This window comes from Lolium perenne, chromosome 6 (genome assembly GCF_019359855.2).
Source record: "Lolium perenne isolate Kyuss_39 chromosome 6, Kyuss_2.0, whole genome shotgun sequence".
NCBI classification, from domain to species: Eukaryota; Viridiplantae; Streptophyta; class Magnoliopsida; order Poales; family Poaceae; genus Lolium; species Lolium perenne.
The window spans coordinates 158774985-158846926 of NC_067249.2; the positions used below are offsets into that span (position 1 = coordinate 158774985).

Consider the following 71942-nt stretch of genomic DNA (forward strand, 5'->3'; position numbering starts at 1 on the left):
AACCGAAAGAGTGAATCAAATTCTTGAAGACATGCTCAGGGCCTGTGTTATATCCTTCGGTAAAGATTGGGAAAAGTGCCTTCCATTTGCCGAGTTCACCTATAACAACAGCTTCCAATCTAGCCTGGGCATGGCACCTTTTGAAGCTTTGTATGGCAGAAGGTGTAGAACTCCTTTGAACTGGTCCGAAACTGGAGAAAGAAAGTTCTTTGGACCAGATATAATCAATGAAGCAGAAGATCAAGTTCACATCATTCGCGAGCGTCTGAAAACTGCTCAGTCACGTCAAAAGAGCTACTATGATCGCCATCATCAAGAAGTGAAGTATGAAATTGGTGATCAAGCTTATCTTCGAGTCACTCCTCTCAAGGGTGTCCGTCGCTTCGGTATCAAAGGCAAACTAGCACCTCGCTATGTTGGTCCTTTCCACGTCCTTGCCAAGCGTGGTAACGTTTCTTACAAGTTGGAGTTACCTTCCAATTTTCCTGAAGTTCATGATGTCTTCCATGTGTCCCAATTGAAGCGTTGCTTCAAAGATCCTATCCGTGGTGTTGATCACGAGACTCTTGACCTTCAAGAGGATCTAACTTATCGAGAACATCCTGTTCGTATCCTTGATGAAGCCGAGCGTAAAACTCGACGTCAGAGCATCAAGTTCCTGAAAGTTCAGTGGTCTAATCATTCTGAGCAAGAAGCAACCTGGGAACGAGAAGATCGTTTACGATCTGAGTACCCTTCCTTCTTTTCTAAAATCTAGGAATCTCGAGGACGAGATTCTTGTAAGGGGGGTAGAGTTGTAACGTCCCAAGCTTGTTATCATAAATAAATGAGTGTTCATGTGCATCTCATGCATGTAGTTTGAGTTTGAACAAAATTTGCATCTCCATTTTTGAATTATGCAAATCCCTCTGTGTTTCTTCCTCCTTCAAATCTTGCAAGTTTTCAATATCAGGCAACATGGTCTTGTTGTTATTTCAATAAGACATGTGTGTTTAATATCCTCTCTACAAAATTTGAGTTCAAACAAAATTCAAAACAGATTTGAAATTAGATTTTGAGAAGAGAAACAAAAATCAAAAAAAAGAGAAACCCTCTCTCTCCCTAACCTGGGCTCAGCCCATCCCCTTCTTTTTTTCCCTCTCTGGCCGCAGCCCAGCTCGGCCCAGCCGCACCCCCACCAGCCCAACATACCCCACAGGGGGTTTTCTGCAAATTTGCGTTTCTTCTCCGCAGGCCAAAGCAGCTCGGTGGCCGCACGCCGGCCGAGCGATGGCTCCGGCGGCCCCGATGCTCCCCGCCGCCCCCCGGCGGCCATAAATAGCCGTGCCGCCGCCGCCCGAAGCCCTAGCTCCCCTTTTCCCCCTCTCCCGCACTCTCCTGCGTCACCCCAGACCTAACCCTACTGCTTGCAGGGACGGCCGGAGTCGCCGTCGATTCGTCACCGGCGAGCGTCCCCAGCCACCGCCGACCTCACCAACGCGTCCAGGGTGAGTCCCTGGCCCCCCCGGTACCCTCGGCCCGCTCCCCCTCACCCTATAGCGCCGCCTCCACGAGGCACCTGCCCCGGCCGCCGCAGAGGCTCGCCGCCGGCCGTGCACCGGCGGCCAATAATGGGCGGCGCCGCCACCAATCGCCTCAGCGCGTCGCCCCGCGCCGTTTCCCCCACGCGCGCGCCCCTGCAACCCGCCCAAGCGCCGGATTGAGCTCAGCCCGAGCTCAATTTCGAGCTCATGGCCATGCTGACATCAGCATGACGTCAGCATGACGCCATAATTGCTTTTTACTATTTTTTCTGTATTTTTTCTGTTGTTAATTTCTGTATTTTTTTAAATAGGAAATACTATGACAGGTGGACCCTATCTGTCAGGATTTTATTAATTTAGGAAATATTTAGAAAAGAATAAAATTATGACAAGTGGGTCCAAATTATTAAACTTTTATTATTATTTATATAATTTTCTGAAATTGATTTAAAATGAATTAAACTTGGGAAATTCATAAATAATTCATTTTAAATCAGAAAAATATAAAATTATATATCAAAATGATCAGAAAAACAAATCCTAGTTGTTTATCCATGTTTCATACATCTTTGAACCAATTAAATATGAGCCTTAGTAGAAACCCTAATTTGACCCCTCTCATATGTCGGGGTTCGAAGCCGAACCCCTTTAATTTCCATCGATGCACCTAGGGTTACCCAAACCCCTTTAATATGACATGTCATCATATTTTATGTGCATTGCATTGTACCTTGTCTTGATTGTGCTCTTCCTTTCCGGTATTTGGTTCTTCTCGATAGGGACCGAACGCGAGCCTGAGATCAACGCCCCCGAAGAGCAGCACCCGAACAACGAGGGACAAGGCAAGCCCTAACCTGGTTCATATATGGTTTCGAAATGCTTTACTTCTGGTTCTTACATATTGCATCCGCTTCAAATTTGTTGTATCGGCAGTTGTAGATATCCTATGTGTGCATATTCCATCCTTGTAGCCCAGAGTTACTGATCCACCGCTCCCAGCAAAAATAGGTCTGAGCATGTTCGCATCGCTAGAGCCGTATATGTGTTATGCTTAGCCATGCTTAGCTGTTGAAGTCTGATCCATCTGGTTGATGAATCAGAGCTACGAATGAACCTAATTTGACAGGATGACGTGGTAAGATCAGTGATGATGTTAATAAACATGCTAAAGTCTTGGATGGGCCGCCACATGGGGATGTGGTGATTTGACTCGTTCTCGCCGATACTAGGACCTGAGTTCTCGCCTTCGGAACCAAGACTGAGCGTACAGCCACACGGGGCCTATGGGAACCCCTTGGCCCGAACTTACCTAGCTTACCCATGAGTCAATTAGTTTGCGAGTTCCATTTGCCATACGCATGGGGAAAAGGTGGAAAAGGTTTTCAAAGTGCATCATACAGGGCGTGGCTAGGGTGAAGGATGCTGGAGGCATTGAACTGGATCCCCTGCGCACAATGACCGGGACCGCCTCGGAGAATGGCTACCTACGATGACGGAGCTCCCCAGTTAGTTTGACTCATGGGATAGGCGAAGTAAGGGAAAGGTTTTGGTCGACCACCCTCTGCCGGCACACCAAGGAAGTGTGTTAATCTAGTGGCACTAAGAGTCGGTCGGTGCGTGTGGGTAAAGTTGTACACCCCTGCAGGGTAAATCTTTTCGAAAAGCCGTGTCCACGGTTACGGACGACTTGGTGATGGATTCTGTGATCATAGACAACTTGAACCTAATCGTAAAACTTGATGTCAATGTGTGATAAGGATCCCTTATCAGGGTGTCGAGGGGGTGATCCTAGGTGATAGGTTCAGGTGATGATGAAGATTCGGTGGTTTCAACATGATGATCTTAGAGCTAGAGTTGATAACGCTCTCTTACCCCTTTTGAAAATGGTCTAAATAGACGAGATTCTGCTCCCTCCTGTTTACAAAGGAAAACTGGCTTTCCGCAAAATAAGCTCCACATAAAGCCTCGCATACCCGCTTTGCTAACAGGTTGTACTAAGTCTTGCTGAGTCCCTGTACTCAGCCTTGCACGCTTTGTTTCAGAGGAAATTCTTCCAACGGATGGTGGCTTCTACCTCGACGTCGACGAGTAGATCGGAGTTCCTTAGGCGGCAGCCTGAGACTTATGGGCTGGGACGTCACCTTATGTTATGGCCTCTTAGGCCCTTTGCAGTCTTGTTATCTAGATAACATAATTTTCTTTCCGTTGCTTGTTGAATTGTGGTCAGTGACCTCTGCGTGTAATAAATTTGGATCTTAACTCTGCTAAGAGTTGTAATATATTTGCTTTGAGTCGTAGAGTCACTGTTGTGTTACCGATTCTCACCCTGTAGGCCCTAGAGATCTAGGTTAGGCTTATGCCAGATGTGATATCTGGGTTTGTCTAGCCCTGACCTCCGGGGTCGCGACACAGGTCCTCCCCAGGTGGGGCTGGCGGGAAATCAGCGGTGCACGGTGGATCCTACCATGAATTAATCTAACCATCAACTAACAAAACTCCTAGATAAAAACATAATGGAAAAGTAGGAAAAACTTTTTTGCTTTGGATCTAGTTATACTTTGCGAGTATATTGACAATTCCAAAAGAAATTCTCATACTATGATTATAGTACAATCACGAGCAGTTGTATATGGCCTTGTCGTCTGGTGATGCCCCTATCGTCTAGTGGTTCATGACATTTCTGTTTCAAGGAGGCAGCAGTGGTTCAACTTCCCCTTGGGGTAGGGAGTATTTTGAATGCAGGCTCTGCACGAGGTGTGGTCAGGTCACGCCACGGTGGCGCTGGAGCGAGGAGGTGGTGGAGGACGGGATTCAATGGCCCAGATCCAGGCCCTACGGGTCCAGTCCGGGCCTAGGCAGGTCAGGTTGCTCTCACTGGTGGTGTCCCCGGGAGTGGATGTGGTGGTGCAGGGAGGAGCAGGAGGACAACAACAATGGCAACCTAACCAAACATCTGCAAATTGAACTAACTCTAGGAGCGAAAGAAACATCAACTATTACCCAAATGCAGAGTCAGCGGTGCCCAACCTTTCCTCCAATGGAAGAACTCAGTGGCCACCACCAACATCAACTTGTCTCCGAAGCGAAACTTGTCTCGGAATTTTATCTTCTGCAATCCGGCTCAAGAATTCAAATTGTTAGAAACTCTACTCCATATACTCATCGGATCATCGGGATTTTTTTTAAAAAAATAGGCCTAATTTCTAACTTTTCAAATGAACCACAACACAGTTGCAGCTCCAGTTGCTATCAAAACATTAACTCTTAACATTTTTAAACTCAGAATCCAACTACAAAGCTCCTCCATACTAGCAGGTAGCTTTCTTCACATCAAGTGCACAAGCTATCACACCCCACATATAACAGAAATATCACAATGGAAATACAAATGGTCAACAACAGCTACAAAATCTACAACTTTCATCCCCTTCGCACCCTCTTTTAATTCGATTATCCTTAGTCAAAATGCTATTCTAAGAGCTAACCAAAGGAAAACTTTAACCTGAAAGAAATTCTGATTTTCCATATGCCTACATAGGGTAATTCAATAGTGTGAGATTTTAGACTTAAATACATAGACTTAAGAGAAAAAATAGCCGTTCTTTTCTAACATCCAGATACAAGTATCATTTTCTTCAGATAGAATATATGACTCTAGTACACATCTTACCAGTCTCCCCCAAAAGAAGCCTACGGAATCTAATAACACCCCAACCTTCTTCAAAAAATTTGCTACTGAAATATTGACAATAAATTTAAGCAAATGAAGTCTAGGAAAACAATCCCTTAAAGGCTTGTTACCTAACCAAACATCCTCCTAGAATAAAGTTATCTCTCCATTACATATTTTATTTTACAAAAAGATAAAACAAAGAAGAAAGATTCATCAAGCCCTGCAACACATGATATTGAGAGGTTTTCCTAGAGCATTGTGATAACTTTCAAAACCTAAGATATTTCATCCTAACTAAATTTTGCCACAACCCCTAAGAGGTCTCTGACTTCCAAAGCCACTTGCTAATAAAATATTTATTAGGAGTAAAACGATATGTCACCCCCAGACCACTCATAGTTTGAGGTTGACACACTGTTTCCTAGTTAACTGGATGACATTTTCTAACACCATCTTTCTCTTGCCATAACGACATTTTCCTAAAGAAATCGAATCTTTTACCAAGCCTTTTGGTTAATCATAAAGATACATCATAAACATGGGCACAATACTTAAGCTAGCTTTCAACAGAATCAACCTACCACACAATAAGATAGGAAGTTCAATTGCCAGTTATGTACCTTTTTTTCCATTTTTTCCGCAACATTTTTCCAATCACTATTTCTTAGTGGTTTATTATGCATATGGACCCCTAGGTATTTAAAAGGCAATTTACCTTCTACACATTTAAAAATGGAAGCATAATCTTCCTTCTTATCCACTTCCCCACATAAGCATATAACTTCACTTTTATAAAAATTAACATTTAAAGCAAACATGTGCTAAAAAATACATAAAATAAGCTTTAAATTTCTAGCACATTCGAAACTATCTTCAAATAGGAAAATTGTATCATATCCTCATGAGCCCTTTTCATTTACACAACTAAAACATCAATTGCTAAATTAAACGAGATTGGTTAGACCGGACCCCCTTGCCTCAACCCTCTCCAATCTGATCATTAATCATAAGCGCTACCTTTTCATCATTAATCACACTCATCACCCGTCTAATAAGCATGGGAGAAAAATCTTTATTACGAGAACTTGTTCTAGAAAAGATTTATCTATTTTATCATAATCTTTTTCAAAGTCAACTTTTAAAAAGATCGAGACCGTTTTCATCACTTTTAACTAATGTAAAGTTTCTATAAGTAACACGACCTAACTACTATCATTCTATTATTAATTACTTTAGGATAAAGGTTAAAATAACATTAAGGAAGTAAATTGGTCTATAAGGCCGAAGCTTATCAGCACCTTGCATTTTAAGAGCTAGATGATATCCCGCGCGTTGCTGCGGGATTAAAAGGTTAGACATTAAGAGTTTTGGTAATTGATTTTCTGATTGCAATGATGGTTAATATGGGTAGCCTCAGACCACACATTGAATAGTTGATCAATCGAGTTCCCAAACAAACGTGGATATGGCGCTCGAAATATATTACATATTTCTCGTGTGAACATGCAAATAATAGAATGCCAAATCAGCTTTTCAAAAAACCTAAGGAGAAGGAGAGTAATTCATCAAATGGTAGTAGTGTAGCTATATCAGATATATATCAACCTTCTACCCTATGGATTACCAGTGCTTGATTACCAGGAGTTTATCTTGATTATCTAAGTGTTAAGGAACAGTACCTAGTTATATTATGCAGTTTGCAATTAGGTAATACAAATGACATGTAAATTTCACGATTAAGAACGATATATTCCAATTGATTTCTCATGGATGGATGTCAAAGTATTTGCAAATGTCTGTGAAAACAAACTTCTGTTGGATACTGCACTTCCCAGCAAAACAGAGGAAATAAAACCTTACCTGCCAAAATATATCAGGTATTATCTAATATATTTTTGGATAGCAAAAGAATCATGCAAAGCTTTATGCAATATTAATTTTTGGAAGGTTCAGTATCATGATTACGTTGCAGAAAAATACACCAAATATTCGCTGGGCATGAAATTGAAAATATGATATAGGCTATATAGGTTGCAAATAAGAAAGCATACAGTATTATTGCCATAATGGTTGCAGGTAGCACATATTATGACACATACCATTACAAAAAGAGTAGAGATTTATTTATACCAGATCTGGGCCATACATACAACCATATGATCATTGAAAAGAAAATTTACAATTTTATGCTCCAGCTCGGTATGCCATAAAGTAAAATATGGTGTTGCCACCCGGTGGTAGTGCCCCCCTCTCACTGACGTCCAATGTAGCATATAGATTCACACTCAGTTAGCAAGCCAATGGTTAATCTACTGGCCACTCTGCAAATTACTTGATACAGTTATCTGTATTCATATATGCATTCCATTTAATGTGTTTTGGTTCTAGTGGTTCTAGTAGTTATGATCCACTCCAACATTTATACGGAATGATACAAAAACGATTGGCAAATGATCATTATCGGGTGAGTCCACTGGATCCTTGAAGTTTTGACCCACGCCCGCTTTCCTCCACCCATGCCCTCTTCCTCACCTCCTGGACCTCCACGACATGCCGCCACATCTCTGCCTGCATCACCATCTCGATCACCTCTGCAACCTTGGAGCTCTCCACGACTAAGGGCTTGTTTGGTTGTAAGGGCTAATTAAACCAGGGAACTAACTCCATAGAGGGAAATTAGGGGGGAGGGATGTGGGAAATTAGGGCTAAACCAAATTATCCGGAAGTAAGGATAGAGTTGAAATAAAATCGATCTGCACCATGTCTTGATGAACTCTGAAACTATATTTATGCAAGAACATGGCCAAAGGTGAAAATGTATTTATGAAAATTTCTAGATGAAACTTTTGCATAAACATTACAGAAAGCTTTCATTATGTTTGTAAAGTAAAATAGAAACTTCCCTTCAAATCTCCGACGTCGTGATTTGAACTCTGGCATTGTAGGCCGAATCTCCGGCATGTCATCCGACGGTAGCTAAGAGGGGGGTATTGCCACCGGGTGGCTACAAATCCACACTCATGCCAAAAAATCATTAGAGAAAATATGGAGAACTTACATGGTAACTTAGTTTGATTGGATCTGTAGCAATAGTCTGCCTGCAAAGAACACGTGAATAACAATGCCATCCGGTAGATACCTAATTATGCAATGTACATCAAACCTGACGAAGAAGAAAATGATGGCTAATCAAGTTAAGCAAGAAAACTGGCTCACCGTCATTCAAGATACCCTTATCATCATCCACCGTCCATGAACTCTTATCATCATTGTAGAAATTCTTATCATCATTCTAGAAACTCTTATCACCATAACCATCTGATACGTTGCAAACATATTTATAATTTTTGATGCTCCATGCTTGTTTTACACTAATTGCTATATGTTTTGTTTACACTTCGTGACACTTTTATGCATTTTCCGGCACTAACCTATTGATAATATGTCACAGTGCCAGTTCCCTTTTTCTGCTGTTTTGTATTTCAGAAAAGTTGTACATGAAATATTCTCGGATTTGGACGAAACAAAAGCCAAACTTCCTATTTTCCCGGAGCAAAGACGGAGTCCAGAGAAGAGACGAAGGGGGGGGGGGGCATAGGATGGCCAAACCACCCCTAGGCACGGCCTGGACCTGGCCCGCTCCTAGGGTAGGTCTGGGGCCACCGGACCTCCACCGACCTCGCCCTTCCTCCTATATAAAGCCTTCGACGAGAAAACCCTGAATATACAAGCCTCCATCCACGAAAAATTCCGTCGCCGCCGCCATCATCCAGACGAGTTTCGGGGGTCAGAAGTTCCTGTTCCGGCACCCTGCTAGGACGGGGATTGACCCCCGGAGCCATCTCCATCAAATCCACCGCCTCCACATCGACTCCATGATGGTTCGTGAGTAGTTCCCCCATGGACTACGGGTTCTCGGCTATAGCTAGTTGGTACTCTCTCTCCCATGTACTTCAATACAATGATCTCATGAGCTGCCTTACATGATTGAGATCTATATAAAGTAATCGGTGTTGTGTTTGTTGGGATCCAATAAATTGTGGAATTGTGATCAGATTTTCATCATATTATCATATTATTGTTATTTAAGATCTTGCATGCTCTCCGGTACTTGTAGTTACCTTGATCAAGCAGTTGCTTGTATCTCCAAGAGGGAGTATTTATGCTCGATAGTGTGTTCAGACCTATAGTTTTGTGGGAGAGTGACTTTATAACTTCTAAGATTGTAGATGTGTTGTTGCTACTAGGGAGAAAACAACAATGTTTTGTCTAAGGATAATTCTATTGTTTACTTTACACACATTTCTTAATGCGATAGTCTGTTGCTTGCAACTTAATACTGGAAGGGGTTCGGATGATAACCTGAAGGTGGATTATTAGTCATAGACACAGTTGTATTACGGTCTATGTATTATGTTGTAATGCTCAATTAAATACTACAGTAACTTTTATCTTATCATAGCATGCATTTTCATGCCCTCACAATTATCAATTGCCCAACTGTAATTTGTTCACCCAACACTTGTTGTTATTTGGAGAGTTATCACTAGTGTAGATAGCTGGGAACCCCGGTCCTTGTATCACCATCATTGCTCTACAGTCAACTACGCACTGGAATATTTTACGGTGCAATCTCCTCTGTGCTACCGCTGCTGTGTTACTATTGCCATTGCTCTCATATTACCTTTTCCAGGTGCAGCTGAATACAACTCCGTTGTTAAGGCTTATAAGTATTCTTTACCTCCCCTTGTGTCGTATCAATAAATTTGGGTTTTACTTCCCTCGAAGACTGTTGCGATCCCCTATACTTGTGGGTCATCACCATCCATGAATCACAGTGTATAATGTTCAGACGTATCTATATTCTGAAATGTTGAACTCAATAGCCAATTGGATGTGGACGAAAAGAAACTGAATGCTTCCTCCAATTAAATCTGATTAAATCCAAACACCTACATTCTGATAAATCAAATAACACTGGTAACCAGTTGGAATGCATTTCATATGTATAGTAAGTAATTTGAAGTTCTACTAGCATCTGTAACCTGAAAAAAATTGTCATACAAAATTCGAAGATAAATTATCAGAGAAATTATATGTAGGAGGTTCTGCCACACTGGCCAAATTATTCTGCATGTGCTCCCTAATCAGAAGATTCCAAGGTCTTAAAACCATGTAAAATTGATGCAATCTTCACAAAGAAATTTGGGGAAAACATGCTCTATCTATAGGGGAAAATATAGCCAAGTTTTGTTACCATATAAAAGCTTTGCCTTTGATATGCTTAGGCGGAGGGAGGTCCAGATGTACATGCACACCGAGACTTAATTACTATGGGAAACGAACTGATTCACTGGGCACCAGTATCCATCGAACGCTGGGGAAATCAAAGGTATTAAACGTAACATAACTTGTAACATAGTTTGTAGCTAGATAAGCTCGAATCCTAACTAGTTTGTTAGGTTGTTACGTTGTGCTTATCCCTGTACTTGTAACGCAAGACATATTGATATAAATAGATTGAGGAGGCCGGCTGGTTTGAGCTGTGCTACTCCATCCCCAAAAACCCTATCTCTTGTTTGTTTTATATGGTATCAGAGCCACGAAGGTTCACCTCACGCGCCGCCGTCGCTGCATAGTCCATGCTTCCCGACGCTGCCTCGATCGTCCTTCATCAACACGCGACGATGGCTTCTTCATCAACTGGCGCCGCACCGATCAGCCTCACCAATCTCATCACTGTGAAGCTCAACGAGGACAACTATATGTTCTGGCGCGCGCAGATCCTTCCTCTGCTTCGCAGCCATGGACTCATGTCCTTCATCACCCCTGGCGTTGCCGCACCACCGGCAGAGATCGCCAATCCTCAGGCGGGGGAAGCCGGAGCTCCGGCAAAGATCCCAAATCCCGAGTACACGGCCTGGTACAAGCAGGATCAGGCCATCCTGATAGCTTTCCTGTCATCGCTCACCCCAGAGGTGTTTGGCGTCGTCGTCCTGGCTACCACTGCCGAGGAGGCGTGGAGCACTCTCGCTGGCAGCTTTGCCAGCCAGTCCACTGCGAGGGTCATGCAGCTACGTGCTCAGCTCCAGGCGACCAAGAAGCTGGATGCGCCGGCATCGGCGTACTTCAACCGCATCAAGTCTCTCTCCGACACCCTCACATCCATCGGGCAACCACTGCGCCCCGAGGAATTCATCTCGTTCCTGCTGAACGGGCTGGATCAGGACTACGACCCCTTCGTCGATCGTGTATCGGCATCCACCGTGCCAATGCCAGTGCGCGACGTGTATGCGCAACTCCTCAACACCGAGCAGCGCGTTGAGACGCGCAAGGCCGAGCTTCGCAACGACACCATCCACGCCAACTTTGGCGGGCGTGGTGGGCCTCGCCAACAGGACAGGAGCTTCTTCAAGCCTGTCTCTCCGCCACCATCGATGCTTCCCACGCCCAACTTCGTGCGTGATGGTGGTGGCCAGCAGCAGCAGTACGAGCAGTCCGAGCGCACCCGCCCGCTGTGCCAGCTCTGCGGCAAGGTTGGTCATATCGCCTCCAGATGCTTCAAGCGCTTCAAGAAAGATTTTCTTGGCGTCGGCAACGACGGCCGTCAGCCTCAAGGACGCCAAGCTGCTGCAGCCACCCACGGTGGCAATGGTGGAGCCCACACCAATCAAGCTGGTGGACACACTCCATCTTACACCATCGATCCAGGGTGGTATGCCGATTCGGGTGCCACCGACCACCTCACCTCCGAGCTCGACAAGCTCTCTGTGAAGGAGCGCTATGGAGGAAAGGACAAGGTGCATACAGCGGATGGTTCAGGTATGCATATTCATCATGTTGGTCACTCCACAATTCCAAATTCTACTCGATCCTTGCAACTTCGTGATGTTCTTCATGTCCCGTCTGTCACTAGAAATCTTTTGTCCGTTCCCAAATTTACAAGAGATAATAACGTCTTCTTTGAATTCCATCCTTGGTACTTTTTTGTTAAGGATCGAGCCACGAGGGAAATTCTACTTAGAGGAGGCGTCCATGGTGGCCTGTATCGCATTGATGATCCTTTCATTAAACAAGTTTTCAGCGGTCTCAAAGTGTCACGGGAGAAGTGGCATGCGCGTCTAGGCCATCCAGCAACACCCATAGTTCGACATGTACTTCATAGGAATAAATTGCCATTGGATGGTTCCACAAATAATGTAATCTGTGATTCTTGCCAACAAGGCAAAAGTCATCAATTGCCTTTCTCAAATTCCGATCGTGTAATCTCCAAACCTCTTGAGTTTATTTATTCAGATGTGTGGGGCCCTGCACAAACATCCACTAGTGGTCATAGCTACTATGTTAGTTTCATTGATGGTTATTCTCGATTTACTTGGATATATCTCCTCAAGCACAAGTCAGATGTGTTTCATATTTTCCTTGCCTTTCAAAAACATGTTGAACGACTATTGAATCACAAAATTATTCATGTGCAATCAGATTGGGGAGGTGAATATCTCAAGTTAAATAAATTCTTTGATGACATAGGCATCTCACATAGAGTCTCATGCCCCCATACACATAAACAAAACGGTCGTGCCGAGCGCAAGCATAGACATCTAGTTGAAATAGGTCTCACATTGCTTGCTCATGCCTCAATGCCTTTTCGATTTTGGAGTGACGCTTTTATCACGGCTAGCTTTCTTATAAATCGAACTCCGAGTCGTGTCATCAATATGCAAACTCCTCTAGAAAGGCTCCTTGGAGAAAAACCCGACTACACATTCCTAAAGGTTTTCGGGTGTGCCTGTTGGCCTCACCTTCGTCCTTACAACAATAGGAAACTAGAGTTTCGATCCAAGAAATGTGTTTTCCTCGGCTACAGTCCACTTCATAGAGGGTACAAGTGTTTACATGTGCCAACTAACCGGGTGTATATCTCTAGAGATGTTATTTTCGATGAAAACGTGTTCCCCTTCTCGAATCTTCCTACACTCTCCTCGGAGTCCACCTTACATAAATCCACACCAACACGTGACCAACTGAATGATGTTGCATATTCTCCACTTTTGCTTCCTAATCATGGTGCAGGCGTTGGAAGAGGGGCACGGCTTGAAGAGATTCCAGATGATCAAGCCACTGCTGATGTTGATCACGGAAACCATGCAGAGTCGGGCGACGGTCACGTCGATCACCATGCAAACGACGACCCTGAGGCCATGCAGCCCAGTCCCGCACGGAGCCCATCGTCTCCGTCTGCTGGGCCGTCGCACAAGGCCCACGACACATCGCCAGGCACAGACTCTCCTGGTGTCTCTGCATCAACAGAGCCTGCTCCAGCGGCAGCTCCTCGAGGTGTGATACGTCCCCGACGTATCCATAATTTCTGTCGTTCCATGCTTGTTTTATGACAATACTTACATGTTTTGCTTGCACTTTATAATGTTTTTATGCGTTTTCCGGAACTAACCTATTAACAAGATGCCACAGTGCCAGTTCCTGTTTTCTGCTGTTTTTGGTTCCAGAAAGGCTGTTCGGGCAATATTCTCGGAATTGGACGAAATCAACGCCAAACCTCCTATTTTTCCCGGAAGGCTCCAGAACACCGAAGAAGAGTCGGAGAGGGGCCAGGGGGCCACCACACCATAAGGCGGCGCAGGCCAGACCCTGGCCGCGCCGGCCTAGGGTGAGGCGCCCCCAGGTGCCCCCCTGCGCCGCCTCTTCGCCTATAAAACCCCTTTCGACCTAAAAACGCAGTACCAATTGACGAAACTCCAGAAAGACTCCAGGGGCGCCGCCGCCATCGCGAAACTCCAATTCGGGGGACAGAACTCTGTTCCGGCACCCTGCCGGAACGGGGAAGTGCCCCCGGAAGCCATCTCCATCAACGCCACCGCCTCCACCATGCTCCGTGAGTAGTTCCCCCATGGACTACGGGTTCTAGCAGTAGCTATGTCGGTATACTCTCCCCCATGTACTTCAATACAATGGTCTCATGAGCTGCCTTACATGATTGAGATTCATCTGATGTAATCGGTGTTGTGTTTGTTGGGATCCGATGGATGATACATTATGATTAGTCTATCTATAAAGTTTGTGAAGTTATTGTTGCTGCAATCTTGTTATGCTTAATGCTTGTCACTAGGGCCCGAGTGGCATGATCTTAGATTTGAGCTCTATACTTATTGCTTAGATTGTATCTACAAGTTGTATGCACATGTCACTGTCCGGAACCAATGGCCCCGAAGTGACAGAAATCGGGACAACCGGAGGGGATGGTAGTGATGTGAGGATCACATGTTTTCACGGTGTGTTAATGCTTTGCTCCGGTACTCTATTAAAAGGAGTACCTTAATATCCAGTAGTTTCCCTTGAGGCCCGGCTGCCACCGGCTGGTAGGACAAAAGATGTTGTGCAAGTTTCTCATTGCGAGCACGTACGACTATATACGGAAAACATGCCTACATGATTAATAAGCCTGATGTTCTGTCTTAATGCTTTGATTCCTATCAATTGCCCAACTGTAATTTGTTCACCCAACACTTGTCACTTATTAGAGAGTTACCACTAGTGTAGATCGCTGGGAACCCCGGTCCATCTCTCATCATAATATACTTGTTCTACATGTCATTGGAAGTAGTACCAACTATTTTCTGGTGCCATTGCTCTCATATTGCTATTACTGCTGCTGTGTTACTATTACTACTGCTCTCATATTACTGCTACTTTCACATCATCCCTGTTATTAGTGCTTTTCCAGGTGCAGCTGAATTGACAACTCAGTTGTTAAGGCTTATAAGTATTCTTTACCTCCCCTTGTGTCGAATCAATAAATTTGGGTTTTACTTCCCTCGAAGACTATCGCGATCCCCTATACTTGTGGGTCATCAAGACTGTTTTCTGGCGCCGTTGCCGGGGAGGCATAGCTCTACTCATAAGTTCACCTGGGGAGTACACTCTACCTCTCTCTCTGTTTTATTTTATTTTGTTTTGCTTAGTTTACTTTTTCCTAGTTTACTTGTGCTTAGTTTATTTCTGTCTAGTATTACTTTGCTTAGTTTACTTTTGTTTAGTTTATTTTTGTCTTGTTTTACTTTTCCTATATACCCAAAAATCCATAAAATTTTGAAAAACCTAAAAATTAAAAACTGCTGTTATGGGAGAACCAACAACCTACTTGGAGCTTATAGAATGTTATAATAATTATAGAGAATCAAGAACTGGTAAAATAATGAGTGCTATGATAGAAAAATTGAATACAATTGCTAGAATCTTGCTTAGACGCCATGATATAAACTGTTGCTCTCAACAGGATACTAAACATCTTAAATTTCAATGTGGCTTTAGTGAGGAATTTTTAATTACGAACTATAATCGGAATTGCTATATTCATTATGGGTTCGAAGAGGTAGAACAATTTGTCTTATTTATGGGAGCCTCCGAGATAGAATCCTTCATGGTTGAGAATTATGAAACTTGTGCTATTTGTAAGGACCTTAAAGATTATGTCTCTACTATCCTTAATTCTTGCATAGAATGCTACAGTAGGAATCCTTATATCCTTGATTATAAAGAGAGACACATTAATGCACAAGAATGCACTCACAATTTGCAGGAACCGGTGGAAGAAGAAATTGATGAACCTGAAAGCTCATTGGATGAAAAAGAGGAGGAGAGCGACGAACAAAAGGAGGAAGAATGGATTAGCTACCCATGCCAACCTTCTAATGAGAGTAACTCTTTATCTCTTACATTATTTGATTGTCCTCCATGCTTACCGAAAGAGGTTGAATGTTATGTTCCTGTGGATTCTCTTGAAATATTCCCTATGAGTAAAACTTGTGAAAATAATTATGCTACTGTTATTTATGATAATCCATGCTACTTTGATAAATCTTATGATAATGCTTTGTTTGTGCCTGATGTCGAAATGCATGGTACTAAAGAATTTTGCTTGGCAAATGTTTATGATAAAGCTCTAGATGATGGTCCTATGTTACTTGATAATATTAATTGTACTACTAATGAAAATGGGATTGGAGAGGATTTAACTTTATCTATGTGTCCCATATCTCTTGAGATTGATCAACTACCTTGTTATATTATTAATAAAAGTAAGTTTGAAAGTTTTAATTCCACTATTCTCGAACTTGATAAAAATTATGTGTTTGGGAATCATGGAAAGTATGCTGCATGTGATAGTTATATTGTTGAGTTTATTCATGAAGCTACTGAGAATTATTATGAGAGAGGAAAATATGGTTGTAGAAATTTGCATGGTACTAAAACACCTCTCTATGTGCTTAAAATTTTGAAGCTACACCTGTTTTACCTTCTTATGCTTGTCACTTTGTTCTTCATGAATTTATTTGTGTACAAGATTTCTTTTCATAGGAAGTATGTTAGACTTAAATGTGTTTTTAATTTGCTTTTTGATGCTCTCTTTTGCTTCAAATACTATTTCTTGCGAGTGCATCATTAAAACTGCTGAGCCCATCTTAATGGCTATAAAGAAAGCAACTTCTTGGGAGATAACCCATGTGTTATTTTGCTACAGTACTTTATTTTATATTTGTGTCTTGGAAGTTGTTTACTACTGTAGCAACCTCTCCTTATCTTATTTTTGTGTTTTGTTGTGCCAAGTGAAGCCTCTAATCGAAGGTTGATACTAGATTTGGATTTCTGCGCAGAAACAGATTTCTATCTGTCACGAATCTGGGCTGTTTTATCTGTAGGAAAATCAGAAAAATATGCCAATTTACGTGCGTGTTCCTCAGATATGTACGCAACTTTCATTAGTTTTGAGTTTTCTGATTTGAGCAACGGAAGTAGTTTATTAAAATTCGTCTTTACTGGCTGTTCTGTTTTGGCAGATTTTGTCTCTGTTTTTTTTGCATTGTCTCTTGTGGACTTTAAGCGAGCTTTTCTAGACATAGAGAGCTGTAGCTAATGTTTTATTGAGTTCTTTCAATGTGCCACTACAGGACCAAGGTGGATTCAAATTTTTTGAGTTCTAACCCCTCTAATGAAGTTTATGAGAAGTTTGTTGTGAAGGAAGTTTTCAAGGGTCAAGAGAGGAGGATGATATATGATCAAGAAGAGTGAAAAGTCTAAGCTTGGGGATGCCCCCGTGGTTCATCCCTGCATATTTCAAGAAGACTCAAGCGTCTAAGCTTGGGGATGCCCAAGGCATCCCCTTCTTCATCAACTTATCAGGTTCCTCCCCTGAAACTATATTTTTATTCAGTCACATCTTATGTGCTTTACTTGGAGCGTCTGTGTGTTTATTTTTCGTTTTGTTTATGTTTGAATAAATTCGGATCCTAGCAATCCATGTTTGGGAGAGAGACACGCTCCGCTTTTTCATATGAACACTTGTTCTTCGTTTTACTTTTAATGTTCAATGGATAAAAGTTGGAAGCTACAATACTTATCTTTATTTGGTTGGAAGAAGAAAATGCCTCATATGTCTTGGATAATTTGATACTTGGCAATTGTTTTGAGCTCTCAAGTAGATCATAAGTTTTTGCATGGAGTTTAAACCTATTAGTGGAGAACTACCGTAAAGCTTGTTAAAATTGGTTTGCATAATTGATCTCTCTTAAGGTCTAGATATTTTCTGGTAAAAGTGTTTGAGCAACAAGGAAGACAGTGTAGAGTATTATAATGCTTGCGATATGTTCTTATGTAAGTTTTACTGTACCGGTTCATACTTGTGTTTGCTTCAAATAGCCTTGCTAGCCTAAGCCTTGTATCGAGAGGGAATACTTCTCATGCATCCAAAATCCTTGAGCCAACCACTATGTCATTTGTGTCCACCATACCTACCTACTATGTGGTATTTCCTGCCATTTCAAAGTAAATTGCTTGAGTGCTACCTTTAAACAATTCAAAATGCTTCTCAATTTGTGTTAATGTTTTATAGCTCATGAGGAAGTATGTGGTGTTTATCTTTCAATCTTGTTGGGCAACTTTCATCAATGGACTAGTGGCTTCATCCGCTTATCCAATAATTTTGCAAAAAGAGCTGGCAATGGGATTCCCAGTCCCAAATTAATTAACAAAAATAGACACTCCTCCATGGTATGTGATTGTTGGACTGCACCCGAAGGATTCGGTTAGCCATGGCTTGTGTAAGCAAAGGTTGGGAGGAGTGTCATCATAATAAAACTATAATAAAAAGGCACTCCTTCATGGTATGAGATTGTTGGCAGGCACCCGAGGATTCGGTTAGCCATGGTTTGTGAAAGAAAGGTTGGAAGGAGTGCCACCCAAAAATAAAATAAAATGGGAGCCGCTCTTTGAAGGTTTGTCTGGCAAGGGGGTTAGAGTGCCCACTACCATTCGTTGACAACAACAAACACCTCTCAAAACTTTACTTTTATGCTCTCTATATGTTTTCAAAACCAAAGCTCTAGCACAAATATAGAAATCAATGCTTCCCTCTGCGAAGGGCCATTCTTTTACTTTATGTTGAGTCAGTTTACCTACTTCCTTCCATCTTAGAAGCAAACACTTGTGTCAACTGTGCATTGATTCTTACATACTTGCATATTTGCATTCATCATATTACTCTGTATTGACAATTATCCATGAGATATGCATGTTGAAAGTTGAAAGCAATCGCTGAAACTTATATCTTCCTTTGTGTTGCTTCGATGCCTTTACTTTGAATCTATTACTTTATGAGTTAACTCTTGTGCAATCTTTTGATGCTTGTCTTGAAAGTACTATTCATGAAAAGTTTTGCTATATGTTATCTATTTGTTAGCAATTATAGATCATTGCCTTGAGTCACTTCATTCATTTCATATGCTTTGTAATAGTATGATCAAGGTTATGTAAGTAGCATGTCACTACAGAAATTATTCTTTTTATCGTTTACCTGCTCGGGACGAGCAGGAACTAAGCTTGGGGATGCTGATACGTCCCCGACGTATCCATAATTTCTGTCGTTCCATGCTTGTTTTATGACAATACTTACATGTTTTGCTTGCACTTTATAATGTTTTTATGCGTTTTCCGGAACTAACCTATTAACAAGATGCCACAGTGCCAGTTCCTGTTTTCTGCTGTTTTTGGTTCCAGAAAGGCTGTTCGGGCAATATTCTCGGAATTGGACGAAATCAACGCCAAACCTCCTATTTTTCCCGGAAGGCTCCAGAACACCGAAGAAGAGTCGGAGAGGGGCCAGGGGGCCACCACACCATAAGGCGGCGCGGGCCAGACCCTGGCCGCGCCGGCCTAGGGTGAGGCGCCCCCAGGTGCCCCCCTGCGCCGCCTCTTCGCCTATAAAACCCCTTTCGACCTAAAAACGCAGTACCAATTGACGAAACTCCAGAAAGATTCCAGGGGCGCCGCCGCCATCGCGAAACTCCAATTCGGGGGACAGAACTCTGTTCCGGCACCCTGCCGGAACGGGGAAGTGCCCCGGAAGCCATCTCCATCAACGCCACCGCCTCCACCATGCTCCGTGAGTAGTTCCCCCATGGACTACGGGTTCTAGCAGTAGCTATGTCGGTATACTCTCCCCCATGTACTTCAATACAATGGTCTCATGAGCTGCCTTACATGATTGAGATTCATCTGATGTAATCGGTGTTGTGTTTGTTGGGATCCGATGGATGATACATTATGATTAGTCTATCTATAAAGTTTGTGAAGTTATTGTTGCTGCAATCTTGTTATGCTTAATGCTTGTCACTAGGACCCGAGTGGCATGATCTTAGATTTGAGCTCTATACTTATTGCTTAGATTGTATCTACAAGTTGTATGCACATGTCACTGTCCGGAACCAATGGCCCCGAAGTGACAGAAATCGGGACAACCGGAGGGGATGGTAGTGATGTGAGGATCACATGTTTTCACGGTGTGTTAATGCTTTGCTCCGGTACTCTATTAAAAGGAGTACCTTAATATCCAGTAGTTTCCCTTGAGGCCCGGCTGCCACCGGCTGGTAGGACAAAAGATGTTGTGCAAGTTTCTCATTGCGAGCACGTACGACTATATACGGAAAACATGCCTACATGATTAATAAGCCTGATGTTCTGTCTTAATGCTTTGATTCCTATCAATTGCCCAACTATAATTTGTTCACCCAACACTTGTCACTTACTGGAGAGTTACCACTAGTGTAGATCGCTGGGAACCCCGGTCCATCTCTCATCATAATATACTTGTTCTACATGTCATTGGAAGTAGTACCAACTATTTTCTGGTGCCATTGCTCTCATATTGCTATTACTGCTGCTGTGTTACTGTTACTACTGCTCTCATATTACTGCTACTTTCACATCACCCCTGTTATTAGTGCTTTTTCAGGTGCAGCTGAATTGACAACTCAGTTGTTAAGGCTTATAAGTATTCTTTACCTCCCCTTGTGTCGAATCAATAAATTTGGGTTTTACTTCCCTCGAAGACTATCGCGATCCCCTATACTTGTGGGTCATCAAGGTGTTACAACACGACTGCAGCAGGGTATACGGCGTCCTCGCAAGCGTACAGATGGAACGGTGGCGTGGATGACCACCTGTTTCACTCAGGCTGCTGCTGATTCTGTTCCCAAAGATCTTCACCATGCAATGACAAGTCCTCAATGGAGTGAAGCAATGCGCCAAGAATTAGATGCACTGCAAAAGAATGGCACATGGCGACTAGTTCCTCGTCGCCCTGGTCTCAATGTCATCGACTCCAAGTGGGTATTTAAGGTGAAGCATCGAGCAGATCGCACAGTTGAAAGATACAAGGCGAGATTGGTCGCCAAAGGGTTTAAACAACGATACGGTGTGGACTATGCTGACACTTTCAGTCCTGTCGTAAAGCCAACCACCATCAGATTGTTGCTCTCTCTTGCTGTCTCTCAGAAGTGGCATCTTCGTCAGTTAGACATCCAAAATGCTTTCCTTAATGGTGTCCTAGATGAAGAAGTGTATATGAGGCAGCCTCCGGGCTTTGAAGATGCAAGCAATCCAAGTCACCTGTGTAGGCTAGTGAAAGCCATCTATGGACTCAAACAAGCTCCACGGGCCTGGCATGCCCGATTGTCAACTGTTCTTGGCAAACTGGGATTCAAGGCATCAGCAGCTGACACTTCTCTATTCATTCTTCAGAGTACTACTGTTACAGTCTATCTACTCATTTATGTGGATGATATAATTGTGGTTAGCTCCTCAGCATCAGCCAGCAGTCATCTAGTTGCTAGCCTTCGGTCAGAATTTGCAGTAAAAGATCTTGGTCCTCTGCATTTTTTCCTTGGAATTGAGGTGGTTCAGCAGCCGTCAGGAGGACTTGTTCTGACTCAACGCAAATATGCGTTTGAACTATTGCAACGGGCAGGCATGCTCAAGTGTCAGCCAGCAACCACGCCTATGTCAGCAAGTGATCCCCTGAGTTCATCGTCTGGTGTTTCACTGTTGTCTGATGAAGCTACTCGGTATCGCAACATTGTGGGCGGGTTACAGTATCTCACAATTACTCGACCAGATTTATCTTATGCAGTTAATCGGGTTTGTCAATTCCTTCATGACCCGCATGATTCTCACTGGGCTGCTGTCAAACGGATCTTAAGGTATATCAAGCTGACTGGTCATCATGGGTTGCACATTCGTCCTACGACAGATATGTTGCTCTCTGCTTTTTCGGACGCTGATTGGGCTGGTGATTCTGATGATCGGCGATCAACCGGGGGCTATGCTCTCTTCTTTGGTGGGAACTTGATCGCCTGGAGTGCGCGAAAGCAAGCCACCGTGTCCAGGTCCAGCACTGAGTCAGAGTACAAAGCCCTTGCCAACGCCACGGCTGAGTTGATATGGATTCAGTCTGTTCTTCAGGAAATTGGAGTTAATCTGCGTCATCCTCCTGTTCTGGGGTGTGACAACCTTGGAGCGACTTACCTATCATCCAATCATGTGTTTCACGCTCGAACAAAACACATTGAAGTGGATTTCCATTTTGTTCGAGAGAGAGTGTCCAAGAAGCTTTTACAGATCCGGTTCATTTCATCAAAGTATCAGATAGCTGATATCTTCACGAAGCCTCTCCCATTGCCAGCGTTTCAGGCTTGTCGACGCAATCTCAACCTTATTGAAAGTGGCTGAGAATGAGGGAGGGTATTAAACGTAACATAACTTGTAACATAGTTTGTAGCTAGATAAGCTCGAATCCTAACTAGTTTGTTAGGTTGTTACGTTGTGCTTATCCCTGTACTTGTAACGCAAGACATATTGATATAAATAGATTGAGGAGGCCGGCCGGTTTGAGCTGTGCTACTCCATCCCCAAAAACCCTATCTCTTGTTTGTTTTATAAAAGGAACAGCATAAGCGATGATCCAATTAAAAAATATGAGTAAGAGATGAGAGCTTGTGCACCAAATTACCGATGCAGGTAGCTACGGCTGTCCAGAGTCCGTAGATGTAGCATCTTTCTCTTTGCTTGAACAACCAGCACGCAAAATACAATCGAAATCCAATCAAATCGGGAGGGCTTGAGTGAGCAGAACGAAGAATCCAATAAAAATCCAATCCAGTCGGGGGGAGGCAAAACTTCGAGCGGTACTGGAGCCGATGCGCAATCTGATTTAATAGAAGGACAATCGGGAGAGGACAACTACAAGAGTAGAGATCTCAGCGGGACACATAGGTTTTTAAACATGGAAGCGGCGACGGCTCAGTTCTCCGGAGCAATTGTTTGCGTATTTGCACGGCAATGATGGTTGCTAACTTCTGGGCTGCATCGGATGGTTTCACCAGCATTTGTGGCAACGAAACGGCAGGTCGCGGCGGCGGAGAGAACCAGGAAACACCAATGACAACCTATTTTTCCCAGAAAACAGCGAGCGAGTAAAGCCCATGTAGGGGGTATTGTCCGGACCATCTAAAGACTCTCAGCCCACGTACCAATATGGGATGGCCAGCCCGCCTAGCGAAAATACCACACAGGGGCGGAGTACGGAGACACGATGGGCTACACGCCTACACCGACGCGCTGTGTGTGTGTGAAGATAAAAGGGTGACGTGGAGGCATGCGGATGCATCAAAATCAGGTATGTGGGGTTACTATTAAGATATAAAAGACAAGTGATATGATCCCATAATTAAACCTAGAAATATCTAGCCTTCCATGATAAAAGTCATTAAACAGAATCAAAAGATCATTCCAAACTAATCCCATAACTTCTAATAAAAACCTACAGGGAAACCATGAGGGCCCGTAGCCTTATTATGTTAAATCTGGAAAATAGCAAAGTTAATTTCATGTACTATACTAAAAGGTTCAACAAGTTTAATTCTATCCACATCATCTAGCATCTAGGAGGAAGTGCAGCTAGATGACTTCAATATCCATAGGTAGGCAGGATGTGTTGCTGCAGCTTGATCAATTAATTCTTATACCATAGCCCATGTGCGATTATATTGATCAATCAATTCTTATACCAAAATCGGCGGGCCATCTCACAATGTGACGAAAAGGAGCATCGTGGTGCCTAGAGCATATTTGCCTTCAATAATTGTCCTTCAAATTTAAGGGCCCTCCTATTTAGTGCTAGTTGCCTGTGTTAGGGCACTCCGCCCGCAAGGAGATCAAGATGGGCCCTGGCCTAGCAACTCCTTTTCCATTGGATCTTCCCACGAGCCCCCACCTCCATCGCCAGGCCCGCTCCCGTGGTGCCTCACCACACCGCCCTCCTCCATTCACCTCCCACGGCCGGTCTGGACCTCCCTCTAAACCCGCCCACCTCCCCCAATCCGGCGAACCCCCTATACCTGAAACCCTAAGAACGAAGGCCGGCGGGTCCTAGCACCCAAACCTGATCCCGGCACTTGAAACCCTAGTACCGTTCCTCGCCTCGGACAGCAACACTGCAGCAATCCACATCATCCCAGTCTCCAGCGAGGTCCTTTCCCGCCTCCGACAACGATGTCATGGGCGTCCACGTCATCTCCAGCTCCGTCGAGGTAGGCCAGCGTCGTTCGTCTCTGGCCAACAATCTCTATCTACCTGAGAAAGACCGAGGCTCATGCCCCTCCTCATGTGGGCATCGCCGCGCTAATGGATGCAAAGAGCGTCAAATAGGATTTGGCCAAATTTAACATACTCCAAATATAAAATTTACGAGATTGGCCGAGAAAGCCCAAAGTCAGGCCAGCCCATTAGTGCCATGAACTGAATTATAATTCTCATCAGGCCCATGGGTGATATGTAGAGAGAAGTCCAATTTACCTCCCTAAACTCGTCTCAAAGTTCAGATTATAACCCTCAACTTTACTTTGGTTCAACTTTCAACCCTGAATTCTATAAATCATTCGGAATTGGACCTTCTACCTTTTTTGACATGTTTTGAACCGGTTTTTCTCGCCAGTTAGCGGGTTTTCTTCCTATATACTGTGCCAACTCATCAACATACAACATACATGGTACACGAAAAACCAGCTTAATACAATGCAAGGGATGATTCTGAACCGTTTTTAGAATTCAAGGTTAAAAGTTGAACCAAAGTAAAGTTGAGGGTTGTAAGCTGAACTTTGAGACAACTTTAGGGGGTAAATTGAACTTCTCTCTGATATGTACAGTGCCCTACTCTTCACCATGAGTCCATGACATCGCCAAAACGGGAGAAGAAACAATGTCGCCTTGTCCATTCGCCCCCGTGCTTTCATGGTCCTCCCTAAAACACGCCATGGTCATAGAGAAGCCGCTTGTCCATTACCATTGCCGGTCCTCCTTCACGACGCGCACAGCATGCACTAGGCAAATCCTACTCCCGAATGTGAAAGGTAAAATGTATGAAGAACGATTGATGCACAGCGTTGCATGACATGCGCACCGGCTCCATGGGCACCTCGGTCGCCGCCACAGTCGCCGTTGCCGTCACGGTCGTCCTCGTGCTCGCGGGGGTAACCCATGCCGAGATCAGGACGACGCTGATCGTGTCAGACGCGCGGCCATTGATCCTCTTCGAGCAGTTTGGCTTCGCGCGTGGCGGCAAGGCCGCCCTCTCCATACGCCGCTCGGCATGGAGACTCCGGCCGGGATCACGCCTCACCGGAGTCGACCCCACCCTTATGGGGTTCGTCCTCATTTCCGGAGCCCAGTTTCCCAAGATCAACAATGCGTCCGAGTACGCCGCCGCCGATCCAGGAGGCAACAGCGGCGGCGGCGGTTTCTGCGTGCTGACGAGCGGATACGCCGTCCCGATGATCCGGCTCAGCGACGTCCCGGCAGGCGGCGCCACCAGCATCCTGCCTATTGACGACCCAGATGAGTACGCGGTCGTGTTCAACAACTGCCAAGAGGGCGTGGAGGTCACCTTGGACGTGCGCACCGAGATGTACAACGTGCAGGGCGGCGTCCCCGACGGGCAGAGAGACTACCTCCCCGTGGGGCTCCAGCCGCTGCCGACCATCTACACCGTCGTGTCGGCGGTGTACTTCGCGTTCCTGGTGGTGTGGGCGTGGGCGTGCCTGCGGAGGCGCGCGACGGCGGAGCGGATCCACGTGGTGATGGGCGCGTTGCTTCTGTTCAAGGCGCTCAAGATGGCGTGCGCGGCGGAGGACACATGGTATGTGGAGCGCACGGGCACGCCGCACGGCTGGGACGTTGCGTTCTACGTGTTCGGTTTCTTCAAGGGAGTCCTGCTCTTCACCGTCATCGTGCTCATCGGCACCGGCTGGTCCTTTCTCAAACCTTACCTCCAGGTCCCTGATTACAGAATTCAGTATAGATCGATCTCAATTACACGTCCACATACGCAATCAGAGCTAATTAAGTTGGACTGATTTATGAACTGGCAGGAGCGGGAGAAGAATGTGCTGATGATAGTGATCCCGCTGCAAGTGATCGAGAACCTGGTGCTGGTGGTGATCGGGGAGACCGGGCCCACGGGGAGGGACTGGGTGGTGTGGAACCAGCTCTTCCTGCTCGTCGACGTCGTCTGCTGCTGCGCCGTCTTCTTCCCCATCATCTGGTCCATCCGGGCCCTGCGCGACGCATCCAAGACCGACGGCAAGGCCGCGCGCAACCTCCACAAGCTCACCCTCTTCAAGCGGTTCTACGTCGTCGTCGTCGGCTACCTCTACTTCACCAGGATCATCGTTTCCGCCTTCCTCGCACTCCTCAGCTACAGGTACCAGTGGGGCGTCAACGTCGCCGTCGAGGCCGCAAGCTTCGCATTCTACCTCTTCGTCTTCTACAACTTCCATCCAGTCGAGAAGAACCCCTACCTCTACGTTGGGGACGACGAGGAGGAGTCGGCAGGTGGGCAGCTCGAGATGGACGACCGTGCTTTCTGAACTTTCGTTCATACTCCACAAACCATGCATGGCCGTTTCCAAGTTTTGTAGCACATGATCGATGTTAACGGTTCATACAAATATACTCCTAGTATTAGTTTGTCTCCTGCCCTGTACAGCTAATTAATCTGTTCCAAGAGGTTGACATATGTAAGTGGATGATGATTATATAATGTACTAATTAAAACTGAATTTGTAAAGTGTCAAAAAAACAAAGTTGAATTTGCAAGGGTTCACCTAAAATTACCAACAATCTAACTATACCTGGAAGTGGCATTGTTTAATCTCAGCCATCCTACCTCTAATGCTGAACAAGTGTCGTTTAACCTTAGTTGTTCTTGTGTTTTACTCAACAAAACGTTTTAGTCTTGGAGGTCTGTGAAAAGAAAGGCCTTCGATATATAGGTGATTAATTGAAGCTAAAAGGTTGAACTTCCTTTTTAAACTTCCAAACTATCTAGCTAAGCATCTAATTCCACTACTACTCCACGCACTACGAAAAAACGGCTTTTGCCGTGTGCCCTATGGCCTGGAACACGGCAAAAGTAAGCTCTGCCGTGTGTAGTGAAAAAAAAAACGGCAAAACACGAAGACGCGGTAAATCGGTAAAAAGGAACACGGCAAAAAAAAAAAGAACACGGCAAAGGCCCAAAAAAAAAAACACGACAAAACCAGGAACACGGCGAACCCTGGAGGAGGCACACGGCAAAGGTCCGGAGCATGGCGAACACCTAGACACGTGGCTCTGGTGACCTCCCCAGACGGCGCCGTCGTAACGACCAAGCTTTGTCGTGTGTCCCTAGCGGACAAACGGAAAAGCACTTTGTTCCCACCAACTATTCCCGCGAAAGAGCCAAGGCTGCATAATTTTGGCGCGAAACCTTTGCCGTGTGTAAATTAAGTAGGAACACGGCAAAGATAGCTTTGTCGTGTGTATTTTGGGTTGGAACATGGCAAATGACCTTTTCCATAGGGCTCTTTTATGGTACCCCCAACAAAATATAAACCGTTTATTTTTGTTGATCCAACGGGTTGTATTAACTCATACTACTGTCTAAAACCTGTGTGGTATGAATGATACTACCGCCTTGAACCGAAATATAGTCATGTATGCAGGGTCAGATTCGGAAAGGCATACAACGGCATCAAACAAATCCCGTTAAAAGTGGAATTCCTTGTATTGTATATTCTGCAACTACTTTTCGTTGGCATGCAACAATTGCATGCATGTATCACCGCCGGCCGGCCGGTGCCTGGTCATTTTCCCTTCACGGCGGTGGTATAAACTGATGAGATCGTGCCATCTTGACTTGCTAGAAACCCTAGAACTAATGAATTTACATAATACGAGTGCATCACCATTGTTTTAGAAGAATGATGAAGCCGAAGCTAGTTCTGTTAGTCATCGATCATGAGCTTTTCCGTCGTCCCACGTGGCCGGCCGGCAGCCATGCGCACATGAATTTCATCGATGTGGTTCTGATGTTGTAGACTTATAGTCATAATCGGTAGGAAGAGACACATTTAGAAGGCAATCGTCCGAGAAGAACACGGTAATAAAAAGTTGAGATCTTGTTGCCAAGATTTTAGGCTAAATGAACGGAATATTTGGTGGATATAGTGTTTCAATAAATGACTTCCTACTTAAAAAGTCCACGTTACCCCTATAAATCAATGGCTAGATTTTAATTCATACCTCTCACCTCTGATGAGTGGTAAAAGGTACCGTAAAAGTAGCCTTTCCATATGCAAATTGCTGCAGAACACGGCAAAGGTCCCCTTACCCCTCTTCTTTCCTTCCATTTCTTTCCCGCCATCTTCTTTCCCGCCGTTTCATCACTCGCCTCCTAATATACACCCATGTCTCGGGCAGTTCTCATCCACAGTCACCAACACTTCTCTCTCTAGCACCGCCACCGACAATTCTCCTCCAAACACCACCACCGAAACCTCCATCCTCCGCTATTGTCGAGATGCCTCCTCGTCGTCGTGCCAACCATAGCAACATGGGCTTCCTCGGTGTCCGCTTGTGGCCTGGAGGACATTTCTCTTTCTGAACTTTGCTTCCTAATCCTACAAAGCATGCATCCATGGCCGTTTCCAAGTTTTGTAGTATATGATATTAACGGTTTTAGCTTAGTTATGGGTTAAAACTGTATCATGATTCGTGCTAGTATGAGTTGCAACATAGGTTACATGAGGTTGCAAGTGGGATTTTACTTCTTCATATATGGCATTACCTGAGCGAGAATTGATTTGATTCTCAATTGACACCGGTTTTGCTAATTCTAAGTTAGTTTACTCCTAAAACGAAGAATTATATCATGATTCGTGCTAGCATGAGATTCAACGGAGATTTTTTTTCCGGTTGCATGAGGTTGTAACTGAGATTTGATTGATTAATTCTCGGTCAAATGAGGATTATAATCCTCAGTCGACTGAAAATTAGTCAGACTTTATACCAATGATGATGAAGTCCCTTATCAGTTTTAACTCGGTCGGCTAGCGATTAGCGATTAATGGGAAATCAACCTATTAATCAGTCAATTAATTTGTCAATGGGTTCATAAATAAGTTAATCGGCTAATCGGTAACCCACTCAGTAGCAATTAATCGCTAAGGTTTTTGGAGCACGCCGGATATTTTTTCATTCCCAGTGGCGCGTCCCAAAGACCCTTTCCGTCCGACGCGATCCAATACGGTGTCAGGCGCCCCGAGCCCATCCCCGGTCCACAGGGGACGCTCCGGGCGCGCCGAACACAGCGAGAAGCGACGCGGGGAGTGGCGGACCCGACGCGTCAGCGACATACGAACGAACCATCACAACTTTGCCTTAATGACGACGGAGGGGCAGGCGAGACGTCTCGTCGGTGCTGCGCAACCTCTACGCGTCGTTGGTGTTCGCACGCCACGGCGCATTCCCGCTCTTTCTTCCCGCGCTTTCTTCCCGCCTCTTCTCACGACGCCGATGTCTATAAAAGGCCTTCCCCGCTCAGTGGTAGCCACCACAGCCGCCGACCTCCCTTTCTCCGCCGCAACCACATGCTTCATCGCATACACACCACCTACGCAATGATGAACCGCGCCGGCGCCGGCCAGTTCCCTCCACCACCGTCTTCACCTCCACCTCCACCTACACCTCCACCTCCACCACCGCAGATTTCAACGTCGACTCGAAAGCTGCGGAGAATGAAGCGTGCGAGGAGGCGGCGCTGGCGGACAATGTATCATCAGCGTCAGCGGCGGGAGGCGCTGGAGCAGCAGCTGTGGGAGGAGGTGGCGGCAACGGAGGCGGATGCGTTGGCGGCGGCTGCAGTGGAAAAAATGGAGGAAGAGGATGAGGACGAGGAGAAGGCGAAGGAGGAGGACGACGACTTTGACTGGTCCGATGACGATGGGCCGGACCAGGAGGAGGCGGCGGCGTAGCAACTAGCGCTCGTTCAGTCGTTCGAATTGCAGAAGAAGCTGCAGGACGATGCCCGTGCCCGCGAAGAGGAGCAGATTGGCCGTGCCGTCGAACTCTCCCTCCAGGCGGCGCATGAGGGGAGGGCAGGCGACGACGCGCTGAACGAGCACCGGCGTCTCTCGTCACGTTCCGTAGGGAGAGGCGGCGCGCGGCGCAGGAGCTGCGGCGGAGGGGAGGCGACAACGGGGCGAAGCCGTCGAACGTACCGCCTAGCGGCCAGTAGGCCATAATCTAGCTGTTTTCATTCAAACTTTTAAATATAATTAAATTTGTATAAAAACCTTTATTTTAGTGCACTTTTATTTATTTGGGGGGCGCGTTTGGGGAACGCGGCTGGGAAGCGACGTCCCGCAAACGTGGCACGAAGAAAACGCGTCCTCCAAACGCTCGATTCAGTTCTGTTGAGACACGGCTCAAGATGCTCTAAAGTTTAGCTCCGTAAAGTGTAAAATACATAGCTAAATTTGCAAGGGTTCAGCTAAAATTACGAACGACCTCATTAGTTGAACTTCTATTCACACTCTGAAACTATCTAGCTAAGAATCTAAAACTACCTGATGTGACCCGCACAAGAAAACTCCTACTACTACGACTACTACTACCGAAAACTGCAAACGGTTGTTCTGGTGTGTTTGGCTCCTCGCAGGAGTGGAAATTGCAGTAGTTAGATGATCACATTGTATCAACCGTTGGCCGCGAAACACGGCCGGAATCCCCCGGTTGGGGCATCGGCAGGCCAGCATTCGCCGACTCTACGCACGGAGCGCCGACCATCCCCCAGCAGCTCAGCTTCTCATCCCAGTGGTCAAGGTGCGGCGTCATCAACCTGACCGTGAACACCGCCTGCCCGTTCCTCATGTCCTCGGCGAGGCTGTCCAGCAAGAACCCCGGCACGACCACCGCTCTCCCCCGAGCGACGGCAGTCTGCTCCTGCGACTCCCACGGCCTAGAGCAGAATACGGGCACCCGGCCGGCGGCCAGCGGCACGTTGAGGTAGGAGTAGGAAACCTCCACGGACATGTCAGGAACCAGGCACTCTTCGTTGCGACTCCTGGAGGCGAGCCGGATGGTCACGTTGAACTCCGGGCTGAGCACCCCCGACCCCTGCAGGTCCGTGCGCGGGTCGAGGCCGGAGACGGCGGCGATCTCCATGGAGTACTCCGGCGGATCAGGCTTATTCACACACATGATGATGACATAGACCCATAGGCCGAGGAGGGCCGCGAAGCCCACGAGGCACATGATTCCCCAGCAGCAGTTGAATAGTTCATCCTTTTCCGCTTGAGTCAAGCTGCCGTTGCGGGGCAGAGCAGCTTGTTCTTGTTCCGGGATCGCGCCCATCGAAATTCTGTAGATTGCTAGGGTTTATCTTTCAGCAGTTTGGGTCAGGAAGCTTAAGCTAGCTGCCGGTACCTTGTACTCCGGAGTATATACAGAGAGCGGCCGTGTACGTACAGGATTGCCCTTTCTTGGAACAAGAGTCATGGCCTCGTATGTATGTGTAACACCCGTACATGGCCATGTATTAGGGCAGGAGCACATGGGCTTTGGGCCCATTAATTGGACATGAGCGGGCTCAGTGTGGAGTCTACAAAGGAGAGCACGAGCAACCCTTCTCAAGGCATCGAACAGAAACGAACTCCTGTTCTCTCTAGATACCACAAGCCACCGTTAATATTGAGTCAGATTCACTGGAATTGATTCAGGCTTGCAAATCGGAGATTGAAATATGGAGCCCTTATACGGCAGTTTTAGCCGATTGCTTTCTGAAGGCGCATTCTTTCAAAGATATAAGCTTTGAACATTGTCGAAGAGAAGCCAACCAAGTGGCGCACCAATTAGCTAAATTTTCTTTTGAATCAAATTCTGTAGTAAGTTGGGATGATGCTCCACCTAGTTTTATTATTCCTTTTGTACTGGATGATGTAACTATGTTGGCTTCTAAATAAAATGCGCCGTATGGCTTTCCCCTCAAAAAAAAAAACTCATGTTCTCTCTAGATACCACAAGCCACCGTTGTATCGAGCTCACGCCATGATCCTCACCGGCGGTAATGGGGTGTGACAGTATGATGGATTTTACCAGAACAATAACAGGTAATCCTAGCAAGCCCCTCAAAAGAAAAACTAGTCGAAGCAACATGAACAGATCCATCTTTTGTTTGTAGGCAAGTCAATAAGGCAGCTAGCTAATGCTTGTGCTCAGAGAGCCAGCAAAGTAATAAAATAAGATGTTTATGTGTGAATTATAAACACCCATTCTTAAAACAGATCCTAGGCAAGGATTGTAATCCCACAATTTAACCGAAAAAAGGAATTGCTAACTCTCGGCCGCAGTCTAAAATCCAATAACTAAGCTGTCTCTAGTTGCAAATGGATTGTTAGTGTGAAACAATATTCAACCCGATGAATTTGTTTCAAGATTTACGTTGTATATAAGATGCACAAGAGTTGCAACTAGGTTATAACCAAAGACTTCACTCATATGCTCCATCAGTTAGAGCATCTCCAGCCGTCCCCCGATGAGGCCCCCAGGACGTTTTTTTCTCATCCGGATGGACGAAAACGGCCCAGTGGCTGAATTAGGTCTTTCATCCGTCCGGAGAGCCCAGGCCATTCCCGGGCCCCCGGGGAGCGCTCGGGGACTCCGGACGAGAGAAAAGCGCGGGAACCGCCGAGAAAGTTTCCCGCGCGGATGGTGGCCCCAAATTGTCTGCGAGAGAGACCGATCGTCGTCCTCATCGCATCGTCTTCCGCGCTGGAAAAGGCTGCCGCCGGCCAGTCTTCGCCGGGCACGTCGTTTCCACGCGGTGAGTTAATGTCGTCGCCTCGGTTTCACGTGCGTCCTCCTCTATTTATCGCGGGACTACCGCGTCTAGCCACATTCACCACGCTCACTGTGCTCAATCTTCCCCAATCTTCCCCAACCTCGAGCGAGACATAGCGGCGAACAAACAATGGCGAACGACGGCGCGGCCAACAACGGCTTCGGCCGCCGCTCTCTCCACCAATGGGAGGGCCAGCTTCTCCACATGGCGGGCTACCCGGCGCCGCCGGACTTCCGCGCGCCGGGAGGGTGGTGACTCAGCGCGGGTGGCGTCACGATCCCGCCGCCGCCGATGACTCGGGCCGCACTCGAGACGGAGATCGACGCGGTGCTCGTCACTCTGTGAAGAGCAGCGTGCGGATCCGCGCTTCTTCCTCGACAACTACGACTCGTGGAGCGACTTCTTCCGGCGCAGGTACGAGCGCGAGCTTGCCGCGTATGACGGCCCTCCTCCTTCGGCAAGGAACAACGCCGCCGGCCGCCGCCGGTGGTGGGGCGTGCCTAACCGCACCCTCGCCAATGTGCTCGCGCACATCGAGGATGGGAACTCCCCAATTCTGGGGATGCCACCGCCGGAGGCGGCTACCGTCTCGCGTCGACACGGTAGTTCCTGGACGCCGAGGAGGATGGCAACGTCCTCCTCCTCGTCAGGATCCAGATCCGCTTCTCGGTCCAGCGGATCGGCCCCGCGCTACCCCGTCAAGCAGGAGCCGGTGTCTCCGCGCTACCCCGTCAAGCAGGAGCCAGCGTCTCCGACGCCGACACGAGGGCGCAGCAGCGGCGCCCTCGTCATCCGTGTCCGGCCGGCGCCGGCTTCTCCATCGCGCGGGCGAAAGAGGAAGACCGCGAAGAAGGAGGCCGCAGCCACCTCCGCCGCAAACCAGCTCGCCGAGGAGGAGGCAAAGCGCGCGGAGGACGCCGCGATGGAGGAGGCTATCGCCAGGTCGCTGCAGGACCTGGTGCCCGCTGACAACACCCTGCCCATGGATGCCGCGCTGGAGTGGTCCAGGCGGGACTAGGAGCGCCAGGAGGCGGAGCAGCAGCGGCGGATGCTGGACCTAGCTGCCGCGCGGCGACTCGCCGCCTCGGCAAGGAACGCCCCGTCCAGGCCCATCGAGCTGGTCAAGCTCGAGGAGAGCAGCGACGACGACCTCTACCGACCGTCGCCGCCACGCGCCGGTGACCCTGGCTAGGGTTCGAGCCGCTGGTACGAGGCGCCGCCTCCCCAGGACGCCGGCAACTCCAGCGACGACGACGGCGGTGGCGACTACACCGCCTTCTACCTCCATTTCGGCATGTAGAAGGCCGTTTTTACTTTAAGTTTTAGTTTGCCTAACGCCGAATTCAAATATATGTACGAATTCGGCCTACTTATGTACGAACTCGTCTATAAATGTTAAATACCATTAAATTTCGCTTATGTTTGACTGAGTTTCGCCTATTTTTATCTGAATCCGTCGTATTTTGTCAAAAACTTACATCCATCGTGGGCTCATCGCTGGAAAAAATCCTCGGACCAAAACTTACATCATCCAGCGCTAAATAGCACCGGATTTGGGCGTGGGCAGCCCAACGGCTGGGATGCTCTTAGCGTGATATGCGTTTTCTTTCCTTTACTTATTTGTGAGGTTTGCTCTGCCAAACAGGCAATCACCTACCGGAGCAACGTTAAGTCACGCCGGCCGGGATCAGCGTCACTGGTTTTACCTCGAACTAGCTTGAGCTCCGACGAGGTATTTTTTATTTGGGAATTAGGCACCGTATGACACGTTATAATTTATTCTTGTGGCACTACTGCTCCTACACAAGGCCTAATTAGGCAATAGTCTGCTCTGAGAAGATAACTGCACAAGATGAAGATATGTTGGGTCCTGAGGATAGTACAAATTACAGGAGTATGGTAGGTGCACTACATTATCTAACTCTCACAAGACCAAATATTTTGTTTGCTGTGAACAAAGTTTGTCAGTATCTTTATGCTTCTACTACAGTACATTGGACTGCTGCCAAACGTACCTTGAGATATGTGAGTCATACTCTGAGTTTTGGTCTTACATTCATGAAGTCAAGATCCACACTTGTTAGTGTCTTTTATGATACTGATTGGGCTGGTTGTGTGGATGATCGCCGCTCAACTGGAGGTTTTGCTGTGTTTTATGGACCCAATCTAATTTCATGGAGTGCCAAGAAACAAGCAACATTATCTAGATCTAGTACAGAGGCAAGAGGCAGAATATAAGTCTGTGGCCAATGCAACAGCAGAAGTAATCTGGGTACAGTCTTTACTTACAGAACTTGGAGTAAAAGAGACGCAAACACCGTGTTTATGGTGTGATAATCTAGGAGCAACTTATCTATCAGCAAACCCAGTGTTTCATGCAAGAGCAAAGCATATTGAGATAGATTTTCACTTTGTTCGTGAGAGGGTGTTAAGCAAGAAGCTGGAAATTCTGTTTATACCTTCAAAGGATCAGATTGCAGACGGGTTTACAAAATCACTTCCTGTGAAGAGCTTTACAGAGTTTAGACATAATCTCAACTTGACCTCTCTCTCTCTCGTCCCTATCTCTCTCCACTGTAACTGAGAGAGGCGACCAGAGAGGCGACCAACTCTCCGGCACCGGTTCCGGCTGCTTCTCCGTCCCGAGGGCCTCGTGCTCGTCGGTGGTGGAGGAGTGGCCGGATCCGGCGTCCGGGTTTGTATAGCAGTAGACTAGGTACAGTCTTCGGTGCTAGAGTATGCCCTCCCTGCTTCTCTGCTCCGGCGGCGGCGGTGGCGGGCTTCAATAATATGCCTCCAGATCTGAGGTTGGTGAGGTGGTGTCTGCCTTTGTCAATCGAAGATCTGGCCGGCCTGTGTGTGTGTCCAGGCGGAGTCGTTGAGGTGGCGGCGGCGGCTCGGCTGGGGACTTTTGTTCCCCTCTCTCCGCTCCCTCTTCGCCGGCGTCTTCTCCATCTCCGGCGTGGGGTGCGAGGGGATTTGTATAGGAGTATCGCCGGTACTAGTTGCCGGCAGGATCCAGAGACTGGCTTGGCCGACGCAGGCTGTGTGGCTGTGGGCGGGCGACGCGCTGGTTTTCCATCGACCTTGTCGATCGGCTCCGGTGGCGTGGCGACTCGAATGAGCACGGGGTTCTCCCCGGCCGACGTTCCCCAAAGGAGGCAATCCCGCCGGGCGCGGTGGGTGCGGTTTGAGGTCCACAAAGCAGCGGTGTCTGCGAGGGTGCTCCTCCGAGTTTTGGTGTGTGGATTCCTTCTCCTTCCCTTCCGGTGTCTTCGACGGCGGCGGCGGCGGGAGATGCTCATCGGCGTCTTGCACAGAGATCTTCAGGGCTTCAATGTAATTTTCTTTTTTCGCAAGGTCTTTTGTGCAAAATGTAGGCCCAGATGGTGCTTCTGGGTTGTTCGTGTTGTTGCTGCGTTGTAACGAAATGTTGATTAATGTATGCGTGGTAACTTCCTCAAAAAAAAAATCTCAACTTGATTAAGTTGTGATTAAGGGAGGATGTTAGACAATGTAGTTTGTATTCAATACGTTCTCGAGTAGTTTCTGTAACAAACTCTATAAACCGACCTTGTGTCCTCATATAAATGGAACATCACCCCTATCTCGGAAATCATCCGAGTAGGGCTTCTATCCTACCTGATCTCACGTTTTACAGCAAGCACCTACCGGAGCAACGTTTAGTCACGCCGGCCGGGATCAGCATCACTGGTTTTACCTCGAACTAGCTTGAGCTCCGACGTGGTATTTTTTATTTGGGAATTAGGCACCGTATGACACGTTATTAATTTATTCTTGTGAATTCCCAAAAAAAAATATTCTTGTGACACTACTGCTCTTACACAAGGCCTAATGAGGCAGTCGTCTTGCACTTGGGGACGAGGCGCAGCGGGACCAGCGGCGGCGTTGTCAGCCCCGGCGCCTCGCTCATGTCCAGACACGTCCCGCCGGGGATCTCCCAGTCGAAGTGGCGCACGAGGCTGGCAAGCGCGATCTCCAGCACCGGCAGTGCGAAGCTGATGCCGGGGCAGAGCCGCCGGCCGGAGCCGAACGGGAGGAGCCGGTAGTCGTTCCCCCGCACGTCCACGCCGAGCGCGCTGCCGCCGCCCAGGAACCGCTCCGGCCAGAACTCCTCCGCCGTATCTCCCCACGCCGCGGGGTCCCTCCCGATCGCCCAGGCGTTGATGAAGAGCGCCGTCTTTGCCGGGATCTCGTAGCCCTGGACGACCGCCGCTTCCGTCGACTCGTGCGGGACCAGGAGCGGTGCCGGCGGGTGGAGGCGGAGCACCTCTTTCACCACCGCTTTGAGATACTCCATCTTGTTTAGATCGTCTTCCGCGGCTCGTGTCACCTCGTCCTGCAGCTTGGCCATTGCCCGTGGGTTCCGGACGAGCTCCGCCATGGCCCATTCCAACGTGACCGATGATGTCTCGGTTCCGGCGGCGATCATGTCCTGCATACGAAGAGATGACCGCAGAGCAGAGGAGCAAAAAAAGAACAAGTTAAAAACTCTTGACGAAACAAAAAGGAATACTACTGCGTTGTTTCATGACCGATCACCTTGACTATGCTTTTGATGTGATTGTCGGTGAGCTCAAGCCCGGCGGTGTCTTCTTCCCTCAGCCGAAGCAAGACGTCCAGGAAGTCTTCCTCCTTATATGGACCATCGTTTCCCTGCTTCTTCTCAAGGTGCTCGGCGATTATCTCGGATAGGAACTTGTCCCAGGCTTCGACTTGCCCGTCGAGGCTCTTCTCGAGCCCCGTCGCCCACCTCACCACCTTCGCCGCCGCGTCCGGAAGCACGTCCTCCGCCTGGAACCCTGACATGAACACCGCCGAGTTCGCCATCAGCTGCTTGATCCTGTCGGCCGTGGCCCCCGCGGCACCAGTGGCTGCGCGGGTGACCACCGCGTTGCTGTAGCCGTAGAGGAGCTCCCTCAGCTCGACGGCGTGACCCGCCACCGCCGCGCGGCGGGCTCTTGCGACGAGGGCTGCCGCCTCAGCGGCGCGCACGGGTGCGAACGACTCGGCGCGGCGCGGGGAGAAGAGGTGGACAACAGCCATCTTCTTGCGGCGGCGCCAGGCGTCGCCGTAGGGCGCGAAGGAGACGTTGCTGTTAGAGCCATAGTAGAGCTTGTCTATCGCCGCGTTGTGCAAGCGAGAGGCGAAGGCGAGGTCGTGGTTCTTGTACAGGTCCGCCGCCGCTGCCTCCGTGGATACCACCAGCGTCCGCCTGCGCCCGAGCTGCAAAAACATGAGACCGCCTCCTCCACCGTACCGGAGGTGCAGGGAGAGCAGGGAGCGGTGCGTCACGCGGCCCATTAGGTGGAGATGGCCGAGCAGCGGGAGCGACGGCGGCGAGGGTGGAAGCCTGCTGTTGCCGCTTCCTAGAACTTTCTTGGTGACATAGCAGAAGGCGAGGAGCGCCGCGACGAGGACGACGTACGGAGACATCGTCCCTCCACTAGGAAACTGTGCTGTCTGATCAAGTTTCAACTCGATGACTGTTGGGTTGATGAACTGAAATTATCCTGGCCTGAACATAAAGGCGTCGACCGTGTGGCGCCCGACGGAGTGAGGAGGAGCCACGGCCTTGTTATGTCTTGGATCACTAACTCCAAATTTTGTCACTAGTGGATAAGTCGCCGGTGAACGAGAGCGGCGATTGTTCCGTGCACGGAACCTCCGTGTATGTTTGTGTGCCACTGGATTTATCATGTTGCATCTTTCTGGTTCGTGATGCCAAATTTTATTCAGATTCGGCGAGTTCTGGGAATCTTAAATGAAGTGGCACACCATGAAACTAAATTTTATTCAGTGATTTCATACAAAGGCATGATGAAGACATTTCTGGCTGGTGAACCTGACAAAATATTTGCGGAGTGTCGGAGTGTCAAAGCTCGTGCTAGGTTGCTACTTTGTACCTGCTTAGTCTCATTCTGAACTTTGTTTAGACTGAAGACATGCAGAGAATCAGACCCTAAGTTAATTAGCAAATGGAAAAAAGTCTATTCCAAACCCTGAATTCGTAGAGGTTCGGCGAAATAAACCCTGAATTTTAAATCTCTTTCGTTTGTATCTTGAACTTGGAAATCTCGATCTAAATTAAACCTTGAAACTGTTTGGACAATCCCAGCTGGAATTACACAGTATCTCACTAACAGTGGTTACCCCCCACATGACAGATCCATCCCCTACCCCCTATCCCTCTCCGTACACGACGTTTCCGTCCTCGTTACCGCCATCGAAGCAGATCTCCCCGGTCCAGGTAGCCGTTCCTCGGAGCTCCAACTCGCCAACCTGCTCATGCTAGTCCAAGGATTCGAGCCGGCAAAGACGGAATCGACCAAATCGTCTGGGTCTTCTTCACCTCTCGCTGACCGCCGCCACTGCGGATTCCGTCAGCCCTCGAACTCCGCAATGCAATTGACCATCCGTGCATGACCCCCATAAGCGGATGTGCTTGTCGCGCAACTCCTTGCTCCCCTTAGCCCTCTCTGTCGTCTTGTTGCACGGCTTCACGCTCTCACTGCCAGGGATGATGCGTAGACAAATGATGCGCGTGCAAGGCTGCACGAGCTCAGCCATGGGGTGCCCGCAGGAGCGTCAGTCCTCGCATAGCTTGGACGCTTGGGCACGGCGGTTGCACGGTCTGGTCAAAGAGATTGCAGGCACGGTTGACTCGGGGAGAGATGGGTGGTGGAAGATGGCTATGACATGTGGGTCAGCTTTGTCACGGAGAGCACCTAAATATTTAGTATGAAATTTTATTTTATTTACATGCAAAAAAATTCAAGGTCTGATGCGACGGGCGGCCCGACGTTGCCGGGTTTCCCTTCGATCGGCGCAACAACTATAGCGGACTAGCGGACACGACTTCAGATTTGGTGAGGTCCCAGTGAAACCATGCAACGACCTATGTTGATGCCAACGATGGTAGCGCTCGATCATGGTTGGTGCTTCCCTCTTGGAGGCATTGCTATGGTCCCTTCACCTCCTGTGTTAGTTTTTGGTTTGTTCTTCTGGTGGTCGACGTTGTCTATTTTTGGTCTTTGGGTGGGCAGTGCCAGTGCATGGCCGTGGGTTTGGCATGGATGTCGGAGCGGTGACTCCGTTTTATCTCCTCTATCATGATGTGTTGAGGTGTTAGAGTGTCGGCTTTGTTCAGTCGGGCGACTTGGTCGACGAATCGTGTGAGGTCATGGCCCGATGTGGATGCCAGAGTGGCGGCCCTGGATTTTTTTCTTCTGGCTAGTTATGTATCTTCAAAATCAACTTTTAGCACATGTTGAAGGATGTTAGATGACTGTATAAGTTATATTAAGGGCTCCATACAGACTTGAATAGGATAGTATGGTTCGCATCTCCTTCTGAAATTGTCAACTATCTAGTTTCATTGCCATCTCCTTCTCACTTGAATGTAAAATGATTCGTTAACTATCTCAAATTTAGGAGGTGGACGTCGACGGATGAGGAGAAAAATGTGGAGACCATCAAGTTGCTTAAAAGCGTAGTGAATAGCTAATTGTAAATACATATTTTGTACATGGTTTGATATTTGAATTGTGATATGAGGGAACAAAATCTACTGATGAGGTCTAAGACCTAGTTTGTGGCCCGGTCTCGCGATTGACCCAAATTCAAAAGGGGAAAAGAGGGAGAAGAGGAAGAACATCAAGAACACGAAGAACAACACACGCACGCCAACCCGATACAATCGAATTCTTACTCTCGTGGCTCGATGGACCACGCCAATAGAATCAACCGAAAGAGACACGAGGTAGAATTCCGGATGAGAGATCGGGGTTGGAGACGAAGACCGGTAAGAGAGAGAGAGAGTGTAGTCCACTAGAATCTCACTCACAAGTATCCAAATCCTCAACAAGAGTAGCCTTGATTACAAAGGGGATCTAACCCTAGGGAGACAAAACTCAAAAGTATTTTTAAGCTCAGATTATGTCTAAAGAGCCAAGAGGGCGTCCTGGGTACTTATATAGGTCTACAAGGCGACACGGGTCGAAAAGGTACAAAGTGGTCCGACTCAGGCCGGTCTGTCGAGTCAGGTCGACGATTCCGGTCAGGGAGCCGGTCAGGCCGGGCCTGGGACCGGGGCGTCCGGTCCAAACCGGGCCTGGGACCGGATGGTGACCGACGAGGGGTCCCGGTGCCTCAGTACTCCGTCCGGTTGCAGCCAGCCTGAAGTCCGGTTTGGACCGCGTGGCCCGGTCAGGGGTCCGGTCGGACCGGGTCCTGCGCCGGCCTGCTCGAAGAGGAGTTCCGGAGCCTCAGTACTCCGTCCGGTTGCAGCCGGCCTGGGATCAGGTCTGGACCGGGTGGCCCGGTCAGGGATCCGGTTTGGCCGGGTCCTGGGCCGGCTGGCTCCCTTCTTCCCTTCGCGTGCTTCGGATGACGTCGGGTCTAGCTCCATGTTCATCTTCACGTCCATCTACTCCTTTCCTCCCCTTGACCATGATGTGCCCTCCTCTCCGGGGTCTTGATGTGCCTCGTACCTAATAACACAAAGCGTGTCGGCATGAGGTAGCAATCCATCCAATGGGGTACCGAGATCTAGAGTAGTGAGGAGCGAGGTCACCTTATCATGTAGCGCTTTAACTCGAGCCTGCGTTATTGGTCCACTTGGGGGACTTGTTGGTCTTGGTGTAGTGTCGTCGGTAAGCGGGGCTACATCATCTACTTAACTATTTCTTTCTTGTATACTCTCATGTCATGTTGATGCTACTATTTTGCTATTGGAGAATGGAGTTTGAATGGATATGGAGGTTTCTATATTTTGAACTTGTCCTATATTGAGTTGGAACTTGTTCTTTTGAACTTGTGCTATTTGATTGAAAACATGAGATTTATATTGTAATCGTTTCAATGTCGACTTGTTGCGATTTGCGAACTTGTTATGATTGCCGGTTATGAACTATGAAACTACGATATATCCTTGTCATTGTACCGGTCTTTTTTTTTTTTTGCTATTTCAATGCTTATTGAGGCAAAATGGGTTCATCTATACTTCATTTTTTTATGTTCTCCTTTCTTATAATTAATTGATGTTGAATTTCAATGCTTATTTTGGACTGAGTTTGCGGCTGGCTCCAGCTGTTCTGCTCGTCTGCATTATGGAGCTGGCTCGGCTCGAGCTGGATCGAGTTGGCTCGCGTCCACCGTGATTAGTATCCAGTTAGAGATCACATCACAATACACATAGGCAATTGTAATTCTGACTAAGGTGTTCACCTCAAGACTCAAGTTAGATCCGTAGCAGTACGTTTACAACACCGAAAACAGCACCACGCCTTAGTACGTCTAGCAAACAATCCGTGTCAATGCCAAACTCATTGACCGCTGCAAAAAAAATCTCGACCCATGGACAACGAGTTATATAAACTCCCGTGAGACGCGACGTCTAATTAACCCCCTTCCCATCATCATACTCACGTGACGATCGTGGTAGGGCGAAACACGCCGCCATGGGAGCTCGAGCTCGAGACGACGACATCGACGACGGCTGCGACCTGGGGAAGATCCTCTGCCACATCTTGCCGGGCATCGCCGGGGCCCTGACGGCGCTCGTAATCATGGTGCCCATCCTCTACCTGGGCTTCCTGCACTCCGAGGACGAGGGCAAGATCCCGGAGTACCGCGTCGCCGTCGCGGGCTTCTCGGGCCTCGACCTCTCCCTGCCCACGCTCGACCCCACCTTCGGCCTCACCATCCGCATCACGGAGCCCCGGAGGTACGACGCCGCGTGCTTCGAGCGCGGCACGGCGGCGTCCGTGTCCTACGCCGGCGTCGCGCTGGCGCGCGGCCCCGTGCCGGAGTTCTGCGCCAAGAGCGAGAACGTCACGGAGCAGGGGTCCGTGATGGCGTGGGGAAACGCGGTGGCCGTGCCGCAGTTCGCGCGGGACCGGCTCGCGGAGGAGCTCCGGCGCGGGGACGCCGCGGTAGACGTGGCGCTGGTGGCGCCGTCGAAGTATTGCGAGTACTGCAAGCAGAGAGTGGTCTTGTGCACGGCCGTCCTGAGCCGCAGCGGCGAGCCCTCGCCGCCGTGCAGGGTAATCTACCAGCTTCCGGACTTGCCCGACCAGCACCCGGCCGGGCGGCCCCAACCGTGGAGGAAGCTTCTGAAGCCGGATGTCAGCGACGCGGAAGGCAGCACCGGTGGCGTGGTTGCTAGCTAGGGTTTTGTGCTACGCATCTAAGTTTAACCGGTTAAGAGACCTCGGAATTAGTTTTCTAGTGGAGATGGAATTAGTCCGGTTATACAATAGGCCTACTACTGGATCTTGTTCTTTTTGTTATACGGAGTAGTTAATTTGTTAGGCTTTCTACAATTCTACTGTAAGTTTCTACGTGATCTAGGCATGCAGATAAGCAGGTTGTACTGATACCTTATTACAGGCGATCTATGTATCAACAAGTACAAAATTAATTGTCGACGAGAACCAACCTGAGGTTGGGTGGTTAGGAGGATGGTTGTATCCTCAGCCCACCAGAGTTCAAACCCAGGTTTGGCATCTGTGTGTCTCATAAAAGGCGGAACATTCATTCAGTGGGAGGCGATGTTCCCGTCGACAGCGAGGCGCCTGTGGTGACTTCGTCAATTTCAAGATCCAATCCGCCGGCTCAGTCTTCCGGAGGTGCTCATAGGGGTATAGGGTGTGTGTGTGCGTTCATAGTGGTGAGTGTATGCGCGTGTATGTGAGCGTCTGCGTTTGTACTGTGTTTAAATCGATGAATGATGCCTTCTTGGCCCAAGAGCAACGGACTTTTCACAGCTTAATTTGGGTACTCCCTCCGGGCTCCGGCCGGCCGGGGGTGTTTGTGCAAAACAGCAGGGGTAAGTGTTCTTGCCGCATGACACCGCACAGTTCCAAATTTTCGCTATTCTTCTCTTATAAAGAATCGGCTATATGTTAAAGTCCTGAACTCTTTAACTCAGGAGAAAATACGATCTACTCTGCGCTTGGCTGAATTTGGAGCTTGGGGCCGAAACCTCGAATCCTCCATGCTTTGCCATTGGTCTATTTCCAGGAGCCTACCTCTCTATTTCAATAAATAAGATTTATATCTTTTTCATTTAAACTACATAAAGTTTGACTAAGTTTTTAGAAAAAAGTATTGATATGTACAATCCAAAATCAACACCCTTAGATGCATCATGAAACATATTTTCATATGCTATCTTTGTAATATCATGGTACTTGATCGAACTTTACTCGACTTCTAAAAAAACTTTACTCATTGGAATGGAGGGAGTATCAGTTATCAAAGATTCATAAACCATAGAACGAGTGCTTGTCCAAGAGTCTGACCAATCTTGCTCAAATCATCAGGGCAGAAAAGAAAAGCATCAGACCAAAATCAAACAGCGGAGCACCTGATAACTTGCAATGCGCCTTCACGCCATGAAGCGGAACATGAGCGACCGACAAACAACTGAACAGAAACAGCAATCTGGATCCATGGAATTGCATGGCATTGCACCCCCAAAATCAAAATTTTCCAAGGTTCCATGATACATGCCACTCAGACCAGACCCGCTTATCTACATTACCAAATACCAATTGAAAAAGAGTTCATCAGTAAAGAAACTTGGTGACGAACTGAGCTACCTACCTACCTAGACCCATCTTCCCCCTTGAAGCCAATATACCATTTCTCCAGCACCCCTCCTACTTCACTTCCCAACCCTTATTCCTTCACACCACAGGAGTATACCCCCCACAATGTATGTACCACCGAAGCCCACCCCCTCCTCACTTTCTCCAGTATACCACCCAGAACACATATATACCTCCAAGCCCGCCCCACCATCCCCGGTATACCGCCACCATGACTCAAACAAAGGAAAACAAAAGATGGATACTAAACCACCACATTTTGACCTACTAAGAAATGAGAGCAATGTTATTTCTTCACCGTCATCCATGTGCTTCCTTCACAAGATAACAGTGCCTTCTACCTTGGCTGAGGCTTCTGCATGAATGACCTCGTTGGTACAATGATCTGAGGCCTTGGGACCTGAGGTGAGGGCAACTGGTTCTGCGAGCGCTGCAGCATTTGAACCATGGATGGCGTTTGATAGGAGTAAACAAGTGTACTGCTGTCTGTGGAGTCACCGCGCGCGGTGGCTCTCTGCCAAGAATGCGAGCTTAGTCCTGAGAGCAGGTATGCCCTCCCAGAAGACTCGTAGCGTTGCCGGCTAGCCATCCTCTCCTGCATCTCCCTCAGCTCTGCATCAAGGGCCATGCATAAACGGTCCCCATTCTGGCTTGAAAAGGACGCTGACAGTATCCTTCGGCAATCCTCAAGAATAGCCACTGCGTCAGAAAGAACACCTCTCTCGGCAGCAGCTCTTGCAGCCTCAATAGAATCGGCAGCACGGACTCGGTTCCTCTCACGATCAACCTCCATGCAAACAGGTTCCGATGTGGGTGATTTTGGCCTCAGGATCTTCACCTCATAGCCTTGGATCTTGACACCTTCATTTGTCACTGGATCTCTGTACGAAAAGACAACCTTCAAAAGTTTGGTCTGTTGTTCACGGGATTGTGGGAAGCTCACAGAGAGCAAGAAATCCCTCTCCTCGTCAGCATAGAGATGTCCAACATCAATTGAACCATTTTGCCCATCTCCAGCCACCTTACTCAAGTAACTACCAGATTTGATGGAGTGAAGCTTAACACCAGTATGCACACACTCCACTGTTAAGCGCATATCCTGAACAACAACGCTGAGAAGCCCACCAATGCACTGAGCAAATGCATCCTGAATCACACCTTCATCCTCAATAAAGGAAAATGTACCACCAGAGGCCTCAGCGATTGTGTGCAAAGCATCTGAATCATGGTCTGCTCCAAAACCGAATCCATGGACAGGTGCTATGCCAACAGTGTGATTTAGAATGGAAGATGGAACAAGTGACCTATAATCAGGCCGTGTTCCCCTAACATTCGAGGAAATATTATAGGTGTCTTGACCATCTGACAACAGAATAATACTGCACACTGGATTCTTATAACTGCGGTCCTCAATAATCTTAGCAGCTTTCTTCAGGGCATCAGCAATATTCGTGCCACCACCAGCACCAAGTGAGTTAACAGCCTGCAAGGCCTGCTGTCGGCCAGAATGGGACATCCGCCGGAGATGGAACAGCCTTCTGGCAGTAGAAGAGAAAGCGATGACTGAAAGTCGATCAGATGGACCAAGGTGTTGAATAACAAAGCCCATTGCTCGCTTTAATAATGCCAATTTGGTTCCTGCCATACTGCCGCTAACGTCAAGCACGGTAACAAGATCAACAGGAGCACGAGATGAAGGATACACAACTGAGGATGCATTAACCAGTCTGCTTGTGACCTGCTCTTGGTTAGCGCATGGGGCCTTCAGATGGATCAGAACAGCAAAATCATCTTGAGATGATGACTGTGGAACCGCCGAGAACTCTGTATATGTCTTCATTTCCACTCTTCTACTAGATCTAACATCACAACTGTCAGCAGCCTCCATCAGCTGCAATGGTTCGTCATCGTTGAACTCTAATGGCTCAGAAGTACGCAAGGCAGGTGCTTCTCTCTGGCGGTTTGGAACCTGTCGGAGAAGAGCCATGTAGCCATCTTGTTGGGGTAATTGAGCTCGGTTCAAATTCAACCCACTTCTTCCACGAGGACCAATAGAAGATACTGAGCGATTAAATGGTATCTCCTTCCACTTTGCTCGGCAAACTGGGCATACATAATTTCCATGTTTTACACTGGAGGAGATGCAGTGAAAATGGAACATGTGAGAACATTCAGCAGTGAAGAGAGCTTGGCCGTGACCTGGCTTCATGGAATCGAAACATATTGCGCATGTTTTCTGTTGAAAAAGAAACAGAAGATGTATTAGTTTAACCATACGCTGTAAGAATGTATCCCGTAGCAACAGCCAAATAAAATAATCTAAGAAACATTTATCACATGAAAGTTTTGTAGCATAAGCACAAACAAAGCACCCAGTTGAGAAAAGACTGATGTCAATATTGCAAAATGAGCATATCCATTTTTATATCTCATCCATGTTTGGCAATATTGCAAAGTTGAAATGGCATTTGACAAGCCAATTTGGCATCCCAGTGCAACTTATGAAGTATCGTTCAAAAGCCTTTGTCAGATTTATCAATTCCAGTGCACGTGAATATGCTAATAATTTTTTACAAGCAATATGCTGATGATTAAACATTTCAAATATTATGAGATGTTTATCCTAAAACTTCAAGATAAGGCAGCCTACAAGGTTCTCCTGGTTGAGCACATGATCTAATTCATTCAACTTAATATTAAAATGGCTTCCTGTATGCATATTCGGATGGTGGTACTGTTAACAAGAACCTACCTTCATTAACTAGCCTACTGTTCTGCTGAATGAATGATCTCGACAAGAACCACCAAATGTTTTGAAATAAAAATATTTCAAAAAGTTGACCATATGACAAACTAATGCTCATCTCGTGCATGTAGATCTGCAGCTATGTCCCACCTTCAGCCTTGCAGTTGACGCATTTATTCAACGCAACAATGCATGTTGGTATATACCCCCAACCACCTCTCTATGGTTAGGTGGTCTCAACAGCGTCTAGTTCAAAAAGTGTGTTTGACACATGGGCACCAGTGCTCCCTTCAATTTCAGATTTTTGAAAATTTTAAAATCTCACACTTCTGTGTCTCTAAAAATTATGGTGTTAAATATATTAGATAGATATGTACATTATGGGTGTATGCAAAAAAGTCCCGTTAAAAAATACGTTGTATTTTGGGAAATATAAAAAAGACAAATTTGTGACAACAAATGGTAGTACAATAGTATTAAAATAGTATGTCTTTTTGTCAGAAATTTGTTTATTTTGTATTTCTCAAAATTTAAAGTATTTTTTATCGGGACTTTTTTGTGTAGACTACTCATGTACATATCTATCTACATATTTAATGCCATAATTTTTGGATAAATAGAAGTGTGAGATTTTTAAAAAAATTAAAATCTGAAAGTGAAGGGAGCACTGGTGCCCATGTGCACCAAATCTCTTCACTATATTTCACCAAAGCGTACCAGCATTGAACCGTATATATGTTCACTCTTCCTATTGATGAGGAATGGACAAAGAACTTCCAAAGGATAGTACTAATCAATTGTGTTTTTACTAAATTAATATAGAGAATGGAATACCACCTCGCATGAAAATATAAATACACAGTAATACGGGATATTGCCAATACGTGACAAAGGCTAACAAGTTGAGGTTTATTTTAGGAGTTTGACTAAACCATTATCAAATTCAACTATCATTCAGTGTTCAATGGATGTACTTCCTCCGTTCCAGACCTCTTGTCACAACCGGCAACTTGGACTAAGTTGAATCAGTGTGTTAGCTGGCGAGGGAGTAACAATTTATCAGCACTTAGGTAAAGATGTAAACTGTTACTGGTTTTGAACAAAGCATGAATGGGAAAATGAAGACATGTGTGTACCAATACCTACCACGAATGTCAGAGTCAACACAGAATTGATCATAACCATCCATATATTGGTAAGTTAGCTAGTTGTTTTTATCAAAGAATGTCCGCACCACAAAAAGCCAATGGAATCAGCATCCTTTCCGTGATGGTTTCGCAGATGGTACAGTTTGCCAACTCTTAAACAAGATGTTAAAAAGACATTTGCTCATGCATCATTTCCTGACACTATGTCACAATTAGAGGAATTACCTTTTAAAAAGTGTGTCACAACTCACAATGAACAATGAACCTAGTGTTTATTTTTCTCAAATGTTTAGTCTTTACTTCTGAGGCTTGACCAGGCAAGCAAAATGAGAACATTCAAGCTCACATTAGGCAGATAAATGTCAACCCTATTGAGGAGATCCTCGTGAAGTTGATGGTCAATTCGGCGTATTTCCGTACGCAATATCGCAGTCAGACGCACTACTATTGAATGAAAAAAAAGGTGTGAACCCATCGATAAAGGCATCAACGAATCGTCAATCGCCACAGAAAAAATAGCGATTATGCAGGAAAATTTAGATCTTGGACCATTCAAAGAAATCACGAGCTTGCCATGACAACTAGTAATACAAGATAAGAAATATAGAAGTGCCAATAAAGTCTATTGAAAGGCTGGCCATTCAGCATTCCTGGTGATGGATAACAGCTCTCAAGTTGGAAGATTCGACTTTAGCAAATTAAGAAACGTGATAGTAATAAGATGATACACGTGACCATGTGGATATCGTTGACCAGGGAGGCCAACTTTCTCTTTCGGGGAGGAACAAGTACAGGCAGTAGATATGAAGCTTACGTTAAGCTGTGTGCACCCACAGAAAGAGCCTTGGAGGATACCAGGGCACAACTAGCAATGGTCGGAGAAACATGGATATGTGAATAGAGTAGTAAACAAATTGGGAGGTTTTGCATTATGGTAGAAATATATTTGTGCTACAGAACGTCACCGAAATGTTAAGAAAAATACAGTTGGCACAGAAGATGGCCAACAGAACCGCATCCTTTTGTCAATGACATGTGCAATTTCTTCTGGGATATTCTCCTCGAATAATGTCGAAAAGGGATAGTTCGGCAAAAACATCAAAACTTTTCTGTGGGAATCTGCGGATCCGTGATTCCTCGGAGACACAGCAAGAAACGGCACTAGATTATTCGAACTCCAGAAAAAGAATAACAAATGGCAAATCCAAGTTAGTACAGGTGGAACTCAAGACAAAACATGGTAGTAGTAGGATAAAAAAAACCAGATGCATACAAACGAAACTGTGTTAGACGCAAAGCAAGATAATCCAAACCGAAACGCCCATCACTCCCAACCAAAAATCGCCGACAGGAAGAACCGAATCTGGACCTAATCTTTCACCGGTGAAGCCACATTCGCTCCAATCAGCACCGGACCCCGACCAACGGTAGGGGAAACCCCCCATGTCACCGCGGCATTTCACATCTACTAGTCCTAGCTCCGCCGCGCGCAAAGCGATGACAAATCTTAACTCGGAATGGCTGGAGGAACTTGGCCGGGGAGAGGGGGAGAAAAGGCCTCACCTTGGAGGACTTGGCCCCTGACTTGGACCTGCGGAGCAGCGCGCCGGCCTCCGCCTGCGCCGGCGTGTTGGGCGCGGAGGCGTGCGCCGCCGCCAGCGCCAGCGCCGCCGAGTCCTGGGAGAACGCATCGGACGGACGCCGCTCGCTGGCGCAGTCCTCCCGGTCGCCCGACACGACGGGGAGGTGCGCGCACAGGCCGATGCCCAGCGCTTTCTTGGCCTTCCTCCACATCCCCTCCATGGTAGCGCGCCGGCACTCGGCAGATTCGCCTCCGAGGTGCTCCAACACGATACGCGCGCGGTGTCTCCCTCTGACCTGACCTGACCTAGTAGGACGAGAGGGGGAGTGCGGGGAATGGGAGGTGGTTTTGAAGGGTGGAGGGAGCCGCCATTGGAGAGCGGGCGGTGGTGTGTGTGCGCTTTTGGTTTGACCTCTGCGCCGAGAGAGACAGGGCGACAGATAGACAGCACAGCCAGCCAGCCAAGCGCACAGAAGGAAACTGATAATGGCGGACGGCGGCGTTTTGACTATGGTGCGAGAAACGAAAAATGCGAGTGCCCGGGCTGGTTTGGTCACCGGCTGGTGGGCGCCAACTCTGGCCATGAATTCAGTCCAAAACGTAAAAACGGCAATTTGGTTCATGTCCATTCTCTCAGCGGACAACAATACGACTATCCCACCCAAAACTCAGAGGTGAAATGTCCAATTTCAACGCCCGTGCACGTGTTGTATGCACACGAGTCAAACAAGCTACTGTCATCTATGGGTGTTTATTATCTAGGCCATTTCAAGGTTATACTACTGTATTCCTTACTTATACCATTCTCCATCGAGATTACACGACTAAATCGTAAGCTGTACTTTGTTTATCTAATCAGTACATAGATTGTTATAAAATAAACAAAAATATAGTGGTTTCTTGTGTACAACAGTGAGTTGACCAAGCGTTAATATGGAATCTTGAAATTGATTTGTACGCAATCACATGGTTAATACTACATTATTGGTCATAATGTGCATTCGTAACCTTAAAATCATGGATCAACCATATCGGACATGGGGCTACTCAAACGAAAGGACAGATCCTTCAAAATAAAGAAATTGGATCCTAAAATTTACACAAAAGATAAGAGACCCTTATTGCCAATATCAAGAGACAACGATTCTAGTGCTGTAAAGCATTTTGATTTACTGCCATACTACAAAAGGGGTGCTGCCTCCATAAAGTTGTGAAATGTATTGAAAATATTTGAGTGAATCGAAAATATAATCACACAAACTTTAAATACAATTATTTTACATACACACGTAGGGAAGATAAAAGGATAAATGCAACAACAAATAGTGTGTCGATTTAGAAAATTGGTGAATTGTAGACAAATATTTTGTAAACCCACATGTGTTTCTTCTGAAAATATAAATATCTTAAAAATACTACTACGGTGTATTGATAGCATGGTAAGCAAAAATAACAATCTAGAGCTAAGTGGCTAACCACACATGTGACTAAAACCTAGACATTTAATTCGCTTTTTTGGAGCCAGAAAAGTAACACAAGGGGGGCCAATTGCATGTAAAATTTATTGGAGGGGACCATATATATAAATTTAGGCAATTTGCAGGTCAAATATATAGATTAACCAAGGTTTTTTAACAAAAAAAATTACCATAAGGGGGGCCATGGCTCCAGCCAGCCCCCTGCTGGCTCCGTCCGTGGGTTCTAGTGTACTCAAAGTTTTATGTTAGCAAAAAAAGTAATAGGTTCTAGTGTATTCAAAGTTTTATGTTAGCAACAAAAGTAAAGGTTGTGTAAATGCTAAAACTAATCGGTTGAAAACTTATGCATGTAAGTTTTCCTAAAATAATAGTATGAGAATTTGCAAAGATTCATGGTAATGAGAAAATGAGAATATGGTAGTTTTAATTTTAAAACTTGCACTTTTTGGTAAGTCTTGAACTACGGTTCTGCTGTGCTCAGATTCTTCCAAAAAAAACGGCTTGTCCAAATCGCAAAGTCGTATCGTGGCTTTGAGGGGTGTTTCGTTGCCTGCAACCATTTTTGGGCTTCTGCGAACATCAGTGGCCTGGTAGAGTCTTCATCATGAGGTAACACGAGTCTTGTGTCATGTTCTACACTAAGTTTGGTTGCTCGTTGTAAGTTTTGTTTTAGTTTATCCATGTTGTTTGTTTGCCTATATACGTAGTTTCACCTAGTGCAAATGCAAAACACATGTGTTTCGTTATACTACTAGAGAAAACAGCTATAGTTAGGTGGATTACCCGTAGCGCATTGAAATGGTGGTGTGGTGCACCATAAACTGGTGTGTCGCGGCTTGTAAATTACCCATGGCACGCCATGAAAAAAGGTGCGCCATGGGTATTCATGGGATGGCCTGGCAGGGGTGGCCGCACTTAGCCGTGGTGCACCATATATAGGGCGCGCCACCCATGCCAATTTGGCTCAGGAGCATCGCTTTGGCCTCTCCTTTCACGTACCTCCTTATATACCCTAAAAACTACCTAGCTAGAAGGAGAGAGATATTCGTGAAACAGAGCATCGCCACATCCACGATATTCGTTTCGGGGGTCAAATTGATCCTGCTCTCCATGCCGGAGAGGGAGATTTCGAGGTCTTCTTTGCCATCACCGCCATCAATATCATCACCAACAACCATGTTCTCACTCTCCATCAGCATGTATGAGTAGTTCTCTGTAGGCGTGTGAGGTGTGGATGGGGATTGTATGAGATTGATCATGTAATCATCCATATGTATCGAGATTTGAGGTATTTGTCTTGAGGATATTCTTGTATGAGTGTTGGTACACCTTTGCTATGTTTAGCGCTTGTTGCTAGGGCCTGAGTGACAAGATTTCAGTATTGAATTTCTTTGCCCCATTATATATATATATGAGTTTGGTATCTATTTGCAAAGTGTATTTCCTATTAGTGTGTTGAACCTGCAAATCCTAAAGTGACAGTTAGTGAAAACAATGGGAATATGCTATATTGTGTGTTCATGAAGTGTTAATGCTTTGATCCGGGCTATTTGAAAGGATAGATCTTAATTTCCTGTAGTTTTAAGTTGGCTCTGGTGAAATGGACAGGCGGGACAAAAGATGTTATGCAAATTCTCTTGGTTAGTATGCATAACTATATTAGGAACACACACCTACACACAACTAAATTAGATATGAATGCTATGTTATTAGGATTACATTATATGATAAATATCATTCATACAATGCCTCGTTACCACCTCATGCCTACGCATTTAGCCACTGAAAGTTACACATCACTACTTCCCGTGAAAACTAAAAATTTGCTGCTATTGTGTACCACTTGTTTTACTGCTTTGAATCAACAACTGTAAATCACCACTTGTTTTGTGATTTTATTGATATACATGTGTGGTTGAGAATGGTGTCTCAATTGGTAAAGATTACACATAAAAAAAAATCTGAAGCTACCACACAACATCTACACCCGACAATGAGTGGAAAACATGTCTATGGGGCCTTGTGCCCTCAAAACGCGAAAACCCCTCGAGCTGGGAACATCGCATACCCCGAGATACCCTCTAACCAAATGGAAGCGCTCATCCGGTCTAGCAGACTCTTAGTGAGTACCTCACGCACACGCTATATAGAATCCGTCACCTCCATCGAACCGATGAGCAATGTTCATGATAAATATCCGCACAATATTCGCATGACGCCAGGCAAAGTCACCTCCCTACGCATGTACATCGTCACGCGCCCGTCGCCGAGACCCCGCTGCACCACGCCGCCGAGACCTGTTGTAGATGAAAATCATGAAACACCGCTCCACAAGCAGATCTCTCTAGGCATCACGAGTTCTAAGATGATGCCCGGGTTTTATCAATATATAAGGTTTGGTCAAAGTCAAACTTTGACAATTTTGACTAAATATATGTAAAGATATATTATTATTTAGAAAATCAAAATGATTTCATTAGTACTGCAATGCAATATATTGTCCTATGATTGACATTTGATTGTGTATATATTGATGTTTTATCATAATAGTTGGTCAAATATTATATGTGAAGTAACATGGAAGAGAGGGAGTATTTTGAGTGAGTAGGAAACAAGGCTCGATTCATATTTTTATCACCACCGTACGTTGGAACATGGTCAACCATGATGGTGCGTTCGAGACTATTATCTGAGCCACTTGAACAGGTTCAAAGATTGGAGTAGATACGCAGTTTGAAGGTTCTGGGACCTGCTTGATCACTTGGGGGCTAGTTTAGGGACTTGTGGCGAATTTTGCGTAGAGACAAATGGGCTCTAAGGGCATGCCCAATGCATAGCCCTAGGGGTGTTGCCTCACACCTTTAACTAGGTTCGGGTGGTTCAAAGTAGGTTCGGATGAGGAGGCAGCCTCTTCATCAGGAGGCAACCTCTTCAGCCATAAAGTGGAAAATGTGAGAGGGAAAGAGAAAAACCAAATCAGCTTTTGAGAGAAAGACATATTAATGGGACCATAACATAGCATGCATATGTCAAAAGTTTTATCCAAGCCTAACGTAGCATAAGGTGACAGGAATCCAACGCAGCATCCAAGGTGGCAGTATCATTTTAGGTCCGACTGCACATAACCGAACTGAAACCGAAAACCGAACCGAAAAAAACCTAATCGAAACCGAATTTCAGTTTTTATGGTTTTATGGTTAGGTTACAGTTAGCAAAAGTGCTAACCATACACAACTCGGTTAATTCGGTTTAAAACCGGAAAAACCGCGGTTAACCGAAGAAAACCGAACAGCCTAGCAGGTCATCCCTAATTCATGTAAAACGTTTATATTTGTTTATAAGTGCATATTACACAGTAGAGGTGCCACAACGTGGTGGTTTGTATGTGTACTTTACGTGAAATGCTTGGCAGGTCTTGAGTTCAACTACTGGACATGCATCATTTTTTGCATCATTTTTTTCAATTTGGTAGCATTCTCCTTTTTTTAAGTTTGTAATATGCATCTTTTTTTAGTTTGGCCACATTGTCATTGTTTCAAGTCTGTAATGTGCAGTATTTTTTTAAAATCTGGCCGTATTTTCATTATTTATCATTTCTATCGCGTGTAACATAATCACTTTGGCCTTTAAAAATATAGAAACAAAATATATGTCCATAAAAATAGGTGTTATTTAAAAATTCGCGTCAACTTTGGTTAATTTGGTTATTACCGAAACCGAACCGAATTAATATGGTTATTACCGAAACCGAACCGTATTTTTATACAAAACCGTATTTACCGAAGTATAGAAACTGTATTTACCGTAAAACCGTATTTACCGAACCGAATTAACCATATTAACCGAACGCGCAGCCGGAATTTTAGGGAGTACTAGCTGCCGGACGGCGCTCCATTCAACGAGCCTACCTTTTTTTTTAATTTATTCAACGAGCCTACCTGTTCTAGGGGACAAGCTAGTGTACGACTTTTACGAAGTATAGGAGTATTCTCCGTTCAAATTCACCAACTTTCATTTGGAAAATACGATAATTCCAGTGTACAAGAATGAAGTGTATTTTCAGAAGTCAAACTTTACCGCGAGTTCTGAATACCCTTCGCTCTACTCCCTCCTAGCAGCTTGTCATCTGCTACCAGCTCGGCTTCAAACCTCGCATCCGTGCGACCAAATCCATATCCACCTCGACGACCACTGACAAGCTACGAGAACTATTCCTCGGATCTGAGAAGATTACACGGTCCATGAATTAGCTGTACATCTACCATTATGCTTGACGCTGCGTTAGTAGCCATTAAGCGTATAAAGACGTGTACTATAGTTGAGTACAAAGATGAAAAACGGGGGCGTCATTAATGTGCAGATAAGCAGTCATATTCAGTTTGTAAGGGCTTCTATAACGGTCCGACCCAAAATAGACACATACCCTCTTTTTTTTGGTTTGGGTCGGGGTTGGCTCGGTGGCCTGACATATTTTTTATTTTTCTAAGAAATTTTAATTGAGATAGACATATTACATATGTTTTATCATTTACATAGTTGAAAATATTGAAAAATCGAGAAAACCTAAACTTGAACTAGAGGTTTATGCTAGCCCCCGTCTTCTTCGATGCGAAGGAAGAACACCCAATAATGCAAACCAGAGGATTTTAATGATCCTCGCCTTCGTCGTTGCAAATGAAGAACATCTACAAACCTACACTAGATGCTTCTGCTCATAACTTATGTCATCGTGGTAGTGCCTATAGCAGGATGTCTCGTCGAACACCTTCACCGTAAGCTCAACGTCGCCTTCGGAGAAGAAGTTTAGCAAGAAGCCAACCTCCAGGTTGAGAGCACGGGTGAATTTTCCCCAGCCAGTGTAGAGGAACATCTGACCTTGCCCGTCGAGCATGACCGCTAACGGTCACCGACAAAAGACGAAGCTGGCTTCCTGTAGGTTCACCCCGGTCGGCTCATGGCCAACGAGAAATTGCGTGAACTTCTCTGGGAGCCTCTTCGGGCCGAAAGGGACCTCTTTGATGAGGACGACGAACTTGAAAAACTTGCGTGGAAGCAGTCCATCTCCTCCTCCTCAGGCGACAACGAGCGTTCAAGCGGTGGGGATCCTGCACTGCGGCCCCTGCCCTGGCGGTCGTAATCACAGCCTCTAGAACTTGCCATGGATCACTTGGGGGATAAGGTGGAGAGCGACGCTAGGGTTTGCGTGAGGGGGAGCCGGTGCCTAAGCACCATGTTTTATATCCGAGACAGCCGTGGGACGGTGGTGCGCGGCAGGCGAGATATCGTCGTTAACATGGCGCGAAGAAGGCGGAGCGGCCGTGATTGCTGTCAGGTGGGCCCGAGATAGAAGGGTGCGGACACGCGCTGATCTCACCGCGTTCGTGAAGACGCAATCCGAACCTAAATTTGGATCGAAAATACGTCTTGCAAAACCGTCCGATCAATTTACGTCCCCTCTCTAGACTCGAGGTACACCTATTTTTTGATCTAAGTGGGGCCACCGCTGAAGATGCCATAAGACCCATGACGCTCTTCAAGCTCCCGGCAAGAGAAGGCGGGCCTGGTTGGCGAGTCCGCCACTCCGGCAGCCATTTCCGGCGATGTACGTCGAGGCGATCCGTCGCGCGCAGACAGCGCAGGAGCGCACGGTCGCGGGCACGTGGGCGCGATCCCACCCCGAGATTCCCATGATCCCACTGCGGCACGAGGCGAGGCATCCTGAATGAATTCCTGATCCCTGTACGGATGGCCAAAACCCCACACCGGAATGGGTGGCGACCCATCATCCATGACCTGTTTTTAACCTTTCGACCATCACCGTATCCACGCAAACAAGGGTTGCTTTGCAGGTTTATTAGGCCATATCGCGATCCTGCGACGCGATCGCCAAAGGGATCTGACCTGCTTAGCAGTAGATATTTTGTGGCAAAGCGAGGCGTGCGTGCGTGTGTGCAATTTGCGCCATGATATGATAGCGCCTGCGACTGCGAGAATCATGGCTTAACCGTCTAGCTTAATCGGTAGCTAGCCTAGCTAGGTTGTGTGCCCTTTTCCATGCCCGGGTTCGAGGCAGTGGTGCTCGCTTTCTGCCACAAAAGTAGCATGGGCTTTTACGGCAAAGGGATGAGTGAGTGAGATGATCGTGTTAAGTTTACGCACGTACGGGGCTGTCAAAAGCCGCATCATGCTACATGCTGCGCGCAGGGGGAAGTTTACTCCCCATCCTCCTCCTCCTCCGTGTGTTTGCTTTCTGTGTGTGGGTCTACTAACGTTGACGTGACACTAGCTACAAAAGAAAAGAGATAAAGCGAATGTCTTACACTCGTACGTGCATGTTTGCTAGCTGTTCCTACTTGACCTTGTTAGTTAGTTGGTGAACTTTCAGAACATGCGTTGCTGTATTCTTTGACCTTGTAGGCACAATGACGAAAACGCAAAACATGCGCCGAAACACACTGATTCTATCTGAAACCTCAAGGTCTCCTGTTAGTTGTTGCGCCTTGCGCGTACGGTTACCATCGCGTCAATAAAAGACTAACAACGGTGTCTAGGCTAGCTAGTCTTGGAAAAAAGGGAATATCTAGATAGCCGAGCATGGTTGTTTAGTTGTTGTTATCTGGATATACTAAGAATGTCAAAGTAGTTTATCACTGCTGCTCGAAAAGGATGAATGGCTAACTACACATGCTCCTTTTGGGGGCATGCATGTCGACTGGTCAATGGATTCCTCTTTATATATCAAATCAAATCCCTCCTTTCTGTAAGATTCAAATAACAATTGCACGTCTGCATCTCAACAGAGTTTTTCTTTTTGACTGTAACATATATTCATCCAAGTCTCAAGTAAAGAGTCCGACTACAAGTCGGAGAGAGAAATGAGAAGGCTCTAGCGACACCACCAAACAAACAAAAAACTAAGCACCCAACAACAAAGAAGCCGACCGAGAAGAGCATGAGTGAGTGTTGATGGATTAATCAAAATGATCTCGTATTCGAGGCAACGTAGAGAAATGAAACCTCCTTGCCTAGCGATCGATCTACACCTTGAAGAACTAGGAACGTCACAACCATCGTCGAAGGGCATCTCACTGCCGAGGTCACATCGTGACACACCGAAAACCGACGACACCAGCGAAGGGCTAAGTTTCCTCGAGACAACCACCGCACTTCCTCTTGGCCTTGAACTAGGAAGGTCGTAGCTGCCGTCGAAGGGCATCCCACTACCGAGGTTACATCGTGACACCGAGAGCCGCCAAAATCACCGAAGGGCAAAGTTCCACCTAGACGAGCAATGCACTTCCTCTTGCATTTGCCATCACCGAATGAGCGAGCCTGGGCACAGCACAAGACAAAGAGACCCTCATACGCCATCCAAGGACAACAAACACCGAGACCGCACACAGCATACACGAACATCCCTGAGAGAAGGCCAGCCAATGCCGCATGGATGCGACATGAATTAGCTTACCACAGAGCCGCAAAGCATTGCACGGAGAAAGAGCTCATCGAGCACTCCACACTAGACACTGGTGGAAAAAGGGCCTTTGGTCACGGTTCGCAACTGCCATTAGTCGCGGTTGCGCAACCGCGACCAATTAAGCGCGACTAAAGGCCCCCCCTTTAGTCGCGGTTGCTTACGAACCGCGACTAAAGGCCCGTCCACGTGGGCGCCAGGCGACCGTCGGGGCGGAGGACCTTTAGTCGCGGTTCTTCTGGCCAACCGCGACTAAAGGCCGCCGCAGGTTTAGGGTTTTAGGCCCCCCCCTAAACCTGCCCCCCCCCCCTAAACCTGTTTTCTGTTTAATTTGTATTGTTTTATTTCTTTTGTGCTTTATTGTAATTTTGAAGAAGTTTCACATATTCTACGGTACTACACATATACATGCATATGAATGTACAATTCCAAACAAATTTGAAATTAGAACCAAAAAGAATTCAAGAGTAATATACAATATATATTCAATATCATCGGATGACCATATACAAGTTTGAACAAGTTTCCATACATAATTTAATGCATGTATAGTTCTATGTCCTCGCAATGGTGTTCTCCTTTAGGATCGAGGACTTCCCTCCTGAACCATCCAGCTAGTTCCTCTTGAAGTGGTCGGAAGCGAGCTTCTGGACTAAGCATCATCCGGAGGTTATTCCTCTGAGCATTGAGATCACTCGGAACGCGCTCAGAGGTGTATCTCCGGATCATCTCACAGACATAGTATCCACACAGATTGGTTCCCGGTGGCTGAATATCGCCACCATTCTTAGCCTTTGACCGCATGAAATGTAGCTCTTTTTTGAATTCACCGACCTTTGTATCTGAGAACCGTCTCCAAACCCTACGAGGCAAAGAAAATTAAATGAACAAGAGAGTTATTAGTTAATTACTTGAAGCTTAATTAGGAAATGAACGAAATAGGCCGATCGATATAGAGCGCAAATGAATGAAAACAATTACTTTTGAATCATTTGTCTCATGTCGGCCCAACGCGCCTTATCCATACTCAGAGAGTCGTGGACGAGACATTCTGATTTGTCAACTTTAATTACTAGCATAATCCAGTGGAACCTGCGGACACGATACATGCACAGTACGTCATGCATAACTCATCGATTAGCCGGCCACATACCATGCATGGAGTAAACAAAAGAGAATGTGCTCAAGACATAAACACTCACCCAAAATGGTAAGGAAATAGAATATCACTTTTGAGTTCCTGCTTATCAAGAAACCGCCACAGGTCTTCCTCCACGTCGGCGGGGTGATGCTGTAACGTATATCCATTAACGATGTGTGGGTCAATGAACCCAACATCATGGATGTTCCTTACTCTGCATTCCTTAATCTTCATTCTGCATGTATAATAGCGGACACAACAATATAGTTAGGATATATATATATATAGTGCAGGCAATATGAACGAGATGGAGTAGAAATAAATCACTTACAGAACGTAGCAACTGATGATAGATTTGTCGAGCTCGCGCAGATTGAAAAGCTGGAACAATTCACTCAGATGAATTTGTACAGAGTAATGTTTGAAGTGATGCTCATATCCAACTTCCGCATAAATATAATCTTTGGCGTTTTTATTTTCTATGTAACCCTTGTACCATTTCAGCAGACCTTTCATTTGTGGAGGTAGATCCTCTTCCTGCGCAGGCTCGACGAGAGGCCCATTCTTCACATATGTAAGTACTACCTCCTTCACTGGCGCCTCATCAAGGCCTAACAGTTCACGAAGAGTAATACCTAAGTTGGCCGCTTGTTCTCTGGCACTCGTTACAGTCAATCCATGTGCTGCCGCAGCTTCTATGATATCGGGGGCATCCGGACCGGCGGCTGTCACTATAAGCGAGGCAATCGATTGTTTACTTTGTTCCCCGAGCTGGGCAACTCGTTTCCCGCTTTTTTACTTTCTAATTCCGCTTTCTCGGCCTCCTCTTTCTTCTCCTCGAACATGCGTGCCTGATTACGAAGTTCACGTGCATAGTCGTCAGGCAGATTCTTCGCGGCTTGGGACGGTGCGTTCAAAAATGACTTAGCCCACTTCTTTTGCTCATCAGAAAATACTGGCTTGGGCTCGGGCTCTCTTTTCTTCTTGCAGTCCACCTTCCATTTCTCATATTCAGCAGTCGCGGCCGCCTCGACTTCCTCGGCACTACGTTCCCAAGGCCTCGTGGGGAGAGGCTTCAGTGATGGCTCCGGTACCTTTGTTTTCTTAGGTACATAAGGGTCCGGGTTAATAATCCAGGACTGCTGCTTCTGCTTCTTCGCCGGAGGTGGATTGGGGGGCGGCGTCTGCTTACCCGCCCGGGGCGGACTAGGGGGCGGCGGCTGCTTACCCGCTGGAGGTGAATTGGGGGGCGGCGTCGGCTGACGTGAAGGAGGTGTAGGTGAAGCACCACCACCAACACCGCCACCGCCGCCACCACCACCACCGTAGGGGGGTGGACTTGTTGGCGCCTCGCTTGGAAACTTGATAAACTTCTTTTGCCATAGAATGAACTGGCGCTTGACATCTCCAAGTCTTCTCGCCCCTTCAGGTGTAGCAATGTCAATGTCCAGGTCCTCAAACCCCTGGACTATGTCCTCCACCGTGACACGAGCATAGCCATCTTGAATGGGGTTGTTGTGGTGGAGTGCTCCAGGTGGTAAAGCACTGCCGATGGCTACCTTCATGGACATGTTCCCGATAGGATAATACAGATGACATTCTTTCATCTCCTTTATATCGTCCACGGGGTAGCGAGGAGGCTCCGGTGCAGTAATTTCAACCACCAGAGGCTCCGGTGCAGTAATTTCGATCGTCGGTGCACCAGCCGGTGGGGCCTCCGTGGAAGCCACGCTGCTTCTTCGCTGCTGGCTTCCGACATCCAATGGATGATCTTCATGCTGCGCCCGAGCTGCATCTCTTTCGGCTACTAGTACACTCACGGTTTTCTTCATCACATCCATTTCCGATGCCAACCGCGCCACAACATCTGCTTCCCGATCCATCTTTCTCTTACGGCTTCTGTAACCGTACGGGTCATCGTTCTGGGGGAACCCTACTTTCCACGGAATGTGCCCCATGCCTCGTACACGTCCTCCGTGTTCAGGATTCCCGAGGGCTTTTGTCAGGGCGTCGTTCTCTGTTGAACTTGATCCTCCCCTCTTGAGCATCCCTCATTGCCTCAATAAGCTTTTGGGTGGGTTTAATTATTTTGCCCTGGTAAACACACTCCTCTGTCTCCGGGTTCAGCGATCCCCCATGCCCGTACCACCAGCTTTTGGCCCTTGGGTCCCATCCCTCCGTACCTGGACGGATTCCTCGCGCCCTCAGCTCGTTCTCCATCTTCTCCCACCTAGGCTCCCAAAGGCGATACCCTCCTGGCCCCATAATATGATTGTACTCCTTCTTAGCCGCATTTTTCTTATTTTTTTCGATATTTGAAGGAACTGCTCCGATTTCTTTTGCTTCACAAATTCTGGCCAATCATGTTGCAGTTTCTCATATTGTCCTTTGAAATCCGGAGTCTTGTTCTTCTTGACAAAGTCATGGGCTAGATTTTGCTTGTATTTCCGGAATGCGTCGGACATCTTATGAAGAGCGAACTGTTTGACTAGCCTCCTCCTCTCCTTGTTTTCCTCAATCTTGTTACCCTCCTCATCGTATTTGTTGTATTCCGGAGGTAGAACGAAATGTTCCATAAGCTTGTTGAAGCAATCTTTTTTTGTTCTCTTATCGACAAAAGTGAAACCAAGACGTGCCTTCTTTGGCTGATTCCACTCCTGGACGGTGATCGAGACGTTGTCTCTAACAATGGCTCCGCATTGGCTGACAAACTTGGTGGCGTTCTTGCGGGGCTCCAGCGGCCTGCCGGTTGCTTCCTCGACAACCTCGATGGTGCATGTTTCTCCTGGTTTCATCGTCTTGGTTGCACCACGCTTTGACGACGTACTCGATTGTTTCGACGATCCGACCGAGGGCTAAAATAAGAAAGAGAGTCGCGCGCGTTAGTACACACATATTTATTCAAATCAGTTAGTTTGTATTACCAGAGCTCAATGTATATATATACCTCGGCGCCGGAGGTGGTTGCTACTTCTAATTGAAGATCGTCGTTTATCGACGTTTCTTCGGCATCATCTTGCTGACGGCGCCCTTCATCTTCACCCTCAAGGTTCAGATAAGAAGAGATATCATCTTCTTCTTGTCCGGTCGGCACATATAGAATATCGCCGTTTATGATGCCGAAAATATGGTCTTCAGCGTCCGGATCATAGTTCTCCATAATCGGGTCAGCTCTATCGTCCGCCATATGTCAGTCCTGAAAACATGTAGTCAAAACAAATTAATTAAGTGGAGAAGGGGGGCGGTGGCGGTGGCGAAAGGAGGGGGCGAGCTGGAAGGGGTGGGAGAGGGTGTCGCGGAAGAGCGTGTGTGTGCGCCGGGAGAGATTGGAGGGGCCGGGGCGCCGGCGGGCGCCGCCCTAGCTATTGCATGTGTGCGTGTGTGGCGCGCGCCCCCGGCCGGCCGCCGGCCTCCCTCTCCCCCTGTCTGTGTGGCGCGCGCGCGGCGGCGCCGGTGGGGAAGGACGACGGTACGGGGACGAAAAGTGGACGAGCACGACGGGTCCGCGTGTCGAGCACGTACGGTGGTTTCTTAGTCAATTTTTAGTTTTTTTAAGTCAAATTTTAGTTCTTTTTTGAGACGGCGATCGACGGCGTCTCAGATCAGCAGCGCGCAGGGGTGTCGTTCGGGCGGAGGAAGAAGAAACTGTTAATTAAGTGGCCGGTGGCCGGTGTTGTCAATTTTTTTAATTAATTCAAATTTTTAATGTTAATTTTTGTTCATTAAGTTAATTAAGTTCATTAAGTGGCCAGTGTTCTCTCCTCTCTCTCTCAGGCGAGCACCGGCGCGCGCGGCCACGGCGCCGCGCTCTCTCCCTCTCCTCTCTCTCACAGCGAGCGGCGCAACTAAAAAATTTAAGTTTAATTAAAGTTTAATTAAATAACTTAAATTAAGTTTAATTAAATAACTTAAAAAATTAAGTTTAATTAACTTTTTAAATTTAAGTTTAATTAAATAACTAAAAAAAATTAAGTTACAATTTTTTGTTACAAATTTTAAGTTAAAAAATTTAAGTTAACTAAAAATAAAAAAAATAGAGAGAAGCGCCGCCGGCCGGAGCGCTCCTCTCGATCTCTCTGTCATCGTTTCTTGCGCGCGCGCTGTGCAAAGTTGTGACGATTTACGGCGGCGCCCGCAATTACGGCGGGCTGCACGGGGAAGGGCGAGCGGCGCGCGCGCGGCGCTGGGACACGCAGCCGGCGAGACGCGTACACGAACGGCCGCATGAGCGCGCGGTCGCGCGAACGACGACATCGGCGCCGGATCGGAGGGGAGAGGCGGCGGCGCGCGGGGAAACGGCGGAGGGACAGGCGGCGACGCGCGTGGACATAAGGTGCAGGGAGGCGTCGAGGGCGGCGGCGTCGTCGGGCAGCCTGACGACGTCGAGGGAGGGCGGCGGCGTCGGGCGCGATAGGAGCTTTCAAGGAGAAGATCAAAGGAATGAACCGTCGTTCGCGCCGCTCGAATTTATAGGGGGACCCCTTTAGTCGCGGTTGGTCAAACCGCGACTAAACGTACCCCTTTAGTCGCGGTTGGCGACACCAACCGCGACCAAAGGATTTTTCGCCGGGTTTTTAATTTCCCGCGCGCAAGGACCTTTAGTCGCGGTTGGCGAGGCCAACCGCGACTAAAGGTATTTTTTGAAAATTCTTTTCTTTTTTGAAAATCATAAAATACATATAATATATCAATAAATACAGAAAAATAAAACTAATTCAATTCAAAATGTTAAAAATACAAATAATATATCAAAAAATTCAGAAAAATAAAACTAATTCAATTCAAAATGTTAAAAACACAAATAATATATCAAAAAATTCAGAAAAATAAAACTAATTCAATTAAAAATGTTAAAAATACAAATATTATATCAAAAAATTAAGAAAAGTAAAACTAATTCAATTCAAAATGTTAAAAATACTAATAATATATCAAAAAATTCAGAAAAATTAAACTAATTCATTTAAAAATCTTAAAAATAGAAATAATATATCAAAAAAATCAGAAAAATAAAACTAATTCATTTAAAAATCTTAAAAATACAAATAATATATCGAAAAATTCAGAAAAATAAAACTAATTCATTTCAAAATCTTTCCGCGTTCCTCTTCCCACCAGTTCTTCCCACCAGTTCTTCCCGGCTGCCTCTGTCTTCCGAAGATTTCTTCCCTGTCTTCCCGCCTCTTTCTTCCCGCCACTTTCTTCCCGCCACTTTCTTCCCGCCTCTTTCTTCCCGCCACTTTCTTCCCGCCTCCTGTCTTCCCGCTCCCATTTTTCCCGCCATTTGTCACTACATATATGTAGCCCGGCTTGGCCAGCATTATCACATCTCTACAATCTCTCATCACTCTCTCATGGCTTCCACCGCACCCACTCTAACCTACCAGCAGGTGGAGGAGCTTTGCGCCTCGAACTACCCTTGCCCACCGGGCTACCGCGTCCCCGCCGGCTGGAGCCTAAGCGCCGGCGGCGTGCCGGTCCCTCCCGTCCCTCGAGTGCTGCGCGCCGGGCGGCCATCACGAACCACTACTACCTCGACCTCACGCCGGAGCAGCGGATGAATCCCCGCTGGCATCCCGATAACCAGCATACTTGGGACGCCTTCTTCATCAATCGGCGTGAGAGGGCGCTCGCCAGGTATGAGGAGGACGGTCTGCCTCCTGGGAACTTCCACGAGGCCGGCCATCGGCTATGGTGGTACGGCCGGACTCTGCAGAGCGTCATGGACTACATCACGGCCGGCGATATCCCCCGCCTGCGCTACCCTCAGTTCGAGCCACGAGCGCCGCCCGACGACAGCGACGACAGCAGCGATGACGACGGCGGCAACTTAGAAGGCGACGACTACCAGTACAACGGCGGCGGCTATGGAGACTACGAGTATGCATATTATACGCCTAGGCAGTAGTATGACTGAATCACTCCAAATTTCATGTATCATCAGTGCTATCTCGAGTCAATTGAATCATTCGAAAATGGACACCAAACACATCACGGGTAATATAATTCACATGATCCATTCAACAAAGTTTGGTACAATAAATTATTACACATCATTTCTTCCCTTGTGTCCCTGCTTGCTTACGATTCTGCCGTATCCATGGAGCATCCTCATCATTTAACTTAATGCTTGGGTCGGTGTTCACTTTGAAGGGCGGAATTTCAGCAAACATATAATAATCTTCTGACATGTCTGTCTTGTCCTCCACTCCCACGATGTTTCTTTTCCCTGAAAGAACAATGTGGCGCTTTGGATCATCGCATGATGTACTGGTCGTTTTCTTATCTTTCCGTTTCCTCGGTTTGCTACTCATGTCCTTCACATAGAAAACCTGAGCGACATCTTTCGCTAGGACGAATGGTTCGTCAAGGTAACCAAGATTGTTGAAATCCACCATTGTCATTCCGTATTGCTAATCCACCTTTACCCCACCTCCTGTTAGCTTGAACCATTTGCACCGGAACAAAGGGACCCTAAAGGAGGGTCCATAGTCAAGTTCCCATATCTCCTCTATGTAACCATAATATGTGACCTTTTGCCCATTCTCGGTTCTTTGCATCAAAGCGGACACCACTGTTTTGGTTGGTGCTCTTTTTATCTTGGGCGATCGTGTAAAATGTATTCTCATTTATCTCGTACCCTTGGAAAGTCGTTATAGTCGAAGATGGTGTCTTGGCCAACATGTACAGCTGATCTACAACATGATCGCCATTCATTAAATGTTTTCTCAACCAACTGCCGAAAGTCTCCATGTGGGCCTTCCTAATCCAGGATTCAGGCTTCCCAGGGTTGTCCGAGCGTAAAATATTCTTGTGTTTCTCAAAGTACGGAGCCACCAAGCTGGAATTGGTCAGAACGTGTGGTGTGCTTCGATCGAGAGAATGGCCGTCCATACATATCGTTGATTTCCTTCCGATCGTGCCTTTTCCACTTAGTCTCCCCTCGTGCCGCGATCGAGGAAGACCAATCGGCTTAAGGTCAGGAATAAAGTCAACACAAAACTCAATTACCTCCTCATTTCCATAGCCCTTGGCGATGCTTCCTTCTGGCCTAGCACGGTTACGAACATATTTCTTTAATATTCCCATGAACCTCTCGAAGGGAACATATTGTGTAGAAATACGGGGCGAGAATGGAAATCTCATCGACTAGGTGAACCAGGAGGTGCGTCATAATATTGAAGAAGGATGGCGGGAACACCAACTCGAAAGCGACAAGACATTGGATCACATCATTACGTAACCGTGGTAGAACTTCTGGATTGATTACCTTCTCGAGAGATTGCATTGAGGAATGCACATAGCTTCACAATGGCTACTCGAACATTTTCGGCAGGAGCCCCTCAAAGCAATCGGAAGCAATTGCGTCATAATCACGTGGCGATCGTGAGACTTCAGGTTTTGGAACTTTTTCTCCGCCATGTTTATTATTCCCTTTATATTGTACTAGAATCAAGACGTGACCTTCATACTTGCTCGGGCATTCAAAAAGATGACCTTCTCTTCTTTGGTCGTAGCATAGGCGGCACGACCTTGAAACCGTTCCGGATGCCGGTCATCGGGGTCTTTCAAACGTTCTTTGGTCCTGCCGTGCTTCCTTTGTATCATTTGTCTTCCCATACACGCCCAAGAAGCTTAGGAGGTTCACGCAAATATTCTTCGTAACGTGCATCACGTCGATTGCAGAGCGGACTTCTAGGACTTTCCAATATTCTAGCTCCCAGAATATAGATTTCTTCTTCCACATGGGTGCGTGCCCGTCCGCTCCCTTCGGAACTGAGTGTCCGCCAGACCCTTTCCAAAGATGACTTTCAAATCCTTGACCATATCAAATACCTCAGCACCGGTGTGTTCCGCAGGCTTCGGCCGGTGATCTGCCTTGCCGTTGTAATGCTTGCCTTTCTTTCTTCTTGGATGAATTTTCGGAAGAAATCGACGATGCCCAAGGTACACGTTCTTCTTACAATTTGGCAAATGTACACTTTCAGTCTCATGTAAGCAGTGCGTGCATGCATTGTATCCCTTATTTGACAGTCCCGAAAGGTTACTAAGAGCAGGCCAATCGTTGATGGTTACGAAAAGCAACGCTCGTAGGTCAAATTCCTCTTCTTTGTGCTCATCCCACACACGGACACCAGGTCTGCCCCACAGCTGTAAAAGTTCATCAACTAATGGCCTTAGGTACACATCGATGTCGTTGCCGGGTTGCTTCGGATCTTGGATGAGTACTGGCATCATAATGAACTTCCGCTTCATGCACAACCAAGGAGGAAGGTTGTAGATGCATAGAGTCACGGGCCAGGTGCTATGGCTGGAGCTCTGCTCGCCAAAAGGATTCATGCCATCTGTACTTAGACCAAATCTTATGTTCCTTGCGTCAGCTGCAAAATCTTTGAACTCTCTGTCGATCTTTCTCCATTGCATTCCATCTGCGGGGTGTCTCAACTCCCCGTCCGACTTACGGTCCTCTTTGTGCCATCGCAACAACTTGGCATGCTCTTTGTTCCTGAACAGACGTTTCAACCGTGGTATTATAGGAGCATACCACATCACCTTGGCGGAAACCCTCTTCACAGGTTTCTGGCCCTCAACATCGTCACCAGGGTCATCGCCTCTGATCTTATAACGCAATGCAGTGCATACCGGGCATTCATTCAAATTCTCGTATTCACCGCGGTAGAGGATGCAGTCGTTGATGTATGCATGTATCTTCAGAACCTCTAAACCTAGAGGGCAGACAACCTTCTTTGCTTCGTACGTACTGGCGGGCAACTCGTTATTCTTTGGAAACATATTTTTCAACATTTTCAGCAAGTTTTCAAATGCCAAGTCAGCTACACCTACCTGTGCCTTCCATTTCAGCAAATCCAGTGTGCAGCCCAGCTTTTTCAGACCATCATCGCATCCGGGGTACAGCGCCTTTCTGTGATCCTCTAACATGCGATCCAAATTCTCCCTCTCCTTTTCAGTTTCGCAGCGTCTCCGTGCATCAGCAATGGTCCGACCAAGATCATCAACGGGATCATCACGTGCCTCTTCTTCACCTTCCCCTTCACCTTCCCCTTCACCTTCAGCATCCTCCATGAAAGTATCACCGAAATGAGCAAGATAGCTTTCATCGATGAAATCATCCCCTTCTTCATCTTCTTCCATTATAACCCCTCTTTCTCCATGCTTGGTCCAACAATTATAGCTTGGCATGAAACCGTGCCGAAGCAGGTGCATGTGAACATCTCTTGAGGAAGAGTAACCCTTCTGATTCTTACAGTTAACACATGAACAGATAACAAAACCCCCCTGCTTGTTCGCATTAGCCACTACGAGGAAATCTTTCAAACCCGTAGTGAACTCGCCGGAGAGTCGGTTACCGTACATCCATTGCCGATTCATCTGCATTATTATAATATAAAATATATAATTAACCATCATGCATTTGTTAAACTAACTAGCTACAAACAATATAAATTAAATAATGAACTACACACATGCATATTTTATCAATGACACATGAAAGGTTCAAGTTGCTAACCGCGATCGAGGAGGAAAAAATAAATAAGGAAGCTCAAGTGTGGCTCCAACACTTCATATCATGTTTGTTTCATGCTCTTGGGGCATTTTATCAAATACCTTGTGTGCATAAGAGGAACCAAAAGCAAACCTACACCCCCTTGTGAAGCTTGTGAAGAGAAGTGGCACCAAATGGCTAAGTGCTGTGAGCTGAGACCCTTTTATAGGGATGGGCCTTTAGTCCCGGTTGGCCTGGCCAACCGCGACTAAAGGCCTTCGGGCACCTTTAGTCGCGATTGGTCAGGCCAACCGCGACTAAAGCCCCCCACGTGCACCAGCTGGCCACCGAGCGCCCTGGACCCAGGCCTTTGGTCGCGGTTCGCCTTCCGAACCGCGACTAAAGGTCCCATTAGTCGCGGTTCCTATAGCTTCGCGACTTATGGGGCTGGACGGAAGCCTGTTTTTCTACCAGTGCAGACAGCCAGACACGAGAGAGGAACCACCACCATCCACACTCCAGCCATTCAACCACTTATCTCCATCTAGGATCAATGCGCTGGCCAACTAATCCAAAAATCCAAACCGATATAAAGAGGATTTGCAATATATTTATATTCAACACTTTAATCAACGCAAACTAGCCAGCACCGATCGAACGAACAGCTCCGCGCCGATACCTCCATGGATATAAGCACAGAACGGCAGCTCCGAGCAAGGTTGTTTAGTTTTCTTTGGGATATCATATTTTCGAAGTAGTTTATCAGCACTAGTTGAGATCAGAAAGCAGGATCGCTTAACTACACATGCTCCTTTTGCGGCCATGCATGTCTTGTCAACTTGTCAATGGATCCCTCTTTCTATATCAAACCCCTCCTTTCAGTAAGATTCAAAACGCAACTACGCAAGTCCTCAACGGAGATACTGAAGGCTGTGAAGTCATTTTCACCTACGCACTACAACGCGCAGAGCACAACACGTCAACACGTACATCAGTCGATTGATCAAGTACTCCACGTACGTAAGTAGCCCTGCAGAAACGGAGTACGCCACAGCACTACGTGTCGATCTGCCTCCGGAAGGCAAAGCAACTCGACGACCTCACTCGGCCACCAGCACCCTGCCGAGCTAGCTGATGCTGCCCGTCGCCGCAGGCAAAATAAAAGAAGAGCAAGCCGTACGTCGAAGAGCGGGGGCGGGGGAGCAATTGCCATGCTGGATGCCACTCAAAAGCGCCATGCGTTTGCGGGCGAAAGAGCTTGCTTGCTTGTTGACTTTATATCCTCGGAAATGGGGAAATAACATCTTTCCATGCAACAAGCTCTGGTGCGACGTTTTTCATCGAAATAGCCAGCATGCGACGTCTGAACGCGAGTTAATAGCCCAGTGATACAGACACGATAAAACGGTAATAATCGAGCCCATCTTATTTAGGTTAGGACATGTGGGTCCCAATTAGTTGAGGCACGTGTGCCTCGTGTCCGTTCCAGCGCGCGAGTTTTTGCCCGAAGCCACCCGTTCACCACGCTCACTTCCTCTCCTATGGAGGCGATGGTGCTTTCCCCTTCTCCTTCTCCGACGACGGCGGACCAATTTCAGCGACGGCGGAGCTTGTATTCTGTGGCGGACGAGGCGAGTGGCATTCTGATCCCTAATCCCGCCCCTGTCCCTGTTAACTTTGTTCTGACTGCCCCATTTGAATCGTAGATTGAGCCCCAGATCGGGTGGACTGAACGGGGGGAATGCAGCCGCGAGAGAGAACTTCCCTTACTTCTAATCGGTAATGCATGTATCCCATCTCCCTTCTGCATCTTCATTTCATCGTCCGCTTCCGCTAGCTTACAATGCCCTGCCATTGGAAAAACAGGGGAGAAGATGTTGCGCGCAGCTTCGAAATTACGGTCGATTTTTTTTCCGTCAAGGGCCAAGTTAGTTGATGGTAGAATGCGGTTGATTTAGAGAGAAACAATTGTTAAATGGAATGTCGATTGTACCGAGATTGATCCCCAAGAAATTCAGAGCATGAAAGAGCAGGCGGTGAAGAATTGGGTGGAAAAAATTGGGAAGAGTATAGCTTGGAGCCCGGAGCAAGAAGTATCACTGTCACTATTCGATGATTGGAAGCAAGGGTATGTTGGATGGAAGATGGGGAAGATATAGTTGATGCAATCGATCGGCAAGACAATTGGACAACGAAACGGGCTATCTTTCATGCCGAGCTCGTTGATCTGAATTGTGATTCAAGAGTTGGATATGTTCTCTCTAAGTTGGCTTTGTAGATGGTGGAAGACCATTAGGATGCACAGAGGCCGGTTATGCCCATAGTTACTGAATTGGCAGTAGTACTAACAGAGGAGGGTGATGCGAATGAACAAGCCCGGGATAATAATGCTGAAAAGGTTCTATGTGTTGATTGAAATACAGTTGAACTTAATGCCCGCACTGATGTGGTGTGCCTTCTCGCTCCCGTCT

At 46.8% G+C, this 71942-nt stretch overlaps 3 protein-coding genes across 4 annotated transcripts; 1 reads left to right on the forward strand and 2 right to left on the reverse strand.

The window, feature by feature from the left end:
• The first annotated feature begins 24824 nt into the window (after positions 1 to 24824).
• Positions 24825 to 26628, forward strand: LOC127307084 (protein CANDIDATE G-PROTEIN COUPLED RECEPTOR 7). The gene is made up of 2 exons (XM_051337781.2): positions 24825 to 25874; positions 25971 to 26628. The coding sequence occupies exons 1-2, from the start codon at positions 24996 to 24998 to the stop codon at positions 26466 to 26468; spliced, it is 1377 nt and encodes a 458-aa protein (XP_051193741.1). The 5' UTR covers positions 24825 to 24995; the 3' UTR covers positions 26469 to 26628.
• Positions 26629 to 34474: 7846 nt separating this feature from the next.
• Positions 34475 to 38335, reverse strand: LOC127307083 (cytochrome P450 71A1). 2 transcript variants are annotated; one of them, XM_051337780.2, is made up of 3 exons: positions 37325 to 38335; positions 36622 to 37217; positions 34475 to 34579 (listed from the first exon to the last, which is right to left on the reverse strand). In XM_051337780.2, the coding sequence occupies exons 1-3, from the start codon at positions 38216 to 38218 to the stop codon at positions 34576 to 34578; spliced, it is 1494 nt and encodes a 497-aa protein (XP_051193740.1). In that variant the 5' UTR covers positions 38219 to 38335; the 3' UTR covers positions 34475 to 34575. The 2 variants fall into 2 exon arrangements, with proteins under 2 accessions (XP_051193740.1, XP_051193739.1); XM_051337779.2 differs by lacking the exon at positions 34475 to 34579 and having other exon boundaries at positions 36544 to 37217.
• Positions 38336 to 44219: 5884 nt separating this feature from the next.
• LOC127307082 (E3 ubiquitin-protein ligase WAV3) lies at positions 44220 to 50366 on the reverse strand. Its single transcript, XM_051337778.2, has 2 exons — positions 49855 to 50366; positions 44220 to 46633 (listed from the first exon to the last, which is right to left on the reverse strand). The coding sequence occupies exons 1-2, from the start codon at positions 50092 to 50094 to the stop codon at positions 44735 to 44737; spliced, it is 2139 nt and encodes a 712-aa protein (XP_051193738.1). The 5' UTR covers positions 50095 to 50366; the 3' UTR covers positions 44220 to 44734.
• Between the last annotated feature and the right edge of the window lie 21576 nt (positions 50367 to 71942).

Excerpts from the sequence above, each read along its gene's own strand:
- LOC127307083 (XM_051337779.2), bottom strand. The coding sequence starts at position 38,218 with ATGTCTCCGTACGTCGTCCTCGTCGCGGCGCTCCTCGCCTTCTGCTAT. Across the intron at positions 37,218-37,324 it reads ACATCAAAAGCATAGTCAAG|GACATGATCGCCGCCGGAAC; the intron begins GTGATCGGTCAT and ends CTTCGTATGCAG.
- LOC127307082 (XM_051337778.2), bottom strand. The coding sequence starts at position 50,094 with ATGGAGGGGATGTGGAGGAAGGCCAAGAAAGCGCTGGGCATCGGCCTG. Across the intron at positions 46,634-49,854 it reads CAGGGGCCAAGTCCTCCAAG|AAAACATGCGCAATATGTTT; the intron begins GTGAGGCCTTTT and ends CTTTTTCAACAG.
- LOC127307084 (XM_051337781.2), top strand. The coding sequence starts at position 24,996 with ATGCGCACCGGCTCCATGGGCACCTCGGTCGCCGCCACAGTCGCCGTT. Across the intron at positions 25,875-25,970 it reads TTCTCAAACCTTACCTCCAG|GAGCGGGAGAAGAATGTGCT; the intron begins GTCCCTGATTAC and ends ATGAACTGGCAG.